Raw genomic sequence first — 71,717 nt, 5'->3', positions numbered from 1 at the left:
TTAATTTACAGATTAATAAAATATGGACTTCCTACTTCAACACTTTCAACAACAACAACACGTCACTTTCCAGATCCAGAAGGACCAAACAACTTCAACCACTAGTCAGTGGGGATGATGGAAATACAGTCAGCCTAATAAGAGTTACTGTAGTTAATGTGTTAGACGTCTATACCAGTATACATTTACACACCTTTACATGTACAGAATATGACCCTATTCATCATTATCTGCCCGCAGAGCTGCTCTTGGTTCTGTTTCATTCTCAACTCTGAGACGAGACCACATTAAAAGTCTCTGATATTGTGAAGTAAACCTGTGAATAATCAGAGAGGTTTGAGCACTCAGAGGGTCAATTAAAGTGTCAGAGGTCAAACTGTTATTCTGAGCAAAGAGGGTTTATTTCAGCATCAAATCACGGCTGAACTCAGGCGTCCATTAGCTCAGTTGTTATAGCTCGCGTCCCGTGTACAGAGACTCTGTCCTCGCTGAACCGGCACCAGGGTTCCAGTTCCTGCCTGGAGCCCTTTGCTGCATGTTGGCCCCCGTCTCTCTGATCCTGATTCCTGCCATCTGAGAAGATGCTGATAAGTAAAAACCAGAAGTGATACCACAGAAATAAAGGAAACATCTGCTAGCAACCATCACTATAATGTCCACGCCTATTCTGTTGAACTGGAACTGTTTTGTTTTTCTGTGTTGAAATAGTTTTTGACAGACGACTAAATCAGATAATCTATTTTTGACAGACATTATTTGCTCCTCCAAAAGATGTTTCCTGTTCTTAAACTCTAGAACAAATAGTGTAAAAATACATCCTACCAAACAGTTTCTCCAGAGGCCAAGACAGATTCATACAAATCATCCTTTTATCAGGTTTTCAGGTTCTCTTACAGGACTGGGTCTCCTCCAGAATTCATGGCTGTTATCAGACAATCAATCCTCCGTCACTGTGTGTATTCTGATACACATGCAGATTTAAAATGTATTCACGTTCCTGTTATTGAATCAATAGATTGTAGAGCTGGTGAACACAATGCTCTCAGGGTTCTGACAAGTCCACAACTTCCTCCTCTCGTCTCCTCATGCAGGACGTTTAAGAATAATTTAGGTGGTTGTTATTACGTGAGAACCGGTTTTACAGCTATGACAAGATATAAAGCAACCTACTAAAATATAAAAAGTTGAACTAGATTGGAATGACAGTAAATTGAATGTTTGCACAGAAGCAAGCAGTGTGACAGCAACATGGTTCACTGTTAGGCCATAACTCAGTGGTTACCATATTAAGCCCTCTGCTCTTCCTCCTCTGCAGGCTGAGGATCGTCATCATGAACTTCAGGATACTCTGTAACGTCTACAGGACTGCTGAAGCCGGCAGAGCCAGAAGACTGACAACGGAGAGCAAGAAGGAGAGGAGAGAGAGGAGGAAGTAGAAAAAGTGTTGAACTGAAATTTAGTACGTTTATGTTCGTAGATGTTTCACGTTCATCAGTGTAATATTTGACCAAAACACAGACTTTAGTAATTAGTTTCCTGTCCCTGAGGGGCCACCGTAGATCCTGGAGCTTCTCCAACATCTTCAAAAAATCTAATTTAATCTAGAACCTCGATGCTAGATGTCACTACGAACTCCAAATATTACACACTGGAGCTTTAAGAGAGTTGATAGTTTCAGACCAGGATGTTTCCTGAAATACATGAAAGACAAAGCGATATGATAAGACTTTCATTAACAAGCAGATAAAATAATCTGTTTTGGATCTGTTCCTGGACAAAACCCCCTTTTTTACATAGATCAACTGCCACGACCACCATGAAGCCGGTCCTGAAGAAGACAGTCTGCCTCATCATCGTGGCTGAATGATGTCCAGGTGTGTCCACAGAGGAGCATGAAGTAACACGCCGTCCTACTCAAACCAGCAACATGTAACCTGTTTACACTGTTTACAGGAAAAGACACCACTCAGAACCAGTTCTGGAATATTGGGAAATATTTCTGGTCGACACAAAGATGAAGAAAGCGCTGAGTTCGTTTGTTTGTTTTCAAAACTGGCAAATGTCTCTGCAGTAACCACACTGAAATATGAAACAAACTAAGCAATGAAATTATAACAATTTTACACACAACTGATTGTAATATCGGTTAAAAGCATGTTTTCAAGAGCACTCAAGGGATCATCAATCACTGGTGTTGCTCTGTTCATTCAAAGAATGAACTCTAAACATCACATGTGACAACATCAGCAACATATAAGGGTGAGTCACTCTGCAGAGTAAAACAGTGTACGTAACCTGTTGAAGGTGTGTGTGTGTGTGTGTGTGTGTGTGTGTGTGTGTGTGAGTGTGTGTGTGTGTGCTCATGCTTCAGACAGTTTCTGGAAGTTTCCCCTCGAGAACATTGAATAAAACCACCTTTCTCTTATCAGTTCTCATTTTCAATGATGTACCATAAATATGTAATACATATGTAATATGAATAACTGTAATTGTTAATTTGTTGGTTCATGATGTCAGCGAGCTGCAGTGTCATTAGTGTAATATTAAAATCTTCTTCATAATTATTCCTCTCCCGTACGTTTTTCAACCTGCATGCTTTCAGCCACAACAACCATTCAAATATCACATCAGTCAGAAATGGTGTTTTTTGTACCGACTGTAATTCTTGAATATTAAGCTTTTGTCAACACATTCTGGTCATGGAGTAGCTCAAGAGTTTGATGGGTTTAAAGTACAATATAAATTTAACTTGGCAGGTGTGATGGAGAAAGTAAAATAGGTAAAGCATTCATTCTGAATAGATTTTTCACTTAAATATTAAAAGCTGGCAGTAAATACATTCATATGTTTGATTGGCAGAAAATATACAAATTACACAAAAAAATGAAAAAACAAATAAATTAATAAATACACAACTGTTGTGTTGGAATAAAGACGGGATGCTCTGAGATCAGCGTTACACTTTCTTTACTGAACAACTTCTAAGTGACCCTGAAGCTCTATAAGCCGCTCCGTGGCAACCTCTCCACATTTATCAACAAAATACACAAAACGAAGGTTACAAGGATACAAAGTTTGTTGCAGCGTCACTGTTATAATATGAATGATCACTTTTTATTTGAGACTGTTTTATTGTTTTGACAATGATAAAACACATACTGGGGTTCAGTAAAAGTCTGTCAGAAGTGAGAGAAGGCAGCACACTAAGTTAGTTATCTCTTTATTTCTTTAAAGAACAACATTATCACCTGACTACAGGTCTCAGTCCTGAAGGCAGTTACATGAATAATAATACGTCATGGTGTGTCATGGGAGGAGTCGGTGGAAGAGAGAGAGAGATCTTACAGTATATAAGTTTCCTCCCAGAATCAGAATTCATCAGACAAGCAGCTCCAGTTGGAAGTCAAGAAGACTCACACACGACTCAGCTGATCTGCACAACTTCACCAGGTGAGGACAAACTGGGCTGATGGGTGACAGAAACAGATCTGTGTTTAGACTGAACTCCAGTCTGTGTTACAGAGTGGAACATTCATGTAACGTCTCTTTACATACACTGCATGTGTCACTAACAAATGGGCTGCAGATGTCTGGGGTGCACCCAGGGATCATGATCCGAGCTTTGCTGGGGTCTCTAAAAGTAACTCTAACCCTTACAAACGTTAGGATAATAGTGGAACAGGTGTGTTTTGTGACAGAGAGAGAAGAGAGTATATACCTATATCAGTGGAGCAGACGGATACAACGTTTTATTACACAAATGAAGAAATATTCTCATGTAAAATGTTTGTTGAATGAACAAGTAAGCCAAAAGAGATAAGAATGTGTTGCAGACAGTGTTTCACAAAGTTTATTCAGATCCTTCCAATCAACAAGTCTTAAAATTGAGCATTTTTTAAGGGAGTCTGGTGACTTTCTCCAAGTTCGTTTCCCCCCTAAGAAGTAGCCTGTTAGTTAATGTTTACTGGATTTGTATAAATTGACATGTTTGCTGTGGATGTGTTCATTAATGTGGTGTAAATGCTGAAATCAGTAGAAACAGTTTGTTTAAAGAGCTGCTGGGAGGCAGCAGGGCCGTACACAGGATTTTAGAAATACAGAGGTCCAAAATTCTAAATTTCCTGTGTAGTAAAGGGTATAAATTTTGGGGCCCCTCCATGCTAGGGGGTCTGGGGGTTCACAGGTTATTATGTTCAACTCATTTATAGAATAGCAAAGTAGTCTATATAGGCCAGACTAAACCATATAGTAATGAAATATAAAGGCCATCATGATAATTTGTCAATGGACCTTTATAATTACATCTCTCTTTCTCTTTCTCTCAGTCACATTTCCAGTTCAAAAGTTCAGCTTTGCCTGATGTAGTTTTTTCATTTTCATCTGTCAGTGAATAAAGTAAACACATGTTCAGCTGATAGGCTGTTTACATGCTTCCACAGTCTGCTAGAATACCAAGGTTAGCCACGAGGCACAGTTTACCCAGATGAAGCAATCCAAGGATGAAAAAGCACCAATGTTTCCATGACAACTCGTTTTTACATCACTCGTTGTCACAGTCAGTAAATGTGCGTTTGTTTGTGTAACTTTATGACCATACCTGTTTAACTGATGCTGTACAGACACTGGTCTTCTTCAAACTGAATTAATAAATACGTCCCTGCCTCTCGGCTGGCAAACACACTGACCTGACGTCAGCTGGACTGACTGATTAAAATATACATTTACGAAAACTTCTGATCAAACCAGGGCTGTCAGCATTTTTTCTTAGATTTAATACTTATATATAATACATACCTGGAGTATCAACAGACATTTGGACCGTCACCAAGTGAGGAACAATCTTAATGTGGTGCATTTAATGCTGAATTTACAAGAAGGGACCAGCGATTTAAAATCTGCCATAGCCGTTTCACAATATTGCTTAAGTTTCTCCTCATTGTGCTACAACTCTTAAAATCCCTGGATTTGTAAGGGAGTCTGGGATATTGCTGTTACAAGTGACTTCACTTGTATATGTGGTTAATGTCTATGACTTTTACACACACACTATGACTTTTGCTCTTGAGTAACTTGAACCCTGGGTGCTCCTGGTTTTACATCAAGATAAGAGATAAGACTTTATTGATCCCTCACTGCGGAAATTCAGGTGTAATAGCAGCTTACAGATACTGAAACAAGATAATAGCAAAGATAGAATACACAACAGAATAATAGAAATATTGAATAACATACTACTATAAATAAAAAATAAAGACTATATACAGTATATATTAGGGCTGTCAAACGATTAATTTTTTTAATCGCGATTAATCGCATTTTGTCCATAGTTAACTCGCGATTAATCGCAAATTAATCGCAATTTTTTTTGCACATTTTTTTCTGTTCTAAATGTACCTTGATGTATTTTTTAATGTTCTTAATACTTTTAACAACATAAGAAAGGGCAAATATGCTTGCATTATGAAATTTTTTTTTCAACACTTCAAATCATGCAGGAAAATAAAAGGCCTTTTTTGTTGTCTGCTTTTGGCGGGGGGGGGGGGCTCTCTGCATCTGCCCTGTGTTTGGCTTGCAACTGATATTTGAGACTCAATGTACTTCGATGGTAACTCATTTCATGTCGATAGTACATTCAGATAACTTTTGTCCTATCGACCGAACCATCTGGCTGTTTTGAAAGTAGTTTGCCGTTCATACCATAAATGACCAAATAATATCTGGGTTTCAATTAACCACAGGGTCCCTTTAAACGCCGGTGCAGATGTATATTTTGGTAAATAACCGCCGGTTCCAAATAAATGTCAGGTCTAATTTTTTATTTTTTAAAAAATTAAGGAAGAAGAGGTGTCCACTGACACTGCACGTTTTTCTTCTTCGCCTTTTTCACGCAGTGTGCTGCTTTCTGTCAGTCAGTATCACACTGATGATCGCCATGGCTCCGGTGCAGCAAAACAATAAAAAGTACCACTTGAAATTCAAACTTTCTGTCATAAAATATGCAGAGGACAACTCGGGAGAAGCAGCCGCTAGATGTTTCTCTGTCGACCAGAAGAGAGTGAGATAAACGGAGCTTGAGCGTCATCAACAGGGCCAGGCTGCCTGCTGGAGGAAGGAAGAAGGCTAGAGAGGAGCCTGAGATAAACATGCGGGGATGAGTTATCAGCAAACGGGCACGCCACGAGAGAGTGTCCCGCAGAATGATCAGGACGATGGAGAAACAAATGTCCGCCACCGTGAGTGACAGCAGAGATGAGGAGTTTGCAGCGAGTGCTGGTTGGCTGAATCGTTTCCTCCGCCGCAACAACTTCACTTGCAGAAGGATGCCAGAGAATTCACAGAGAAGCTGGAGAAGTTTGTGACATTTTCATCCAGGATTATTGTGAGGAAGGAATTAAACGCCTGTCCCAAATTGCCTTTTGGTCTGTTAAGTGATTGAAACAACTAAACCCCCCGGCTATTATTTGGTATTTTACGGTAAGTCCTTTCTCAATTTCCTCACTTTTCAGTCCACCGTGTTTTTCCCGAACCGCCAACCCTGCTGCTTCTTCTTCTGATTCCCTTTCTGCCACCCTCTGGATCAAGACTACAGGTGCCACTGACGGCCGTAAATCTTTCAATGCGCGTTTTGTTTTTTGTTTTTTTATACCGAGCGTTAATCGCGCGTTAAAAAAATTAACGGCGTGAAGAGGATGTTGCGTTAACGTGTTATTAACGCGTTCATTTTGACAACCCTAATATATATACATATTCATCACAGTGGACAGTTGCACTTGGAGTCAAACAGAGTTGTTGATGGGACAGATGATTGTTTTATGGCGGGGCAGAGGGTCCAGCAGCAGAGGATCACATCCCCGTCCCTCAGAGGAGACGGGTCCAACTCACCTGGCTCCTGAAGGGAATGGTAGAAGATGCTCTGATTGGTTTGATCTATGTCCTGCCAAAAACACATCCATGACTAATTCAGAGACTGAACACAACCTCTTTGTGTCCAGACTATCTGCTGTTTGATGAGCAAAATGGACTTGGACACGCCCTAAACGCACCACCACCATGTGCTATAGACCGTTTAAATAGGCCCTTTGACTTGTTGTCACTTTCTGTTGCCTCAAGATAGCAATCTGCCATCAGTCCACCTGATCACACCTCACTTACAGTCCAACATGTCACAAGTACATTTGCTTTTTAAACAACGTGGGCACTGGGTGAGAAAATGACAACTGAGTCAGGCTGAAACTAGCTGTGAGACTACTTTTGTTTTGGAGTCCTATAACAGGGATTATTGTTGGAATATAGAGCTATTTAACTCTGATTTTAATAAAAACCATATCACAGCAGCTCTCAGTGTAAATGAAGTCCTGAAGGTTGTGGTGTCTCTTGAACAGATTGAAGAAAATGTCCTCAGAAGTCATGAACATCGCTGCCCTGGGTCGACCTTTCACCCTAGGAATGCTCTATGATGCTCGCAGAGATGAACTGATCCCAGGTAAGTCTTGACATTGACATATGAACTACTAATATGTTTAAAACAGTACTGTATGTAGTATATCTATAAATAGGTTCAGGAACTGTTCAAGCTGTTCTGGTCCCTGGTTCACAAATCTAGTTCTGCAGATTTTCTCAATCATGTTTGTTTGGAACCCAACAAATGTCACATCATCCTGATTTTAATAGTTTGTTCAGTGAAAATTAGAACTCTGACCCAAAAACCATCATTCTCTCTGACCTCTCTAATCATGTCACAATTGAAATATGATTCTTTGACCACATCATGCAGCCGATCCAAGATCCAAGTCCACAGTGATTCCTGCTTTATGAGACAACTGATGTTTTCCAATTTCTTTAGGTTTGACATTGTGGGATCAAAAAACTCTGAAAGAGAAAACAGTTGAAACATCTCAAGAAACCAGTAACTTTGAAGTCTCTGCATCTGACTCCATTGAATCCAAGTCCTCTCTGTTGGACATTGAAGCTTCTCTGAAGGTCAGTTTCCTGTGCGGGCTGATTGAAGTTGGAGGATCTGCCAAGTATCTGAACGATACGAAGAAATTCAAGAATCAGAGCAGAGTGACGTGTCGGTACAACGCTACCACACACTTCAATCAGTTGTCAGTGACTCAACGTGAAACCATGAACACCCAACAGATAGATGTCATCAAGAAGGGCACAGCAACACATGTAGTCACAGGAATCCTTTATGGGGCAGATGCTTTCTTTGTGTTTGACAGTGAGAAGTTAGAAGACAGCAGCGTTCAGAACATCCAGGGCCACATGGAGGCTGTGATCAACAAGATCCCCAAATTTGATGTTGAGGGTAAAGCTGACATCAAGCTGACTGATGATGAAAAAAAGGTGACCAACAAATTCTCCTGCAAATTCTACGGAGACTTCATTCTTCAAAGCAACCCTGCAACATTTGTAGAGGCAGTGAAGACCTATGTAGAGCTTCCAAAGCTGCTGGGAGAAAATGGAGAGAAGACTGTTCCTCTGAAGGTCTGGATGACGCCTCTGAAGGTCTTTGACACGACTGCAGCTGAGCTGAAGAATGTGATCAGTGTTGGATTAGTGTGGAAGGTGCAGGATGCTCTCGAAGATTTAAGAGAAATACAAATGAGATGCAACGATTCTCTGGACGACACAGTGGTACAGAATCTTCCACAGATCCAAGAAGAGTTAAACAAGTTCCAAAACTGTTGTAATCTTTACATATCTAACCTCCAGACAAACATGGCGAAGGAACTTCCCTCCATCCGTGAAGGTAAAGAAGACGAGAGCTCAGTAAAGAAACTCCTTGATGACAGAAACAAGTCACCATTCAGTCATGAAACACTAGACGAGTGGCTGGATCATAAAGAGAGAGAAATCAACGTCATCAGGTCCTGTGTGGAAATGATGGAGGGAACAACGATCGTCCATAATCAGTCAGAGCTGGACAGAGAGGTTCTTGCTGCAGGTGTTGATGAAGCTCTGTGCTTCGTCTTCACCTCCCTGCAGAGTGCTGACCCCGTCCTGGATGAGATGGACAAACACCTGAATTTAGTTAAAGAAAGTACCAATAAAGTCCCATGGTACTACTCAGATGAAGTTTTAACCAAAATGAGAGAAAAAGCCAAATCTTTCCAAGAATTTGCCAAATCCTTGAAGAGCAACAGCAGATTCTGTTTCCTGGTAGCTGCCATCACAAATGAGAAATACACCGGAGCAACCATCTACCACTACAGGAACGGCATTCTGCGCACTGAGGATTTCTCAAAGCCGAACATCCCTGATGTGGAGACTGTCACAGACAGAAGAGATTTACTCTGGTGTAAGTATTTTATTTTCACTGTAAGACAAATAAGAACAAATGAGTCTCCTTCAGAAACCTGACTGCTCATTCCTTTTATTACTCTCACACTTCATTTTAAGCTTTCTTACAAAAGTCCTGCAGATTTTCTGGGAGCTGACACTGAAACTGATTTATAGAGGGACTTCAGTGAAATGAGCGACAGTACTGTGGATGCACAGCGGTTAAAGAAGTACTCAGATCCTTCAATTAAGTAAAAGTACCAGAACAATAATAGAAAATTCCTTCATACAAGTTAGTCCTGCATTCAAAAGACTACTGTAGTAAAGTTATACAGCTGTTATCAGCAAAATGTCTTCAAAGTATCTGAAGCAGATATTTTGATATCTATCTGTAAGAACACAGCTGGACGGAGGCTGAGATCTGAGAGTTTAATGAGCAGCGACTGCTCCACTCTAACTGTTGGCTACATGACAGTCAAAGATCATCAGTTGAAGTTGGAACTGAAAGTATCTCAAAGTGAAATATTTACTTTCCACCACTGTCCATGAACAGTACGTAGGAGCATGTGAGTGATGTTCAAATATATGAGCCTGTCCTTTCAAATGTGTTCAGAATAATCAATAAATGTGTTTTCAGTATGAACTGTGATCATGATCACGTCTTGTTCTCTCCATCAGACGCCTGTGATCTCACTCTGGACCCAGACACAGCACACAACCATCTCATTCTGTCTGAGGGAAACAAGAAGGCGACAGATGTACTAGAACAACAGTCGTATCCTGACCTCCCACAGAGATTTGGTTATTATAATCAGGTTCTGTGCAGAGAGGAGCTGACTGGGCGCTGCTACTGGGAGGTGGAGTGGGAAAGTTCTAAGGTCAATGTTACTGTAGGAGTTTGCTACAGAGGGATGTCAAGGAAAGGAAAGAGTGACCAGTCTAGGATTGCAGGGAATAAACTGTGCTGGTGTTTAGGATACGTCCAGATCCCAGGTCCAGAAGTTCTCACTGCAGAACATGATAATCAGAACCATGAGTTACCTGTTCCTTCTCCCTTCCCCCGTCTGGGAGTGTATCTGGACTGGTCTGCTGGCACTCTGTCTTACTATAAGGTCTCATCTGACACTCTGAGCCACATCTACACCTTCCACACCAAGTTCACTGAGCCTGTTTACCCAGGCTTTGGGATTTGGGGGAGATCCAGCATGTCTCTGTGTCTGTAAACTTGTCAGCACATGATTCAGTTCAGATTCAGTTCAGTTCACTGAAATCACTGATTCAAATGTTTGGATTGTGAAGCGTCATCATGTCAGTCACATAACAATGTTAAATAATATAACGCTTCTTTATGTTTGAGTATCTTTAGTGCACATGTAATCATGTTTGAGTATCTTTAGTGCACATGTCATCATGTTTGAGTATTTTTAGTGCACATGTAATCCTGTTTGAGTATCTTTAGTGCACATGTAATCATGTTTGAGTATCTTTAGTGCACATGTAATCATGTTTGAGTATCTTTAGTGCACATGTCATCATGTTTGAGTATCTTTAGTGCACATGTCATCATGTTTGAGTATCTTTAGTGCACATGTAATCATGTTTGAGTATCTTTAGTGCACATGTAATCATGTTTGAGTATCTTTAGTGCACATGTAATCATGTTTGAGTATCTTTAGTGCACATGTCATCATGTTTGAGTATTTTTAGTGCACATGTAATCCTGTTTGAGTATCTTTAGTGCACATGTAATCATGTTTGAGTATCTTTAGTGCACATGTAATCATGTTTGAGTCTCTTTAGTGCACATGTCATCATGTTTGAGTCTCTTTAGTGCACATGTCATCATGTTTGAGTATTTTTAGTGCACATGTAATCCTGTTTGAGTATCTTTAGTGCACATGTAATCCTGTTTGAGGGTCTTTAGTGCACATGTAATCATGTTTGAGGGTCTTTAGTGCACATGTAATCATGTTTGAGGGTCTTTAGTGCACATGTAATCATGTTTGAGGGTCTTTAGTGCACATGTAATCATGTTTGAGGGTCTTTAGTGCACATGTAATCATGTTTGAGGGTCTTTAGTGCACATGTAATCATGTTTGAGGGTCTTTAGTGCACATGTAATCATGTTTGAGGGTCTTTAGTGCACATGTCATCATGTTTGAGGGTCTTTAGTGCACATGTCATCATGTTTGAGCATCTTTAGTGCACATGTAATCATGTTTGAGTATCTTTAGTGCACATGTAATCATGTTTGAGTATCTTTAGTGCACATGTAATCATGTTTGAGTATCTTTAGTGCACATGTAATCATGTTTGAGGGTCTTTAGTGCACATGTAATCATGTTTGAGTATCTTTAGTGCACATGTAATCATGTTTGAGTATCTTTAGTGCACATGTCATCATGTTTGAGTATCTTTAGTGCACATGTAATCATGTTTGAGTATCTTTAGTGCACATGTCATCATGTTTGAGTATCTTTAGTGCACATGTAATCATGTTTGAGTATCTTTAGTGCACATGTAATCATGTTTGAGTATCTTTAGTGCACATGTAATCATGTTTGAGTATCTTTAGTGCACATGTAATCATGTTTGAGGGTCTTAGTGCACATGTAATCATGTTTGAGTATCTTTAGTGCACATGTAATCATGTTTGAGTATCTTTAGTGCACATGTCATCATGTTTGAGTATCTTTAGTGCACATGTCATCATGTTTGAGTATCTTTAGTGCACATGTATTCATGTTTGAGTATCTTTAGTGCACATGTAATCCTGTTTGAGTATCTTTAGTGCACATGTAATCCTGTTTGAGGGTCTTTAGTGCACATGTAATCATGTTTGAGGGTCTTTAGTGCACATGTAATCATGTTTGAGGGTCTTTAGTGCACATGTAATCATGTTTGAGGGTCTTTAGTGCACATGTAATCATGTTTGAGGGTCTTTAGTGCACATGTAATCATGTTTGAGGGTCTTTAGTGCACATGTAATCATGTTTGAGGGTCTTTAGTGCACATGTCATCATGTTTGAGGGTCTTTAGTGCACATGTCATCATGTTTGAGGGTCTTTAGTGCACATGTCATCATGTTTGAGTATCTTTAGTGCACATGTCATCATGTTTGAGTATCTTTAGTTCACATATCATCATCTTTGAGTATCTTTAGTGCACATATCATCATGTTTGAGGGTCTTTAGTGCACATGTAATCATGTTTGAGTATCTTTAGTGCACATGTAATCATGTTTGAGTATCTTTAGTGCACATGTAATCATGTTTGAGTATCTTTAGTGCACATGTAATCATGTTTGAGTATCTTTAGTTCACATATCATCATCTTTGAGTATCTTTAGTGCACGTCATCATGTTTGAGTATCTTTAGTGCACATGTCATCATGTTTGAGTATCTTTAGTGCACATGTCATCATGTTTGAGGGTCTTTAGTGTCTTCTGGACGTTCTTCCTTTTTGTTTTTTGACCTTTGATTTGTGCTGATCTTAGAAAAGCAATCTTTTGTCATTTGAACCAATTTCTGTACTTTTTCTTTGAATTGTTGTGATTTAAACCAAAAAAAATATATAAAAGCTGAAATAAAACTGGAGTGTATTATGTACATTCCAACCAAAGCTCTTGACTTGGCTTCTTTTTGAGGTGGTCTGATCTGGTCGCCCACAGGTAAAGAGATCCTGGAGTCTCTGTGAAAGGCTGACACATTCATTTAATACAAAAAGATGTCTTGAATTGAAGGAAATAAATCGCTAAAGCTAATAAGATTCATATTCTATTTGATGGTGTTAAATCTGACTGGTTATTTCACTGGATTTGTTCTGGTGTTGTGATTGTGAAGGTTACACTTCATCAGATATTCTTTCATTGTTTATGCATTTGAGTAAAAGTTAATCAGACCTTTTAACTAATTGTTCAGGTTTTTCAGGGATCTTGAAGTTTCCCCATTTAAAAAAAAAACAGACCTCACAGTTTATAGAGTGAGAGTTCCTCCAGTCTGACCTTTAAAATGAGTCATTCTGAGAATACAGTAAATCCCTCACCACCTATACTGCAGACTCTGTTGTTAACCGGACACACTGACATAAATTAGTCCATGGAACCATGCAACAATTCTGTCAGTTTGGTGGATGAAATATAAGTCCCAGATTCTACTGTAGTCGATTCACTTTTAGCAACAGCTTTAATGGTTTTTAAATTTAAGCACAAAATTATTGGTCAAAAACTACATTGTACATATAAACACATATATTATATCATATCAGAGTGTTTTCAGCATCTCTGTTGTCATGAAATGTTTTTAGGGGGTTTATTTCTTAATTTAGTTATTAATTACTTTTAATTGAACTTGTTTCAGTCACAACACATACAACAAATCAATATTTATTTTGGAGTCTTAATATGAACTTGTTCACAGTTTGTTCATAGAAATTCTAATCTTGATGATTCTTCATTTATGAGTTACTGAAAATATTAATTTGACTTTATTTCCATCGGTAAAAGTTGGACACGAAGGCGGAAGTATGTCGGAGTGAATCATCTCACTTCATACAAACCTTCAGTCTGACGTGAACCAGATGTAGAACCATCCAGAACCACTGCAGCGATTGTGCTGCAATTGTGATATTGTTTCTGTGTGTTGGCCCAAATATAGAAATAATACAAATATCAAATAAATACAGCTTGTTCTCAACAACATCATGGTAAAATGCAACTCTAATGGCTGGTATGTAGGAATGTGTTCCTAGCCTTTCACTTTCATCGTCTTTGTGCTTTGATGGTTTCTATGTCAGCACTCAAAGTTTACAGGTTTCATTAGTTGCATTTTTAAACCTCACATACTGGCTGTAAGAGCCAGTAAATTGTTTTAGGCTGTCACCTCAGCCTCTCTCTGTGTTGTCTGTTGAGCCAGTAAATGACTGTGGACTGCCATCTAGTGGCCAGTCTCGGTGAGGGTAACAAGGTGTAAAAGGGAGGAGACTATGAGCTTTGTAAACTCACCTGTGTGTATGCTCACCTGTGTGCATCTCCATCACCTTCTCCTTTGTCACCGCTGGGTTGGCGCAGCGTCTGTGCTGCCGAGTCTCTCCTTGTTTAGATTATTTGTGGTTCTCCGAGTAATTTGGCTTTTGAGCCATATAAAGTAATCATGTACCCTCTTTATGTTGATTAGGTTGCTGCGGTCTGTTTTAAGTTTGTTTTATTATCAGGAGGCAGATGGTTCTCCAGACGGATGGGATGCCACCAACACTATTTTGATATGGTTGATCGAGTTAACAATGATTGTTAACGTTTTCCAATAAATGATAATATCTTTTATTTTTATTGAATGAGCATTTGGAAATTGTACACGAAATGTTCATGTATTTAATCTAATCTTTTTCTTTTTCTTTCTGTATTTCCTTTCCATAGTTTTCATGGTACTACAGCTGACAGTAAAATTCAAGCACCTGTTTGAATCTCTCCGCCTCATTCGTTGACGCCAGGCATGGACTGGCCATCTGGCATACCGGGCAATGCCCGGTGGGCCGACACACATTTTTAGGCCGGGCTGTCATAATTTAATCAAAAAAGTATATTATAAATCATTTGATTTTCTTGAAGGACATTGGGCTAATCCAATGAAATCTCTGAGGCCTCCTCTTTTTTTTTTTTCTAAGTGCACAATTTAGAGGGAGCGGCCCATTGGTCCATCTTCAATATAGACAGTGGACTCATCCAATCAGGATATAGTACGACAGCGGCCCCACTCCTTCCCACTGTCTCCTGTAACTTGTGGTCAAGTGTTAAGCGCGAGGAGTGACAACATGGAGCAACCAAGGAGAAAGAAATTGGGTGCAGAGAAGTTGCGTGCTAAGCAGTGCCGCTGCTAGCCATTTTGGTGGCCTAAGCATAATTCCTTTATGATGCCCAACCCCGAGGAAAAAAACATTTGTTTTTGCTTAACATATAACTCAATACCAATAACAGAATAGCAGCATCACAATGTAACACCCAAGAACAATAAAACGAAAAAGGAAAAAAAAATCTACTTTGTAAACACAGAACAGGTCACACAGGTCTCTACAGTGTCACCTGCTGATGGACTCTGAATGACAGGACTTGTGCTTTCAGAGGTGGTTCTCTGCAGTGTGTCTGTCCCTAAACTGCTGGCTGAGGGTGGCTGATCAGGGCTTGGTACTGTTGTAGAGTCTACAGACCTGCTGGCCGGCTGGGGTTGATGTGTGCCTGAACTGCTTGTAGATGGTTGCTCATCATCTGTATCTTCCTCTTGGCCACGCGCTCCTCCTTGGTCGTATCTCAGCATTGACCCTTAATTGATTTAGATATACGAAGAAAAAGGATCAGTTTAGAAAGAGACAAAATATTCAAACAAAGAATCTTATACCGAAAAAAATTATGAACATTTAAAACTGAAAGCATGAAGCCAAGGAGCTCTCCCCCTTTATTACTTATTTATCAACTATTTGATGAATCTAATCTAATATAATATAAAAAGCATAATGGAATGAGTTGCAGTATTGCACACAATTGAACAATAAAGTTTGCTTTATGTCATTCATAATGGCATTTTATATGTATATCTTACCAACAGGAATAAGAGCAACATGATACACCTAACACAAGACTACATTCCTCAATCTAAAACATTATTTTACCACTTACTTAAATACAACTTAAATATGGTTACTAGAGCATTTTGTCTAAAAGTTTCTCTGTTTCACTGGCAGATATCGTCCATGCCTTTGCATCCTGACATAAATGCAATCTAAACACCAGTTCATTTTGTCCTGTAGCTTCTGTCACATTCAGCTGTAGCTAAGCTAGCTGCAGCAGTAACACTAAAAGTCTGAGTTCTTCAGACTTCACATTATCAAGAGACATTTTCTGTTCCACTGCACATCTGACACCTCAACTAATGTGTGTGAGAGACTGTAGCCTACATTCTGCTGAATTCACCTGAATGACAATCCTAAAGATGGTGGTGGGTTTGTTATTGTTGAAAATACGCGTTCTCAAATGACACTATGCTAGGTACACTTTGCTAAATGCCTGGCTATAGACTATTAATCACACGCTACACGGTAATAAATGGTCTGAAACCAGAGGACTTGTTAGCCGACCTTGTGCTCTGACTGCTAACTGTTACTGATAAAGTATTGAACACCATCATGTCAAAATAAACCATAACTACTGCTCAATATCTAAGTAAAGTAACAGCTAGCTGGCGTCAGTTTCTTGTAAAGTGCAATTTAGCATTTTACAAGTAACTCAATTTAGCTTGCACCTAAGTTTTAACATATTTGAGTTTGCTAACATTAGCAATAAGGTCAGCTAGTTGGAGGTGTATGCTGGGCTAACCATCACATTAGCAGCACATTTACCATATTTAAGAATGATTAAACATGAACTTACCTGCAAGTGATGCACGGGCATCATCTCACAGCTTCTTCTTTATTTTCTCTGCTCCTGACTCCTGCTGTCTTCTCGGGGCCATTTCCAAAAAAGTTGACAGCCTGCTGTCAAACTTCGTCAGGTGCAATCCAACAGACCACTGAGAAAGGGGAGGGGCATCCACGAGGAGCTGGGAAGATGAGTGTGTGTTTGGGGGGAACCATCTTTGCTTTCTTGAGCAATTAAATATATCTCTTGTTCTGCCTGTTTTGTGATATACATGCCTAAAAAGTACCTGATATTTGTATAGGGAAATAATATCAGCATTATAATATTTATGACTATGATGATTTCTCATAATGATATTTTTGGCCCCTCAGCACTTGGTGCCCTACGCACAGAACGTGATGTGCGTGGTGGGAGCAGCGGCTCTGGTGCTAAGAGAAGAATCTCACTGTAGATGCTGCAAAATGTGCTAAAATCACAGACATGTTCGCTGGAGGGGCTGCTGTAGCCTCCACGTCCTCTGAGACAGCAATGATCCAGCAACAGCAGGTTGAAGGTGAAGAGATGCTGACTGACAGGGAAAGTGTACAACCGGTAAGCAGGTAGTAACGTTAGGATGATACAGGGACTGTGAGGTGATGGAGGTAACGTTAGCTATATTACATGTAGAGTTACTAACGGGTCGACCGGACCTGCGGGCTCGGGCCGAGTTAACGTGGGGGCCAGACAATTCATGCTGGTGTGTCGGGCTGCGTCGGGTTGGGGCTTAAAACCCCACGGGCCGGGTCGGGCATGGGTGCAGATCCTGGGGGACGGGGAGGGGCATGTCCCCCCCAATTTCTAAAAAAACATGAATTGTCCCCCCCAATAAAAATGTCCTAAATTATTCAAAATTGAAGAAATGTATTTTCAGACTTCACAATCTAGATTCACATCTAAAATGAAATGATTGAAAAGGTGGAACAAATAATTTTTGATAAATATATTTCTGACTCCACATTCCATCTCTTCATATTTTGATATTCATCCATATCAAATAATCATGCATAAAGTAGTCCCATACACTGGGAGGAAAGGAAGATGGTGAGAAGAATTGGGTATCTGGTGTCACACAGCGGTGAAGTTGTCTTGTCTTAGGTGTTTTGTCTCGTGTATTTCCTGTTTTATTTTGAAAATTCTAACTACCCTCTCGTTTCAGGTCACTTGCTCTTCCTCATGTGTCCCTGGTCTGACGTCACCCTGATCCCTGATTGTTTCCACCTGTTCCCCATTACCCTTCTGTGTATTTAAGTCTGCGTCTCCCCTTGTCTTGTGCCAAAGTGTTTAGTCTGTCGTTCACTTAAGCCCTTCGTCACAGCCTCGTCTTGCTAAGTATCAGTCTTGTCTTGTTGAAAGTTTTGAAATTCATTGGTTTTTGTTTCTGTCATTTGTTATGCCTCGAGTAGAGTGATTTTTTTGTTGTATCCCTTTTTGGAAGTGTAGCTTAGCTCACAGTTTTTGTTTAGCCTGTTTGCTTTCCTCCAGTTTGGAGCGATTTTGAGTTTTCTGTTTTTCTAGTTTAGTTAGTTGTTTATAGCCGTGTTTTCCTCTTTGAGAGTGTTTTCTGTTGTAATTTTTAAGAATCAAATTAGTCAGGTTTAGTTGTGTAGTTTCCGTTTACTCGTTGAGATCCCACCGTTGGTGTGGTTTTGTTTTCTCCTTGTTCTTTTGTTTTCTGCTTCGCCTTTCAGGTTCAGTCAGGTTCAGGTTTTGTATAGCCTTTTGGTTATCACGCTGTCTGGTTGCATGAAATTTCAGAATAAAAGCCTGTTGAATTTTTGATTCTGCCCTGCATCTGAGTCCTCCTTTTAGTCCAGGCCTGACATCTGGGCAGGGTTGGGAGGGTTACTTTAAAAATGTAGTCCGATACAGTTACTAATTACCTGTTAAAAAATGTAGTTAGTAACATAATCCAAGTACCACAATATTAAAGTAATGTAACTTGATTACTTTAAGTTACTTTTGGATTACCTCAATGCACATGCAATTAAAGACTTCCTCTGAGGAACACATAAAGCAAATTAAATATTTAATTAATTGTAGGGTATGTTAGATTTATTCAGTTTTATTCATTGACTACTAACTATTCAGCTGTATTCAAGTATTACATGACATATTACAATAATAATAATAATAACAGTTATTATTAGTGTTATTGTAACTACTAGGCCTATTTCTTGTAATAGCAGTAGTAAAACACCCCCACATATAGGATGTGTGTCACTTATTTGTCCCCCAAAATTACCCATACAATTTCCTAATATAATCATGCTATTTTAATACCTTGTTGTGATCAAAAGTGTTAGAGACCCATTTCAGTCACTGCAGGTGTTTCAGGCAATTTTGTAACGTACAAGCCTCACAAGGTGGCAGTGGCTACATTTCAAGTGTCTATGGGGCCCTCGAAAGTCAACAAGATTTCCACGATGAAGTCCGTGCAAATGTTTCACAATAAAAGCCTACTAAGCTATTTATGTTAGAGGACTTTTAATTTGAGACGGACACAGGAAGTGTTGAATTTGTATTAACAATGTAATGTCTTAATTTTAACAGGGCAAACGGGAGCGAACCAAAACGAGACTTCAAAACTACCAAAAAACCTAAACACGTACCATCCCGGTCACCGGCAGCACCACCCACAGACCCAGTAGTAGTACCTAGTAGCAGCAGCAGCAGCAGCAGTAGTAGAAACAATGACAGCCTGAGCCTGGTTAACAGGCTAACTAATGTTAACTTTAGCTAACAGAATTTCTGTGTAGCTAGCTAACGTTCGCAGTTTCGCTTACCATTAAATGTTTCTTTAAATTAGATGTGGAGTCCTTGGACGATGGCAGTGTGTGCACAACTGGGAGGCATAGCTTGCACTGTGCAGTGATGTTGTTCCCTCTTACTTCTTTAGAAACAAAGTAATGCCGAAATTTCCACGCAGTGAAAGCATTTTTTTCTCTAGCGCTCGAGTCCATAATGAGCCGTCTGGCTTCACTTAAGAGCAGAGCGTCGTTGTGACTGACTTGTCTGAACTGTAGCAATGTGTGCACGCGTGCATATGGCATTGCCGCATTGGCAAGTGTTAGATTCATTCATTCACATTTATTCATCATTTATTATCATATATTTTAATTGTAATCCAACTAATAATCCCAATTTTTTTCCAAATGTATCTGTAATCTGATTCGGCTTTTTTTTCTGTAACTGTAACGGAATACAGTTACTGACATTACATGCCCGAGACCCTTAAAATTATGATTTACTAATATACAGTTAAGTAAGCAGTGATGCGCGCTGTTGGCTGTTTAGGACAAATAAACAAGAAAGGTAAGCACAATAAATGATTCCCTGTGCAGTAGGGCTGGGTGATTATGCTAAAAATAATCATGATTATTTTGATATTTAAATCACGATTAATAAACACAATTATTCACTGATTTCAAAAAAAGGATTTATTGAGCCACCAAAACTCAACTTTAAAAATAACTTTTAGAAAAACACCCAGATAGATTAGTAACAAGTAAAAAAGTAAATGATAATATTTGTATGTTTGCGTGATGGCAACACGTACCGCTTGTCCAAAATCTTGACCAGTGTCTTGAAGCCTGGGTTGCTAACTGTACTGATAGGGCACATGTCCTCAGCGAGCATGAATGTCACAGCCTCCGTTATCTCTCACTGTCGCCGGGAGCCGGTGGGAGATGGAGCGGCATTGTAAAGAGTGTCGTCAATGGAGGACTGTGTTGCGGTGGCTGTAGCTGAAGTTGACGCTCTTGCACTTTTTTGGGTCTTTTGCTCCTTCAGTACTTTGTCATAGACCACTTTATGGTTAAATAAATGTGTCGTGTTGCCCTGGGGTGCAGACACAACGGTGTGACAGACTTTGCAAACAATCTCCTTCTGCTCCACGTCCGACGATTTGAAGCCAAAATGTCTCCAAATGACCGAAGCTGTCCTACCTTTCTTTTCAACTAAAGGCTCAGGCTGCTTTTCTGCCATGTTCTCGATCTCTCATTCCACATTTGATCCACACACTCACTGCAGCAGCTGCAGGCGACACAGGTGCGTTCACTGTGCTTTTACAGCGCAGTAATTTGCATACACGACGCGCGGCGGCACGTTAATCGTTTTTCTTCGATTACAGTGTTTTCATGATCGTGAGGAGCCAAAATCGAAATCGCGATCAAAATTCGATTAATCGCCCAGCCCTACTGTGCAGTACTTTTTGAATTATATGGCGAGCCTCTACGAAGTTGTGATTTATGGTGGCATGGTATGAGTTGGATACGGACAAACAAAAAAATCCCTTTCGTGTCGCCCCAATCCTGACATCGGATCACCGCTGGGTCAGGTTGTAATTTTCAGGCCCGTTGATAACTCTAATGAGAACGAGAATGATGAGCAATGGTGGTCGATTAGTGTCACTAATAATTGGTGTTGCATACTTCCCAAAATCTGGCAGCCACGGCACCTTATTCTGATAAAATATCAAACGGTCAAGGCTGAGAAGTGTTGGATGACTGTATGTACACTGTATGTTTATATCGCTGCATTTATAGTGCAGACAAAGAGTTATTGTATCTGAATAAAGCTAAATGTGTTTAATTAGTAGAGGAGGTTTAATAATTAGAAAAATTATCCAATTCATTGAATTTAGAAAAAAATACACATTGTAATACATAAAGTCAGTATACACACTTGCTTACATTTAAAGCAACACAGTATATATTAAAATATGTAACTTTAGATGAACAGAACTCTGAGTGTGCATTACTCTGTCTGTGTTACCAGAACATGAAAGTAAGTAGTATCTAGTGAGAATCAGTGCTAACATTAGCAAGCTGGGCTAACTAGCTTCCACTTTCTTGTTGAATGACGTCAACATTTAGCAGCTGATAACAGCAGCCTTCATCTAAAAACACATGTGGAGGCTCAACAAATATTACAATCCTCTGAACTCATGAGACACTGTGAGTAAGAAAAGTGACATGATGTCCTCTGAGCACTTGTGTACTTTATTGTAGTAGTTATATTTTAAAATATGCTTTTATATCATAGATGATGAAGCTTCTAACCTCACAACAGCCGGATGGGTCGTCTAAATGTTAAAGGATGTCAACATGTAGCAGCTGACGGCAGCAGCCTTCATGCTGAAATCAATTCAGCAGATATTTCTTTACTCTGTGTCAACAAAGATAAAAGCTGTATAATGTCCTCTGATGATTTATGTTCCATCATCATTCTATGAACTGAAACATGTGAATGTCTCAAATGATGAAGCCTTTTATAACCTTTGGTACCGTCAACTTTAGGACACACAGTAAATGAAACATCACACGATGGTAGACTCGGGTCATTTTATTGAAAAGCGTCTTCTGCTCATGAAGAGAGTGAACATGTCCAACAGGTGTTTACATTTCACATGAATCTGACATCCATTCAGCTCCATAACAATCTACAGTGAGCTCACAATCAAACTAACTGGTGTCCAACAGTGAAGCTTCTCCTCCCAACAGACAACAGAAAGTCACTGATTGAACCTGAGATCAGATCAAAGGTACAAACTGCAGAGAAACAAAATGATTCTGCTTGTTTTCTGATGATAATGTTGTTAATAACTGATTACTGAAGCAATTAAAGAAACATAACAAATGCTGAATCAAACAATATGCACTTAAGTAACATAAATGTGCCACTACAGACACAATGACATACGCAGGAACTTTACTGACATCAGGTGTCCTGCTCCCTCTGGGCTTTAATGCATTTTATGAATTTGTGAAGTATGCTCAAGCTAAAATGTTTTCTCAGTGTGAACCCATATCCCTATGAGCAGACCAGGGATTCACCACATCATTGTCATCGCTCTTAGCTGACTGGACGCAAGTCCACATAATTGCCACTTTTTCCAACCCAGAAGCATGGATACACAGGCTCAGTGAATTTGGTTTGAAAGCGATAGAGGGCAACCCTTTCGGTCCCTGAGATTTTGTAGAAGGACAGAGTGCTACTATGCCAGTCAAGAAGCACCCCAACTACCTTGCAGCCACCAGAGGGAAAAGGACCTTCCCACACTTTGCCATTGTAATATGCCCTCAGTCTGGGCTCTGAAGTAGGTTCAGCAGTTTGGCCAAAAACCCACGACTTGGAGTTATTTCCAAACTCAGTGCACGATCCCCCTGATTTCCTGTCAATGCTACCATATGCAACACCTACATACACAGATTCTTTAGGAGTATCACTCCATTCTACCTCCCAGTAATGGATCCCTTTCAAAGATTCTTTGGCAAACACTTCAGGATGTACAACGAATCTCTCTGGGCGTGGAGGATATTTCTGCCATGCTCCATTTGTTGCCTTCTTGTTTCCCTGAGACAGCGTGAGCTGGTTGTTGACAGTGTCTGGGTCCATGGTGAGGTCCTCAGCAACTGATTGAGAGATCAAAACAAAATGTGTTATTATTCTGAATTAATTATCAGAATATCAGATTTATCATTCTGATGGTTGGAGGAGAGATATTTACAGTCTATTTCTTAATCCCCCCCAAAAGAAAAAACAAGATAATCTTCTCTGCTCTGCGTATCTCACTGCTCAGGTTCTTCAGTACCAAATTAACTGTCAAATAAATTGTGTCTTCATTGATTTAGAGCTAATTAATCAGATGGAGGTAATTTTTAGCATAAATTCCGCAATGATGACACTTCAGTTTTCTCATTGATCAGCCACTAATATTTCATGGAACTACTAAAATAAAAGAATAATTATCAGTTCTCTAATTAATGGTCACAACAACATTATAGTCACAAAGAACTTGTAATGAATGATGTGGAATAATGTTAAATATGTTGATACTGGAAACTGATTTCCTGGAAACAGAGCTGTGACAGACAGAGATATTTAATAAAACAGTTTTAGAAAATGAAGCGGTCAAAACTTACTTTTGGTGAGTTCCTCTTTCTTCACATCATAGATCTCTCCTGGGGTGAAAGGTTTACCTGCAAAAGGTGATGCCTTCTTCTCTGAGGCCATTTCTTCTACCTGTTAACAAATGTTAAACAGGTGAACACACACTTCAACACTTCATCTGCACTGTTTTCAGCAGGATGACTCAGCTCACATGTTAACTGTGTAAATGCAGCATTTCTCTGTAGACATCAGTCTGACAGTGATTCTTCTACACTGACTGAGTTCAGTCACTGTCTAAACATATTGTGTCACCATCTGTCTCAGTTTGTCCTCACCTGGTCAAGTTGAGTAGATCAGCTGAGTTGTGTGAGAGTCTTCTGGACTTCCAACTGGAGCTTGCAGTGTGATGATCAGTGTGGCTGTGAGGTTACTTATATACTGTCAGATCTGCTGACTCCTCCCATGAGATACGTGCAGAGATGATAACAATCACTTTGTGGTATTCAGTGGAATACTACAGGGAAATATCACTATAAAGATATCAAAGTCTGAGGCCAACTGGGACTGTTTGTTTTTCTTTGTTTGAATAGTTGCTGATTAACAGTTTTTTCAGGTACGTAGACAGACACACAGGTGATCCGTCCAGTCTTCTGAAATTGGATGGGCTTATCAGACACAAGACACAGCCACAGTTACAGATTCTCTTCTATTATTTGTCAGAACATTTGATTTATTGATTGCTGGTGTGTCCCCTCAGAGTTGCCGTAGGGCAGGAGATGTTGTTGTTTGTGATATGTGGGGAGAGGAAATGAAAAGAAGCATGTTCAGAGCACTAACATGACGTCTCCATGTCCCATTTATTATTTGCTTATAAGAGGTGAACTCAAGATACTTGGGTAAATCTGTGGCAGCAGTGTTTCTTTTCCTGTGCTGTTGTTTCTCTCAGTCATGCAGTTTTCATACACAGTTTTCTAACCTTAGCTTGGCTACATTTACATTTACCAGCCAGCTGATGTAGTGGAGCGAAGTGCTCGGACTGGGGCGTTTGGCGGTAGATAGGTGCAGTTCCACTGACGGCCTTGAAGGCCAGCACCATCTTCTTGAATTGAGTGTGGGCTGCAACAGGAAGCCAGTGGAGGTCTAGTGGATGGTTTAGTTGCAGAGGCTGGGAGTCCAGCCAGGAATGAGTTGCAGTAGTCCAGGTGGGAGATGACCAGCGCTTGGACCAGTTTTTGCGTTGCGTCCTTTGTGAGGAAAGACCAGATCCTGTGGATGTTGGAGAGGGAAAATCTGCAGGATCGAACCACAGCAGTGATGTTGGGGTGCAGGATAGTCTGTCGTCGAGGATTATGCTCAGGTTCCTCACAGTCGATGAGGTGATACTATGACGTCCTCGACAGTGACTGACAGGTCTGTGCGAGGCAGTCCAGTGGCTAGTTGGCTAACATGGTTTTATGCATATGAGGCTAAGTTATGGACATGTGGTGTGGAGACGAGGACACTTTTAAACCTGGCACAGGGATGTTTGCCATGACATCAGAATCAGAATCAGAATTCACACTTGAGGTGTATCAGTCTGTTGCTGAAGGAGCTGCCCAGTGCTGTGATAGCGACCTGCAGGTGGGACGCCTTCACCAGCAGAGATGACAGCTTGTCCATCATCCTGCTCTCTCCCACCACCTGCTCTGGGTCAAGGGTTAGGGTTAGGGTCATCCCAGGATGGAGCTGGCCATACTGATAAGTTTATCCAGTCTCTTCCTGCTGCTGAGATGCTGCTGCTCCAGCAGACTACTCCATAGCAAATAGCTGATGCCACCACAGAGTCATAGAAAGAAGTCAGGAGGTCCCCCTGCAGTCCAAAGAACCTGAGCTTCCTCAGCAGATACAGTCTGCTCTGACCTTTCTTGTATGTAGCTGCAGTGTGATCAGTAATATACCTCCAGATATTAACAATGACCATCTCATAGTGTGACAAACCCCAACTTGCCGAATCGCTCTAATGGCTGAAGTGAAAGAAAAATTTAACAAAAGATGTTTTGATGTAATCTAACACTGCTGGGAAGTGTTCACATGGAAATAAAGAAACAGCTGCCAGCATAGATCACTACAACGTCCAAACCAGTTATGTGGAACTGGAGCTGTTTGTTTGTCTGTGTTGGAATAGTTGTTGATAGACGACTAAATCAGATAACCTATGGTTTTCCCCCCCTGTGTATCTCAACTGAAAGAACATTACTCATTCAAGGACGTTTTTTAAAAAGGTAAACAAAAGATGTTTCCTGATGTTAAACTGTAGAACAAATAGTATAAAAATACACCGTACCAAACAGTTTCTCCAGAGGCCAAGACAGATTCATACAAATCATCCTTTTAGAAGGTTTTCAGGTTCTCTTACAGGACTGGGTCTCCTCCAGAATTCATGGCTGTTTTCAGACAATCAATCCTCCGTCACTGTGTGTATTCTGATACACATGCAGATTTACAATGTATTCAAAAAGAAAAGAAACAAGAGAACCACGTGTTCTCATGAGAAATCAGCAGAACCGCAGGATGTTTGGTGGGTTCCTGCAACATTTCTCAACAAAACTCACATGTGACGACTCCGGCTCGGCCCGACACTGCCGGGCCTCACAGATATCCTCCTGATCTCACTAATCTGAGCTGCCGGGGATTCAGATGTTCATAAACTCTTCAAAACATTTTCACAATAGGTCACTTTCCAGAGCCAGAAGGACCAAACAACTTCAACCACTAGTCAGTGGGGATAATGGAAATATATTCAGCCTAATAAGAGTTACTGTAGTTAATGTGTTAGACGTCTATACCAGTATACATTTACACACCTTTACATGTACAGAATATGACCCTATTCATCATTATCTGCCCGCAGAGCTGCTCTTGGTTCTGTTTCATTCTCAACTCTGAGACGAGACCACATTAAAAGTCTCTGATATTGTGAAGTAAACCTGTGAATAATCAGAGAGGTTTGAGCACTCAGAGGGTCAATTAAAGTGTTAGAGGTCAAACTGTTATTCTGAGCAAAGGGAGTTTATTTCAGCATCAAATCACGGCTGAACTCAGGCGTCCATTAGCTCAGTTGTTATAGCTCGCGTCCCGTGTACAGAGACTCTGTACTCGCTGAACCGGCACCAGGGTTCCAGTTCCTGCCTGGAGCCCTTTGCTGCATGTCTGATCCTGATTCCTGCCATCTGTCAAGATGCTGATCAGTAAAAAGCAGACACGTTTCCACAGAAATAAAGAAACACCTGCTGGGACATGTCACTATAACATCCACGCCAATTCTGTGGAATTGGAGCTGTTTGTTTTTCTGTGTTGGAATAGTTGTTGATAGATGACCAAATCAGATAACCTAGGATTTATTCCCCCTTTGTATCTCAACTGAAAGAACATTACTCATTCAAGGAAGTTTTTTAAAAAGGTAAACAAAAGATGTGTTTTCTGTTTATTACAGAGATCGTGTAGACTAATGTCAGTTCATTTATTCATATTCATTTATTTATTCTGTTAGTTGTTTTAGCAGGTTCATTGAGCAAGAATCAGAACAACTGCAACTCAAATATTCATTCAACAGAAACTCTGTGATGATGGAAACTGCTTTATTGATCAGTAGGTGTGCCTTCATTTCTGTGGATAAACTTCATTCAACCAGTAATCTTTGTTTCTTTAAGGTCTCACATATTAGAGACTGCCAGATTCAGTCTTCTACTGACTCTTACTATGACATTCCTCCAGATATAATCATTGTTACGACCAGGGCCTAGGGGAAACCCTGGTGCAACAAGATTGAGAGTGAGACCGGTTTTCATATTCTCTTACAGGACTCCAGAATTCATGGCTGTTATCTGACAATCAATCCTCCGTCACTGTGAGTATTCTGATACACATGCAGATTTAAAATGTATTCACGTTATGTTATTGAATCAATAGATTGTAGAGCTGGTGAACACAATGCTCTCAGGGTTCTGACAACTAGTCCACAACTTCCTCCTCTCGTCTCCTCATGCAGGACGTTTAAGAATAATTTGTCATTACGTGAAAACCAGTTTCACAGCCATGACATGATATAAAGCAAATTACTAAAATATTAAAAGTTTAACTAGATAAAAATTACAGTAAACTGTGTTTGCACAAAAGCAAGCAGTGTGACAGCAACATGGTTCACTGTTAGGCCATAACTCAGTGGTTACCATATTAAGCCCTCTGCTCTTCCTCCTCTGCAGGCTGAGGATCGTCATCATGAACTTCAGGATACTCTGTAACGTCTACAGGACTGCTGAAGCCAGCAGAGCGAGGAGGAAGTAGGAAAACACAGACTTTAAACAGTAGTGCAGGTTCCTCATATTCCCTGAGTGAAGTGGGATCGTAATATTGAATACAATCTATAGTAATACATATAAATAATGCTTTGTATTACTATAAAAGTCATATCTAGTGAGAATCAGGCGCAGCGTTGTGGGTGGGTCTATCAGGCCCAGCTCTGGAAGTCTGGACCAGTCACCAAGTTAAATATAAATATTTAATATAAATGTTAAATATAAAATGTTAAATCTAAATCTAAATGTTAAATGTTAAATCTAAAGATAAATTGTAAATCTAAATGTTAAATCTAAATGTTGAATGTTAAATATTAAATCTAAATGTTAAATCTAAATGTCAGGATGAAACTAAATATTTAGCTAATATGCAAATTCACACTGCCTGTCACCAGAAGTACCAAAATAAAAGCTACCGAGTGTTGTGGTGGCTGTACTGTGGCGGATGCTGTAGCTGTCGCTGGTCCTTTTCACACAGAGACGCCGCATTATCGCCACAGCGGTGGTTCGCCAATTTTCCGCCGTAGAGCCAAGCAGCACCGGCATAAAGACGAACCGCTGTGTAATTCACACAGAAAGCCAGCATGGCGGCTCCTAAAGAGGCATGGCGGTACACGTCATCATGACTCCGGTGTTTCCCAGGTGTCCTCCTGTCAATCTAAACATGGACCCACTGACTGTTTATAATCATATGGATGCTGTTATAATGCGTTGGGATTGAGATCCTGACCCACCAAATCTCAAGCTGCTTGGCTCTGTGGGAACAAACAATTAAGGAGAATTGGCAAACTGCCGCTGCAGCAATTACGCGGCGACTCTGTGAAAAAAGCTACCGTCGCTGTCATTGCAGACACATCACTGAAACTCTGTAATGCCGCCAAAACGGCCCTACCAATGTTTCCAGCTAAGTCGCTGGACATGCTGGCAGGCAACATGGGAGCATTTGAGGAGACGTGAGTAAAAGTGCAGGGCAATCACTCCATCTGACTACCCGAAGAAAACCGCGGATAGCGCTTGTTCGCGTCACTGAGCTTTTATTGTGGTACTTTTGGTGACATGCAGTAAAAATGTGCATATTAGTTAATATTTTGTTTCACCTGTAACATTTAGATTTAACATTCAGATTTAGCATTTTGATTTTATAATTAAACAATTAGATTATTTTTTTTTATTTAGATTTAATATTTAACATTTAGATTTAAAAAAAACTTATTTAGATTTAACATTGACATTATACTTTTACAAGATAAGTAAATATTACAAGGTAAATATGGTCAAAAGTAACATTTTAAAATTGACATACGTTTTCACATCTTTACAATTGGCGCACCATATGATTCAGCGTGCCAAAACAAGCTGCTGAATATCTACTGTACCTTTTGTGGTACTTTCGTTGACAGGTTATTTAGTTTCACCTGTGACGTTAAGATTTAACATTTATGTGGCGTGGTGGAAACCCCCAGGAAATTGTAAGCCAACTTTTAATAAACAAGGGCACACAGGTTTGATGATACCACGGGGCTAGAGCACACACACACCACACAGTAAATTAAAGCACCTGTGAGACTGCACTCACACTCGTGAAGGGAACCACCACCATGGACTAAACTGGCGCCTCGGGCCCACAGCACCTAACCAAAACACAAAAGTTAAAATATGCATAAGGGTGCTACACAGAGCTGAGGCCTGTACTGCGAAGGGGGCTCAACATAGCCAGGCTTTGCGCTCATGATGCAGCTCAACAAAGCCCAGAGTCCCCAATCAGAGTTAAACGGTACTGCGACGGTGGTTATCAACTTAATTTGTCAAGTCCGGTTCTCTGCTTTGTGCTCTGCGCGCGTTCACATTAAAGGGGGCGTTTGACGTCATATTATTCTACTTCCGTGCGAAAATGGATCGATCCCAGGCCACATATTTTACTCAAGATGAGCAGATTCTTATTATGCAAGGCTATGAAGAAGTCAAAGAAACCATCACGGCAAAAAGTAACACTGTCGCCGCCAACAGAGCGAGGGAGGGCTGCTGGCAGAAAACTGCTGACCGTGTAAATGCGTAAGTTAGCAATGATTAATATTATGATCAATATTATATTAAGCCTTTAGTGTTTTAATTTCTGAAAGCTCAACATTATGCAACTTTACATATTAACCCTCATCCATTTAAAAAATAAATAAACTGAAGCAACAACTATCTTTTTTAATTTTTGAACGATGTCTATATTGTTTTCACATTTAACTGATCTCAGTTATAGAATGCACGTGTGTGTTTTGTTGAAAGCGAGGCTGAGTGTGCGTAGGCTATAAATGTTCAGTGTTTTTTGTATCACTGTGTCGGGATGAACAAGCAAATGTAGCTACTGTCCCTGTACAATGACAATAAAGACCTTTTTGACAGTGAAAATAGCTCAAGCCTGTAAGATTTGTGTTTGGGCGTACACTGCCCTACAACGGGTGAAACATTGATCAGTTCATCAGTTTATTCATGGCCACATCAAAGAAATAATTAACTTTACTCATTATCTGTGACAGATAAATACTAGGTTGGCCTAATTAATATTTCATATTGCATTTTATTAAGATGTGGAAGCAGCAGTTGGACATGGCAGCAAGTTAGAGCCAAACACAAAAACATCATTCAAAGTGGTATGTAGCCAAGCTGCCCCATCATTTTGTCAGTGTGTGGATAATATACTGTTTCCCATTTTATTGTAATATCATCACTATCTTAAGCCAACAGGAAGAAGAATGAAAAGAGGAAGACTGGAGGGGGGCCAGCTCCACCAGAATTCACAGTACCTGAGGAGCTGGCCCTCTCCAACAATGAGGGTCGTCCGATAATGGAGGGAATCGAAGGGGGGCTCAGGTCGGACCCGAGTGCTGGCGGCTCACAGGACAACCTTTTTGTCCATGGTATGTCAAGAGTAAAGTACTTAACATTTGCTTTTGGCATCAGGCAGGAAAAATCACTGTGTAATTTCAGTTGTAGGAGACACCACGGTGCTGCTGCCACCAGGGCAGTTTCCCTGCACCACCCCAGAGGTAACTATCACAGCAATGTGTCACGTACTTTGCATTTGCTGTGATCAGTCCATATCATGCAGACCTCTGAAATCATTCTTCAGGTTGAAATTGATGACCAGCAGACGGTATCTGTGCTGTCCGAGAGGCCCGAAGTAGGAGTGCATTTTTACATACTCATCTTAAGTAGGCCTACACATAATGAAGTGACTTAACTTGGTGGATATCTTTCACAGGAAGATGATCTACACTCTCTGCCCACAGCCTCTACCTCTGCGTCTGGCCTAGGGAGGGAAAGAACTGTAAGGGCTGTATGAAAAGTTAAACAATATATGACTAAGATAAAGGTGTTGTAAAAAGTAAAACTGCTTGATGAAACATGCCAGTGTCCTTTCAACCAAAACAATTCATACAGACCACAGACACACTCCGTGCAGTGTATAAAAGTAATTTGGAGCTGGACAATATCAAAAAGGACCTGGAAATAAAAAAAAACTGAAACTGGAAATTGAACTCTTGGAGTTTTAAAAAAAAGGTATTCTAGTAAATGGTACCTTTTTAAAATGGTTTGATAGCATGAAATTAATGCCTTGTTCTGTCTTTTTCTTCCCAGCAAATGCAGACATTGCAATAAAAAAAAAAAATGAAGACGCATTCAGTGAATGACTCTTTATTGTTCACATCACTGGCGGGTAAAATATTGGGCAGTAATTGCCTGCCGGATGGCAGCACCAGTTGGGTTGTCTGTCACCGGATCAATTATATCAGCTGCTGCTAATGGCACATGAGGGGTTTGTTCTTTCCTCATCATTGCGATGTTGTGCAGCACCACACATGCAGTGATGATTCCACAAGCGCGCTCAGGACGTACCCTCAGGCCACGCAGGCAGTTGAACCTGCACTTAATGACCCCAAATGTCATTTCTATCCTGACCCTGCACTTACCCAGAGCCGCATTAAAGTGACTCTGCGGTGGTGTGTCAGGGTCAGGATAGGGGGTCATCAAGTGCTGGGTACAGGGGTACCCTCTGTCCCCAACAAGCAGTCCATCAAAGAGGCCTAATGAAGAGAGAAATAAATACTTTGTCATTCTCAACAATTAAAGGAGTGAAAAAGAAGAAAATAGGATTATTTACCATATAGCCTACCTTGTTGTAACTGGTGACCCAGTGCAGACTCACGAAAAATTCTCGAGTCATGTACGGAGCCAGGCCATCTTGCCTCCACACTTGTGACCATCAATTGATGGTCACAAGTCATCTGTTAACAGGATTTCTGGTTAAATTTAAAGAGAGCACTGCACAAAGGTGGAAGGCATAAAAAGATTCCTTTAAAAAGACCTAATGCAACTGGATATTTCACTCATGTGAAAAGTCTGTCTAGACAATATTGTGTGCCACTGATAAAAGCCTATACATTCACTGTGCATGTACCACCGATCACCTGCAGAAATTATTTTTGAGATTTCACCTGCACATGCTGTGGATGGATTTGCGGTTGACATAGTCGGCCTCATGTTCCCCCGGGGGCCCCGTGATGGGTACATGAGTGCAGTCCACAGCACCAATGATCCTGGGAAATAGTTACATATATTATAGGCTATATTAGATTTCATTATGCAAGCAAGTAATACTGATGATGTAGAGGGGTATGAAAGTACATTACCAGATATTTTATAGAATCCCTCCTTAACAAGCATTGTGCTCAAATGACTTGGGAACACTACAAACATATTCAGCTTCTCAGTAAGAGCAAGAACCACTTTGCGGATGGCGCAACACGCAATGTTCCTGCTCAGATTTTCTGCATCACCAACTGAATGCAAGTAGGTTCCCGTGGCAAAAAAACGAAGCGCAACACAAACAGTTTGCCCGACAGTGAGTGCACAGCTTCTTCGAGTGGCATTCCTGACACTCGGCTCAATAAGTGAGCAAATGTACCGTATTCCCTCGGCTGAAAATCTATATCGCTCATAGAGAATTTCATCAGGAAATGCCAGCGGATCAGCGCGATCTCGAAGAAGCCGCTCACGTCGTAGTGCTGCCCGAATTATTCTTGCTCCCAGGTCCACCGGGTTCTCAATGAATGGTGACGCCATCTCCGAATGAGTTACACAGTGAAACAGCTGCGCTTTTATAGACGATTTTAAGCTGAAACGCTGAACATAAGCGGGTCGGGACCAGGTTATGAGCTCAGCATAAGTAACCATGGTGATCTAGCCGGGTTAAAAGAGAGCCACCTTTGTAGTACAGGGAAGCCTGGCTTTAGACTCAACATACCTCGCTAACACACTAAACTGGCTTCGCAGTACACCCCTCTGGTGTGGCAAAACACAATGAAAACAAAATACAGAAATACAAAATAGAAACGAATGATTTGCTAACACATGAAATCAGTGAAAAACAGTGGAATGTCCTTTAAACGGCTCAGAAGTGCAGCCTTATCAGAGAGGTGACCTTGCACTGAGGAGCCGGGCTGCCCACGCCAAAAGCGGCTCAATTGACAATAAGCTCTGGACAGGACACGTTCATGGGGGAGGCACAACGGCTGAATATTAACAGACTGCAAGTGGTCACAGAGAGCCAAAGACATCCAACATTTAAGTAGAGCCAAAACAGCAGCGTGGATCGAGGGAAAGGCATTCACCATGGCAATGGTGATTCTGGGGGGTGGCCTGGGGTGGCCAGGGCCACCCCTGTGGCCACCCCAGATCTGATAGGTGGTTGGTCAAGGTCGTCAACACAAGAAACAAGAGAAATGCTGTCAATCAATGATGACAGCTGATTTAGGGCCAGTTTTACATTTGTAACTAACACAGTAATGGTTGTACTGAGGTTGTGAGAGCTGATTTCTGGTCAGCGGACGTTTGGCCATGCAGGCCTGATAGGTGATGAGAGATGAGCACGGCACGCTGCATCTGCTGCTGCTGCTGCTGGTGGTCCAGTCTGGTCTTTAATGAAACAGGAGGACGGTCAAAGTGACGTCAACTGCTGTATAAAAACGCAGAAATCTGTCTATTGAGAGGTAATTTAATGTTCAGTTAGGTCGTAGGTCCCTCTGAATGTGTAGGAAAACTTTATCTAGCACTAAGTATCTAAAAGACGAACCACACTGCACCAGCTACCTTAGCAGCCTGCAAACCAAGTGAAGCATTTAACATCAGCGTTTTGTTTTTTTATTGTTATTTGGATACCGCCATGAAATATGAAATATTGTTTTCTGGACTGAAGACTGATGGTGTTTTTTGCAGATGTGTGTGTTCAGTAGAGCTAATGTTATATTTTTGACCAACCAGTGTGTGAGATATAGTGTGACAGTCTAGATTTTAGTAGCTATAACAAAAGAACAAGCTGTGATTTCTTTATTTGCTCTGATTTAAAGGATCTTTAAAGACTTTGTATCAATTAGCTCATCTTCACAGTTCACATATTTTTAGATGTTGCAAAAGCAGAGCAAATTGCATTCAAATGCCGCACATGCTTGAGATGCAATATGTGTTAATTGTGTTATTAAAACTGATCGAAGATGTCGGTAGTTATGTAAAAATAAACCTTTGTAGATACTATTAATAGACATAATTGGGCACATTGTTGACACCTCCTTTCTTTTTGACATTTTAATGGAGTCAAAGCTGTTATTTAAGGGGTTCCTGAGCCCCACGTACACTTGTACACACTGATTCTAATCTGATTTGACAATGATCCTGCTTTAAGTTTGTAGTTATAGCTATTACTGATTGAATTACATTTCCTCCAGGGTTATTAAGAGAATAGCTATAAAGAGAAGCAGAGATATTCAGAGCGGAAGCCAGCCACAGAGCCAGAGTCAGAGCCAGCCACAGCTTCTACCAGCAGCAGTGAACAGGCCCGGTCCAGTCAGCAGCCTCGGTACAGCCAGTGTTGGGAAAGTTCACTTTCTACATGAACTAGTTCCAAGTTCAGTTCACAAATGTTAAAATGAACTAGTTCAGTTTATAGTTCATAATTCAAAATTTTGAACCAAGTTCACAGTTCCAAAAATGAACTAGTTCATATAGTTCTTTTTTTTTCAATATGTTGCTGCGAGCTATTATTTTTCTAAATTATTGCCACAGCCCATATAGAACCACAGACAACAATTGTTCTATCAGTTTTAACACTGAAACTGCAGCTCTCCCACAATATACTGCAAAGAAGGTTGTCCAGCTGCGGCTGGGAGATGAAGACAACGGAGCCGCTACTGTACACCGTTAATGTGATCTGGGTGGTAGGGGATCCGTTTTGGCTCGCTGTTGCCGTGTCTTTAGATTTTTCATTCACTCGCACAGACCTTCTCGGCCGGGTGCTTTAGTACAATGTGCCGTTTCAGGTTCACTGTTGACGTTGTTGATGTACGGAGTTGCTTCTTGAAACCCGGCGGGCAAAGTTTACACAAAAAGGTCAGATTTTTCCCACCTGGATCATGACTGACCTTTTCATAAAATAGTTTTAAGTAATCATAGATGGCGTATTAATGGTGGAGGCACAGTCTGAGGTAGTGCTGCTGCCTTCATTTGTTTTTGCCTCGATGCTTCACATGTTGATGACGCATGCGGCGGTGCGACTCTGTGGTGGCTGGTGTTGCCAGTGTTATGTCCGTCCAGGACGAATTAATCTGTGTGGGTTTGGTAATGCCTCACTGCATGTTTGGTATGCAGCTGTTTCTGTCTGAACTAGTTAAGTTTCGTTTTGATCGAAAGTAAAGCGAGTTGCACAAAACTCTCGTCCAGCGTCCTTTTAATACACAACAGCCAGATTGGGTGTTTTTCGCTACCTGTTCACGGTGTGTTTTAGCCGGTTTTCGCCTGGAAGGCTCGGTGGAAATCTGGCACTGTCTTGAACGAAGTCAAACTGTGAGAACGCGCTGTTCACAAATGCCAGAATGAACACATTCACAATAACGTTCATCAGGCAGAAATACAGTACGGTCAGTTCACGTTCGCCCAAAATATGAACGAGTTCATGAACGATCGACGCGTTCAGGCACAACACTGAGTACAGCAGCAGTGACGAAGAGCAGTCAGCTCCCCCTGCACAGGATGGTAGGTCATGCTTGGATAGTTTGTGTGTGTGTGTGTGTGTGTGTGTGTGTGTGAATATCCAGCCTTACAATCTATCCAGACAATCTATACTTTAAATCTCAACCTCGGTCGGCTGCGTACGTGGCATTAAACTTAGCTATGCCATGGCCACCCCACACTAGCTTTGCGTCCCATCTTGGCCACCCATGGGCGGAAATCCCAGGGGGGACGAGGGGGACATGTCCCCCTCCAGTAAGGCTGTCCCCCCCTAGAATAATTTGAGACACAATTGATAATTTTTGAACAATGCAGTAGCATTTATTGAAAGCACAATGTAAGCGGTGCTCATTATAATCGCGCAATAATGTGCTATTTACATCTTTAAAGATTTAGTCCATTTTATCCAGTTATCCAGAGTTAATTGTCTTAACTCTCTATCTGTAAAACTGTTTTACAGATAGAGTTAGAATACATACAGTTTTGTGGCATAGTTGTCAGATGTTTGTAAATAAATAAATACAATAAATATATATTTTTGAGAAATTGTTTTATGTTGGATTATTCTTGAAGGTATTTCCTTTAGTTTTGGGATTGTTTGGAGCTTTTACCTCTTGTAAAGATATTGAATGGACTGTGGTGGAAGTTGGAACAGTGAACAAAGGTATTATGTCAGATGTGTTCACATAAAGTGTATTATTGCCACCTTCCACCTAATACCATTGTTTTGTATTGCTGGGTGAATAAACAAGAACTTGTATACAGCTAGGGTAAGGACTAGGGGTGTCAACGTCTACACGTGTAAACGGGTACACGGATAACAAATCATAACCGTTTAGAAAAATCAATAACCGTTTACACGTCTTTTTTTTTTCCTCCTCCTCCTCCTCGTTCATTTCTCATCAATATATATACTATTCAGGGTTTCCTCTACATGTAATTTACTGTGGCGCACCGCCACGGCAAAATAAATGCCGCCACACCTTAAAAATTCAGGCATAAATAAATCTAGTGGAAATATTTTGCCGTCGTCTTCCACCACAGTCTTTGACGTTAACTAGCATGTTGGATATTTAGCTTGATAATTGGCTAGAGGATTAAAATGGTCACTTAGAGCAGAGTCCTGCACGGGTCACCGCATCCGACCTGTTTCCCGACAGTAGCACAGATTACATTCCGTACCAGAGCCGACCCGCTATAAATTAATACCGACGGCCGAAGGAAAATTGGACGGACGCAATTTTTTAAAAGTGAAAGTAAGATAATGTTGCCTGAAAGCTTCAGATAATAACATTAACTAACTATACAATTAAATGTTCCCACTAGCGCAGTTATCCGCATACATAATAGATGAATGGGGTACAATGTTACGTTGATATAAAAAAAACAAAAAAAACCCCGCAGCCACAGCCAGTGTCGCGTCACGTCACTTCAAGTTGACTGGGGAACACGATGGCGGCGGTCAACAAGCGGACCACTGTGTGTTTTTTGAACAAACTGCCAGTGGAAATCAAGTTGAGTGTAGGCTATGTCAGGCAAAGTTGGCTTACAACAACAGCACGGGATCCATGCTAAACCACCTGCGATGGAAACACCCGAACAAGTTGGAGGGAGAGACTGCTGCTGGCATCGGTGCTACCGCAACTGCGATAGAAAGAGATCATAAATCTCCGACGTGTAACCAGGTACACGTCGGTTAGAAGCCCCGTTTACACGTGTAGAACAAATTGTAAACGTTGACACCCCTAGTAAGGACTAATACAGTATAATGCAATTATTGTAATTATCATTACTTTTGATAACATTTTTTAAAACATTTGATTTGAACATGCTGACAGTGCAAGAGAGCAACACTGACTGAGAGAGAGAGAGAGAGAGAGAGAGAGAGAGAGAGAGAGAGAGAGAGAGAGAGACAGAGACAGAGAGAGAGAGAGAGAGAGGCATAATCTGATATCTTTCATCTGGAAAAAGGCAGTTATCTGATTATGAGAAATCTGATAAACAAACTTAGATGTTGGCCTGATAATTAGTTTATTCATTGCATGTGTACATGTTAATTTGATTTCAATCATTTTGTTTTAAGTCTAGACATGTGCAGGTGGACTCAGCCAGTGCTAAGAAAGGTCTTCTGCCTGCCTGTTGGAGAGATAGAGAGACTAAAGCATCAAATTGCAGTAAAAGATGCTGTATAAAAGACAGGCTACAACTTTTATTCCTTGTCCCCCCCCTGTGGCCACCCCAGTAAAAATCTCCTGGATACGCCACTGCACCACGGCCTCTACAAGAAAGGCACACAAACTATAAGTTAATGCCAAATGAATGTAATTAAAGCCAACATGTTTATTAAAATAACTCATACATACCACTCTGCAAAGCTACCGTGACACCCACGAGAGATGGAGGAATAACGGCTCGCGCCGCGGGTCAATCACCCAGTTACACCAGAACACACAAAATAAATAATCAGCTGGGAATTGAGTGACATAGCCGCTGGACGGCAGGCAATTGTGGACCTACTGAAAGGGACAGGCAAGCGCATCCAGGAAGGGCTTCTGGCGGAGCGATGCGTCCCTCCACAGCCCAGCAGCCGGTTGCGCTACAAAGAGCGGAGATCGCGTCACCAAAACGGCCGTTTTACGCGCACATGAACAATGGAAGATTAGCAGAGAGCATTACCTGAATCAAGAGGATTGTACACCCGCAACAGCCACGCCGAACTACCGCGATGGACAAGCCACAGCTACCGGAGAGAAGCGGAGGAAAAGGACGAGACAGGTGTGTCCACACCTCTATGTAAGGGCGCATTGTGCCGCCCCTCAATCAGGATGCTCAATAAGTTGACACAGTGCCAAATATTGTGACAGGGAGGGAGACGACCTCTCACATTTATATTTATATCCAACATTAAGCATTTATATCTAGATTTCAGCACCAGGATTCCAGTTCCTGCCTGGGGCCCTTTGCTGCATGTCTGAGCCTGATTCCTGTCATCTGACAAGATGCTGATCAGTAAAAAGCAGAAGTGATACCACAGATATTAAGAAACTCCTGCTGGGACATGTCACTATAACGTTCATGCCAATTATGTGGAACTGGGACTGTTTTGTTTTTCTGTGTTTTGAATAGCTGTTGATTGACAATTAATCAGATATGATTTGTCATCGTGTATATTATTTAACTGAAAGAACTTTTCTCACTCAAGAAAGATTAAAAATATCAAACAAAAGATGTTTTTCTGTTTATTACAGCGATCATAAAGACTAATGTCAGTTCATTTATTCATATTCATTTATTTATTCTGTTAGTTGTTTCAGCAGGTTCTTTCAGCAAGTATCAGAACAACTGCAACTCAAGTATTCATTCAACAGAAACTCTGTGGCCATGGAAACTTCTTTATTGATCAGTAGGTGTACCTTCATTTCTGTGGATAAACTTCATTCAACCAGTAATCTTTGTTTCTTTAAGGTCTCACATATTAGGTGGTTGTCATTACGTGAAAAACAATTTTACAGCTATGACACGATATAAAGCAAATTATTAAAATATAAAAAGTTTGATTAGATAAAAGTGACATTAAATTGAATGTTTGCACAAAAACAAGCAGTGTGACAGCAACATGATTCACTGTTAGGCCATAACTCAGTGGTTACCATATTAAGCCCTCTGCTCTTCCTCCTCTGCAGGCTGAGGATCGTCATCATGAACTTCAGGATACTCTGTAACGTCTACAGGACTGCTGAAGCCGGCAGAGCCAGAAGACTGACAACGGAGAGCAAGAAGGAGAGGAGAGAGAGGAGGAAGTAGAAAAAGTGTTGAACTGAAATTTAGTAACTTTATGTACATAAATGTTTTCACGTTCATCAGTGGAATATTTGACCAACACACAGACTTTAGTAATTAGTTTCCTGTCCCTGAGGGGCCACCGTAGATCCTGGAGCTTCTCAAACATCTTCAGAAAATCTAATTCAATCTAGAACGTCGATGCTAGATGTCACTACGTACTCCAAATATTACACACTGGAGCTTTAAGAAAGTTGATGGTTTCAGACCAGGATGTTTCCTGAAATAGACAAAAGACAAAATGATATAATAAGACTTTCATTAACAAGCAGATGAAATAATCTGTTTTGGATCTGTTCCTGGACAAAACCCCCTTTCTAACATAGATCAACTGCCTCGACCACCATGAAGCCGGTCCTGAAGAAGACAGTCTGCCTCATCATCGTGGCTGAATGATGTCCAGGTGTGTCCACAGAGGAGCATCAAGTAACACACCGTCCTACTCAAACCATCAACATGTAACCCCGTTTACAGGACACCACTAAATATTATGTAATAAAAGCTGGCAGCAAGTACTTTCATACGTTTGATTGGCAAAAATATACAAATTACCCAGAAAATTAAAAAACAAATAAATTAATAAAGACACAACTGTTGTGTTGGAATAAAGACGGGATGCTCTGAGATCAGCGTTACACTTTCTTTACTGAACAACTACTAAGTGACCCTGAAGCTCTATAAGCCGCTCCGTGGCAACCTCTCCGCATTTATCAACAAAACGCACATAACGAGGGTTACAAGGATACAAAGTTTGTTGCAGCATCACTGTTATTATATGAATGAACATTTCTTATTTGTGACTGTTTTATTGTTTTGACAATGATAAAACACATACTGAGGTTCAGTAAAAGTCTGTCAGAAGTGAGAGAAGGCAGCACACTAAGTTACTGATCTCTTTATTTCTTTAAAGAACAACATTATCACCTGACTACAGGTCTCAGTCCTGAAGGCAGTTACATGAATAATAATACGTCATGGTGTGTCATGGGAGGAGTCAGTGGAAGAGAGAGAGATCTGACAGTATATAAGTTTCCTCCCAGAATCAGAATTCATCAGACAAGCAGCTCCAGTTGGAAGTCAAGAAGACTCACACACGACTCAGCTGATCTGCACAACTTCACCAGGTGAGGACAAACTGGGCTGATGGGTGACAGAAACAGATCTGTGTTTAGACTGAACTCCAGTCTGAGTTACAGAGTGGAACATTCATGTAACTTCTCTTTACATACACTGCATGTGTATTGCGGCAGTTGCTATGGCGCCGTACTAGACAGCTGGAGAGACTCCACCAGCAGAAGGCTGCAGGCCCTGACGGTATCAGCCCCAGGATCCTGAAGACATGTGCCAGCCAGCTGTCTCCTGTCCTACAACACCTCTACAACCTGAGCCTTGGTCAGGAGAGAATACCGGTGCTTTGGAAGACTTCCTGCCTGGTTCCTGTTCCAAAGAAGTCGACACCATCAGACCTCAATGACTATCGACCAGTGGCCCTCACATCTTACGTCATGAAGGTGCTGGAGAGACTGGTTTTGGCCAACCTGAGGCCGCAGGTGAGAGCCCTGCTAGACCCTCTGCAATTTGCTTACCAGCCCCACTTGGGAGTTGATGACGCTGTCATCTACCTGCTGCAACGAGCCCATTCGCACCTGGATGGTGGAGGAGGCACTGTGAGAATCACATTCTTTGATTTCTCTAGTGCTTTTAACACCATTCAGCCACTGCTACTGGGGGAGAAGCTGCGGGTGATGGGTGTAGACGACACAATGATCTCCTGGATTACTGACTACCTGACAGGCAGGCCACAGTTTGTCCGTATGGTCAGTGTTCTGTCTGATGCGGTGGTTAGTGATACAGGAGCTCCACAGGGGACTGTACTGTCTCCTTTCCTGTTCACCTTATAAACCACTGACACCGGGTTGTGTCACCTGCAAAAGTATTCTGACGACTCGGCTGTTGTTGGGTGTATAAGTGAGGGACAGGAGGAGGAGTACAGAGCACTGGTAGACAACTTTGTGGAGTGGACTGGACAGAATCATCTGTGGCTGAACATCAGCAAGACCAGAGAGATGGTGATAGATTTCAGGAAGAAGAGGAAGACGGCTTTCCAACCTCTGTGCATTCTGGGAAAGGATGTGGAGGCAGTGGAGGATTATAAGTACCTTGGTGTTACCATCAACCACAGACTGGACTGGAGATCTAACACTGAAGCTGTTTACAAGAAGGGGATGAGCACACTTTACTTCCTGAGGAAGCTGAGATCCTTCAACGTGTGCAGCAAGATGTTGGAGATCTTTTATCAGTCTGTTGTGGCCAGTGTACTTTTCTTTGCTGTGGTTTGTTGGGGAAGCAGCATTGGAGCCAGCGACACCAACAGACTCTACAAACTGATCAGGAAGGCTGGCTCTGTGATTGGCTGCAAACAGGACACTCTGGAGGCTGTGGTGGAGAGGAGGACACTGAAAAAACTGTTATCCATCATGGATAATCCTCTCCACCCTCTCCAACTCACACTGGTCAGACAGCAGAGCACCTTCTCCGGAAGACTGCTTCAGCTTCGCTGTCGTAGCAATAGATACAGGAAGTCTTTCCTGCCACAATCCATCACTTTATACAACAACTCTCTCACCTCTGCCTGACAGAGAACTCTGGTCTCTCTACTGTTTTGTTGTATATATTATTATTGTTTATAGCACACTGTGCTCTGTATATATACACTAAGTATATATTGGATTCTATTTATGATATGTATGAAATGTTTATTTGCGGACCCACTACTGCTGTAACAAAATAATTTCCCATTCTGGGATCATTAAAGTAATTCTATCTATCTATCTATCTATCTATGTGTCACTAACAAATGGGCTGCAGATGTCTGGGGTGCACCCAGGGATCCAGATCAGAGCTTTGCTGGGGTCTCTAAAAGTAACTCTAACCCTTACAAACGTGAGGATAATAGTGGAACAGGTGTGTTTTGTGACAGAGAGAGAAGAGAGTATATACCTATATCAGTGGAGCAAAAGGATACAACATTTTATTACACAAATAAAGAAATATATTAATGTAAAATGTGTGCTGAATGAACATGTAAGCCAAAATAGATAAGAATGTGTTGCAGACAGTGTTTCACAAAGTTTAAAAGTTCAAATTGAGCATTTTTTAAGGGAGTCTGGTGACTTTCTCCACGTTCTTTTCCCCCCAAAGAAGTGGCCTGCTAGTTAATGTTTAGTGAATTTGTAATATTTTGCAGTATTTTGCAGAAACAGTGTGTTCAAAGAGCAGCTGGGAGGCAGCAGGGCCATACGCAGGATTTTAGAAATACAGAGGTCCAAAATTTCAAATTTGCTATGTAGTAGAGGGTACTAGAAATTTTGGGGCCCCCTCCATGCTAGGGGGTCAGGGGCCCCTCGGGGGAAAAAATGACCCCTTAAATGATGACTTCTGGTGAATTTTGTAAAATCTAATCTATAAATTGAGATAAATATATTTCAAACACTGTAGCATATTACAACACAGCCTATTTAGTCCGGTGGCATAGTGAAAATACTGTTACAGAGGTGATAAAAGCACCACATTTTGCATGGTGTTTCCTTAGGGTCTATAGTCTAATTTTGGCCTAGGAGCCCTCAGAAAAAAAACTTCATATTAGCAGTATATCATTATCAATGAGATATGCTTAAAACACAGTAATTTTCAAGTTCCTGCACAAGATAAAGTGTTCAAATGAATCCCAAAGTTAACATTTTATAGTTTTATTTATGTGTATGAACTTTTACATAACTAAAGCTTCAATACATGACAAGTATTGAAAAAGTATAATCTATATTGGCCCTGTAATTGATAATTATAAGTCGTTAAAGGTGCATTTGCAAAGAGGTGAGCAGTCTTGCCAGCCCATAGAGCCCCATTGTGAACCCGGAAATGTTGAGTACACCAAAGTTTTATGTTAGAAATGTACAGTGTGGGTCCCCAGCATTAAGAAACTGCTGGTTGCTAACTTGCGTATGTTGGGCAATTTGCATAATTAGCATTATTAGCATTAATTAGCAGTGATCGCCTATATGGGCAATATTTCAGCAACTGCTTGGCCAATTTGGTCAATATTGGAGTTGTTTGGGGGGTTATTAAGGATGCTGAATGCATTTATGACATTTTCAAAATTCAAAATGACAGTTTAAACCAAAGTGGCCATCTTTCAACTCCTGGTGGGCCGATTTTTATTAATTTTGAGTCAATTTTGAGGTTATTTATATGCTTAATACATTTGACCTGCATTTCAGAATCAATAGAGCACAATGTCACTGGTGTGAATGTTGAGACGTAATATTTCTTCAAATTGCTTCAGTTCTGCTTGCGTTTTTTGGCTGCCCAATTTTATGTGATTGTCACTGTGGTAACTGCATCGGGCAGAATACTGGCTGGGTGGAAAGATGGACAAAACAGAGCTTTTTATATTTGGATCATATCATCTCAATGCAAGTAAGTTGATCAAAAAGAAGCAGATAACAGTGATTACAATGTGTATGTAGTGCATATTGAATTAATGTTTTTTATATATATAGCCTAATATCTCAATAGCCTACTTCTAAACCGTCTCTAAAATATGTTAGGAGTTCGTTTGAGTAAAATCCAAAGACTTAATCCAGAGTAATTAATACATCAACAGTTAAAGTCCGTGAAAGGGACAACAGTGAAAGCAAATTCAGCCATTTTCTTCTAAGCACATTAAAAAGGTCATAAATGTATTTCATTAAAACATGTAAAAGCCATTCAACCATTTAGAATTTAATTTTGGAGCTAGGCTCACAAACTGTGTTTCACGATTTCTGTGTTCAGGATTTAATGGGCGGGTCAGAAATCATGGCCGCGTTACGTAACGTGGCCATGATTTGCATAAGCCCGGCCCTGCTGCGGAAGCCATATAAATACATTCAGTGCATTAGTTTCTGAGGTTTTTCCGCTCGCTCTCGAGTCTTGGATAGCATCTCTTAGAATAGTTTGCAGCTAGCTAACCAGTCAACCAGTCAGCTAAACAGTCATGCCTCCTCCACATCGCTCGTGCATCTTTCCTGGATGCCACAGTATGCAGGGCGCCGTTAGCTTATCTAAGGTTCCTAAGGACGACAACGTCAGGAAACGGTGGATCGATTCTGTCAAAAGGAGCTACTCTGGAGTTAAAAATCACCACCAACACCCGTCTCTGCAGTGTCCACTTTACCCCCGATGGTTACAGCAACTGTCACCAGGTAAAGTCTGGATATCTGAAGAGTCTGTTGACGCTGGTCAGTGGGGCCGAACCGATCCTCTCTGTCCCCGGCTTGCATCCTCCCGTCCGGCCGACAGCGTACGCTCTCATCTCCGCCACCGGCATTATGTGCCTGCAGGCCTGCGACTGTCCCGCCGACAACAGGTGCTCTCATCCCCGCCACTGGCCAGACTACCCGGGGCCAACCCTTGATCAAGCATTTGTGTGTGTGTGTGTGTGTTTTTCTTAATAACTCAAAGTCATTGGATGAGATGTATGACGATGCTGAAGCTTTGGAAAAGACAATGAAGCCCAACAGAAACAAAGAAAAGGACGATGGGAGTTGGACGCAGAGGACCGAGCTAAAAAAGTGCTATGGGAAAACTCTCACCCACTCACCACAGAGACTACTACCCTCTACCATATCATGTGAATGTGCAAGATGCACTGAAGATCAGGCAAGACATGAGCACATTGTTCTCTTCATCGCTTATTGGGGGATTTCATGCACCCATCTCAAATAAGTTGGTGACAATGAAACTCAAGTCAAAAGGAGTGAAAGTCAATGGGTAGATCATATGTGACCTTGAGGTGTTGTTTGCTTTCGGCTGCTGGTGGTGGGGAGCAAGAGAAGAATGGAGCTCTCTACCCTCTTTAACTGCAAGCTCGGCCCTGGATCCATCATCAATGAGTCCTGGATGCCTCAGAAAGGGTAACAAGTCTGTGATTGTTCAGCGTCTTGAAATCCTTGTTCCCAATCCCCACCCACCAGACGTTGTACTCGTCGATGCATCACAGCTAATCTATCGCGTGGTGTGGCCATTGTAAGGCACTGTGGCTGACTTCGCAGCCAGAATGGGGCGCTGGCTTGATCACTACATCACCCAAACATTTCTTATCTTAGACCGGTACGAGCAAGTCTCTGCCAAAGACCACGAGAGGCAGAGAAGAGCTGGGGAGAGCACAATAGAGTACAACTCTCACTGAAAACCCCCCTACCTAGCTGCGATAAAGTGATGAAGGACAAGACAAACGAGTGGAGACTAGGCGAGCTCCTTTGCACACATACATAGGAGATCACATCGAGATGGTCAGCAGAGCAGACAGTATTGTCACTCATGATGAAGCAGCCAGGCGTGGTGCTAAAACTGTCCACATTCTCAGCGACGACACTGATGTGTTTGTGCTCATGGTCTGTTGGTGCTGGAGGGTGGGTATCACATGTCACCTGCAGATGGAGAGGTGGCTATGCATGCTCCCTCGGCAAGAAGAGCAAGACGACAAAAATGTAGTCGAAGAAGAAGATGAAGACAGAGCAGATGATGAGGTTAATGATAAATATATGGTTATATAGTGCAGAGTAGCAGAAGTACAAGGTGCTATTGCTTGATGAAAGTTTTCTAGTTTTCTGCTGTGATAATTTTGGGTATACGTCTGTTTTAAAATCTGTTCCAGGACTCTTGTGTTCTACCTGTAACTTGTATTATACTCCTTTATATTATCTATTATTATTTAGCCATTGTCATATTTTTGATATTGTACTTGCCTTTGTTACCTCCAATGTTATCTCAGAGTGTAATGTTATGTGAATAAAAATTTACATATTCTGCATCATTTGGATAATTGTCTTCATAAATATCCTGCAATTTATTTTTACAGATTCAGTGTCCTCTAAAACATCTAAAATTGACCCAAAATTAATCAAAACCGGGAGTTGAAATATGGTTTAAACTGCCATTTTGAATTTTGAAAATGTCAGATATTCCTGTCGGCATCAAATGTTGATACTTCATGGAGAGCACCTTGATCTATGCCACCCTCACAGAAGAAGCACTTGTGAATATCCAGTCGTTGCATTTCATCATTTCATCGGCTTTCCCCCTCCAGATTCAACAGCAGTACGTCTAGCTATGTACTGTCACACACAAATAGGATTTAATGTGATGTGATGCAGAACTAATGGTCAAACTATGAACTCAGTAGATGGCTATATGAATGACCTAAAGTTGAATTGAAAAATAAAAGAGAAAACCAAGATCTCTTAACATTTAAGCAATTTTTGCTGCCTTTTTTTTTATATAATTCCGCCTATATTATACAGGGCTTTTGAGGTTTTTTGGGGTCTAAGATGTCTTGGTACTCTATTTTACACTTATAATTTGGAAGGTCTACTGGCCTGAGCACAAATTAACAAAAGGAAGCTTATTCAGTGGTCTTAAAAGGCCATTACCGTGAAAGTTTTACTCTAGAGGAAAAAAACAAAAAAACGTTTTTCTTGGATATTGTTTTGTAAGTGATTTGACACTAAATATCAAAATTTCAGCTGGGCTCCTAGGCTGAAATCATTCAGGAGATCCTTAAGAAGCTTCATGTAAAATTTGGTGCTTTTATCACCTCGGTAACAGTATTATGTAATTTGTGTAATTACCCCACTGGACTAATTCGGCCTAAAGACAACTTACACAGGTTATTATGTTCAATTCATTTATAGAATAGCAAAGTAGTCTATATAGGCCAGACTGAACCATATAGTGGTGAAATATAAAGGCCATCATGATAATTTGGCAATGGACCAAAAGTTCAGCTTTGCCAGACATAGTTTTTCCATTTTCACCATGACAACGCGTTTTTACACCACTCAGTGTAACAGTCAGTAAATGTGCATTTGTTTGTGTAACTTTATGACCATACCTGTTTAACTTATGCTGTACAGACACTGGTCTTCTTCAAACTGAATTAATAAATACGTCTCTGCCTCTATGGCAAACACGCTGACCTGATGTCAGCTGGACTGACTGATTAAAATACATTTACGAAAACATTTTCAAACCAGCGCTGTCAGCATTTTTTCTTAGATTTAATATTTATTTCACATCATACATGCATACAAAACACATTCGGCCCACCACCCTTTACTGGTGAGTGGATTTTAAGACGCTTTGTCTGAGTCTGACGTTACACCAGCCATGGTTCTGGAGTAATTACAGACATTTGAACTGTCACCAAGTGAGGAACAATCTTAATGTAGTGCATTCAGTGGAGAACAGTGCCTATCAGAACTGGGCCTTCAGCTATCAATCACAACTCGCTAGTTAAGCTAGGTCTCGCATGACTGAGCATTGAGCAAGTGGGCCTTCTGACCATCCAATCAAAGGACGTGAAAATGCTGGCGTCACTGGACACCTGCTAGATGGCCTCGATGTTGCCAACTCGAAATCTGATTGGTTAAAGCAACAGTTTCATTGCCACTTACTTTAAGCTACAGACGCCAGCACTATCAATTCTGAAGGCGTCAAGGCAGATTTATTTGACCCTGGCAACACATGATGGCTGAAATATGATTGGATAAAAGCTCTAACATAAACAGACACTAGTGGAAGCAGCGCAACCAAGAGAAAGGCTATGAAATGAAAAGAATAGACTATTGGAAATAATTTAAAACATATTCAAGGAAGAATATGTATCAAAACATAAGTCAGTGATTCTGATAGTGTTTAGGCCAGCAAAGAAGGCCTTGCTGGCCCACTGCCTGCAACAACGTGTCAAGTAGATCAAGTAGTTGCACTTGGAGTCAAACAGAGTTGTTGATGGGACAGATGATTGTTGTATGGCGGGGCAGAGGGTCCAGCAGCCGAGGATCACATCCCCGTCCCTCAGAAAAGACGAGTGTTTACATGCTGCAGGTCCGACTCATGTGAGAAGACGCTCTGATTGGTTTAGTTTATGTTTCGCCCAAAACACATCCATGACTAATTCAGAGACTGAACACAACCTCTTTGTGTCCAGACTATCTGCTGTTTGATGAGCAAAATGGACTTGGACACGCCCTAAACGCACCACCACCATGTGCTATAGACCATTTAAATAGGCCCTTTGACTTGTTGTCACTTTCTGCTGCCTCAAGATAGCAATCTGCCATCAGTGCACCTGATCACACCTCACTTAAAGTCCAACACGTCACAAGTACACTTGCTTTTTTAAAACAACATGGGCATTGGGTGTGAAAATGACAACTGAGTCAGGCTGAAACTAGCTGTGAGACTTGCTTTGCACCAAGTGTAAGGTGGAGCCCTATAACAGTGATTATTGTTGGAATATAGAGCTATTTAACTCTGATTTTAATAAAAACCCTATCACAGCAGCTCTAAGTGTAACTGAAGTCCTGAAGGTTGTGGTGTCTCTTGAACAGATTGAAGAAAATGTCCTCAGAAGTCATGAACATCGCTGCCCTGGGTCGACCTTTCACCCTAGGAATGCTCTATGATGCTCGCAGAGATGAACTGATCCCAGGTAAGTCTTGACATTGACATATAAACTAATATTATATCCAAAACAGTTCTGTATACAGTATATCTATAAATAGGTTCAGGAAATGTCCAAGCTGTTCTGGTCTGGTCTTCTCATTCATGTTTGTTTGGACCCCAACAAATGTCATATCATCCTGATTTTAAAAGTTTGTTCAGTGAAAATTAGAACTCTGACCCAAAAACCATTATTTAGTCCAGCAGATTAAGTCCAAATTCCAGGACAATCGTTCACTTTGTGATACAAGCACCAAATTTGGCATGAATAATGCCTAGACCCTACTTTTTGAGAAAAGCCTGTTAGCCACCTGAAAATCCAACATGGTGGCCATTTTTCAAGATGGCGGGCACAAAAAATGTACCAAAACCCCTCTTTTATTGTAGAATGGTAATGGCTGGGCATATTTAAAAGATCTAGACATCGAATTGTATGTATTTTGAGTAGACAAATCCAATGATGCAAATAAAAAAACTGTTTCAGGGCTAGTTTTCAAGATGGTGGCCATTTTTCGACCCAAATTCACAGTTTTCTGTAAAAGTTTATCACACATGAAGTTTCAATTATGCAAAATCTTTTGATCCACATCAAAATGTTTTCATCAATCTCAAAATGTTGAAAAATTTCTGACTGATCAGTCGGCTCCTGTCTCCCTGAGGCGGTCAAAAAAGTTTCTCTAACACACCTGAACAACCACCGACCTGACCATACATTCTGCGTTTACATTAATTAATAATAAGTCTCCATACAGACAGCGCTTATCCATCTTATTCCTAGCTAGCTCCCGCTAGTGGAAAATATAGCTCTGACTAGTCAAATTTGGGACACTTGGTTAAATGTTGAATAGCTCGATAATGCAGCCCATGTAGTGAGCTGAAAAGGAAGTGCAATACATTTGTCACATACCAGAAATGATGTTTGTTAGCTTGGATCAACTCAAAGATCAGGCTGTAATATATCTGACGGTAGTTCGCTAGCTGCTAGCCATTACATTGCACGTAATTGATTAGTTAGCATGGTTACTAGTGGAGTTATTCCATTACAATCAATGGCGTTATTTCTACTGATATGCATCCCAGAACACCACAATACACCTCAGACAAAAAATCAGAAATGGCCAGTGTAACTGCCAATTAAGTTTATTGTGCTGACGGCGTGATGTCAAAGCACAACCAGGGCACACTGGTGGCATTATTGCTGTGAGACTCAGCACAAGGTTCAGTGTCAGCTAATTAGAGTACTAACTGTAGTTATAGCAAGTATAGCTTAGTGTCCCAAATGCTATCTAATTAGCCCGTTGTATACACCAACTAGTAGTTTAGTTAGTTGTAATATAGTTAGCCGCACCTGAATTGACAGGATGTGCCAGCGCGGGAAAGCTGAGCCAAGGGTAATGGGGCTTTAATTACCTGGATGGTTTACAGATCACACTAGATGAATGATCGGGCTAGGTGTAGGGCACTTTGATGTTTGAACCTTGTTGTGTCCCATATATGAATGTGCTTTTGTATTTCATATGGTTAGGTGGTAAAAGGATAGCGCCTCGGCCTCAACTATTACACATAATGACTGCTTCTAAGCCACTGAGTTCTGCATCTCAAACTGACTGGAGAAAGTGTTGTCTTTGTCAGACAGATTTAAAGGAAGAGTTGAAATCTCCTCCAACTCATTATCCATGTAGTCCTGAGAGCAATGGTTATTCCAATGATTGCCACAAACATACCACTCTTTCAAGCAATCATCCAGTTGCCAGTCAGGTTAGACATGTCCTGTTGGGTGATGGAGGGGGCATAGAGGAAACACTGAGAAGGAACAGTGCAAATTATCACCAAAGCTGTCCTTCTGTCAAACCGCACTATTCTACTGAAATAAAAAAAATCTATACAAAAAAAAAAAAAAAAACAAAATGAAAAAAGAAAAACGAAAAACATGCACTTACCAAAAACAGTGAGAAAACAATTAACTAAACTAACGAACATTTGTACAAAAAGGCGTTATTTTTGCCATCTATCTTCACAATTTAACACATTTTTGGACTTTTTATCGAAGAGTTGAAAAGCTCAGATCCTTTCACCTATATTTAAATATCAAGATCAAAATGTGATTATCCAATCTCATTCCAGGTCAAATACCAAGTCTATTGGCTTTCAATAGGGGCCATATTGGAAACTGGTGGCCATATTGGATTTTTTGCGTGCTAACGGGCTTTTTGGAAAAAGTGGTTCCCAAAGAATATTTGTGCCAAGTTTGATGCCTGTATCACAAAGTGAACGATTATCTCACTAATCTGCCGGACTGATTCTCTCTGACCTCTCTAATCATGTCACAATTGAAATATGATTCTTTGACCACATCATGCAGCCGATCCAAGATCCAAGTCCACAGTGATTCCTGCTTTATGAGACACCTGATGTTTTCTTATTTCTTTAGGTTTGACATTGTGGGATAAAAACAGTCTAAAAGAGAAGACAGTTAAAACGTCTCAACAAACCAGTCACTTTGAAGTCTCTGCATCTGACTCCATTGAATCCAAGTCCTCTCTGATGGATATTGAAGCTTCTCTGAAGGCCAGTTTCATGAGTGGACTGATTGAGGTTGGAGGATCTGCCAAGTATCTGAAAGATACGAAGAAGTTTAAGAATCAGAGCAGAGTGACGTGTCGCTACAACGCTACCACACACTTCGATCAGTTGTCAGTGATTCAAAGTGAAACCATGAGCACCCAACAGATAGAGGTCATCAAGAAGGGCACAGCAACACATGTAGTCACAGGAATCCTTTATGGGGCAAATGCTTTCTTTGTGTTTGACAGTGAGAAGGTAGAAGCCAACAGTGTTCAGGACATCCAGGGCCACATGGAGGCTGTGATCAAGAAGATCCCCTCATTTAATATTGAGGGTAAAGTTGACATCAAGCTGACTGAGAAAGAAAAAGAACTGACCAACACATTCTCCTGCAAATTCTACGGGGACTTCATTCTTGACAGAAACCCTACATCATTTGAAGATGCAGTGAAGACCTATGTAGAACTTCCAAAGCTGCTGGGAGAAAATGGAGAGAAGGCTGTTCCTCTGAAGATCTGGATGCTGCCTCTGAAGGATTTAGAGTCCAATGCAGCTGAGCTGAAGAGAGAGATCAGCGCTGGATTAGTGTGGAAGTTGCATGATGCTCTCGAAGATTTAAGAGAAATACAAATGAGATGCAACGATTCTCTGCACGACACAGTGGCAAAGAATTTTCCACAGATCCAAGAAGAGTTAAACAAGTTCCAAAACTGTTGTAATCGTTACGTATCTGACCTCCAGACGACCATGGCGAAGAAACTTCCCTCCATCCGTGAAGGTAAAGAAGACGAGAGCTCAGTAAAGAAACTCCTTGATGACATAAACAAGTCACCATTCAGTCATGAAAAACTAGACGAGTGGCTGGATCATAAAGAGAGAGAAATCAACGTCATCAGGTCCTGTGTGGAAATGATGGAGGGAACAAAGATTGTCCATAATCAGTCAGAGCTGGACAGAGAGGTTCTTGCTGCAGGTGTTGATGAAGCTCTGTGCTTCGTCTTCACCTCCCTGCAGAGTGCTGACCCCGGCCTGGATGAGATGGAGAAATACCTGGATTTAGTTAAAGAAAGTACCAATGAAGACCCATGGTACTACTCAGATGAAGTTTTAACCAAAATGAGAGAAAAAGCCAAATATTTCCAAGTTATTGCCAAATCCTTGAGGAGCGACAGCAGATTCCGTTTCCTGGTAGCGGCCTTCACAAATGAGAAATACACCGGAGCAACCATCTACCACTACAGGAACGGCATTCTGCGCACTGAGGATTTCTCAAAGCCGGACATCCCTGATGTGGAGACTGTCACAGACAGAAGAGATTTACTCTGGTGTAAGTATTTTATTTTCACTGTAAGACAAATAACAAATGAGTCTCCTTCAGAAACCTGACTGCTCATTCCTTTTATTACTCTCACACTTCATTTTAAGCTTTCTTACAAAAGTCCTGCAGATTTTCTGGGAGCTGACACTGAAACTGATTTATAGAGAGACTTAAGTGAAATGAGCGACAGTACTATGGATGCACAGTGGTTAAGTAGTACTCAGGTCCTTTAAGTAAAAGTACCACAACAGAAAATTACTTCATACAAGTTAGTCCTGCATTCAAAAAACAACTGTAGTAAAGTTATACAGCTGTTATCAGCAAAATATCTTCAAAGTATCTGAAGCAGATATTTTCATATCTGTAAGAACACAGCTGGACGGAGGCTGAGATCTGAGAGTTTAATGAGCAGCGACTAGAGTTGTCACAATACCAAAATGAGTAACCACGGTACTATACCAGACAAAGTATCACGGTTCCGGGTATTATTGCGATACTGCAGCCTTTTTTTATTATGAACTGCAGTGTATTTGTACAAGTTAAATACTTATAATGTTGTTTGGTGCATGATAAACATAATACTGGTGAAGCAGGAATTAGACTGAAACAAATATTTTTATGAACATTAAAAAGTTAAAATTTAAAACCAAAAAAGGTATGGTCTTGGCCATGGGTTGGATGTGTCAGGCGGGGGGGATAAAGGGAAGACTATGGAAAGGGGAAGGTGGACCCAAATGCAGTTACACGAGAGGCAAGGATATGGGGAAACAAAAAGCGAGCTTTATTTTAAAGCTGAAGACAAAACAGACAAAAACGGGGGCAAGAGGCAAAGTAGCAACTAAAAACAGCAATACAAAGTTGCAACTAAAAGGCAGGACAAAGTACAAAGAAAAAAATCAAAGTTCAACTCAAACATCAGAAAACCAGAAATCAAAATCCAAGGAACACATACCGTGGGGAACAAGGAACAGACAGGAGCAGGCACATGGACGGGAGCATGGACGAGACAGAGGCTGACAAGAACAATGACCAGACAAGGAGTGAAGGGAACACAGAGACTAAATACACAGACACTGATGACAAGACGAGGAACAGGTCAGGTGGACCAACAGGTGAGGTAACGAAGGGGAGGAGCACATGGGAACAAAGCAATAGACAGAGGGAGCCAGAGGGAACATAGGAAAATACACAGGAGAACTTAAAGGACACATGAAGGCATGGAAAAACAAAAGACACAAGATACAAGGACATGGAAAACAAATACAAGAAACCACAAGACAAAACCAGACACAAGAACACAACGAACAAGAATCTACAGTCATGACAGTACCCCCCCCCCCCCAAGGGACAGCTCCAAGATGTCCCTCAAAACATAAGTCCAAGTGAGGCTGGGAGGGTGGAGGGGGTCTGGAGGAGGGCCAGAGTCAAAGTGAAGTCGGGAGGGTGGAGGGGGTTCAGGAGGAGGGCCAAGGTCCAAACAAACAGGAGGGTTGAGGCGAGGACTGGAACCCACTAGAGGCCGGGGACGTGGACGTAGGCATTCTGTAGGCTGGCGACAAAGACGTCCTGGAGGCCGGCGATGAAGATGAAGACGAAGGCGTTCTGGAGGCCGGCGACGAAGATGAAAGGCGTTCTGGAGGCCGGCGACGAAGATGAAAGGCGCTCTGGAGGCCGGCGACGAAGAAGGCGTAGGTGCTCTGGAGACCGGCGGCAAAGGCGCGGGCTGGGACCCACTGGAGGCCGGCGGCGAAGACGAAGACGCTCTTGGGGCCGGACCACTGGCTGGGAATACCTCTTGTGTCTTGGCCGGACCACCGACAGAGGTTTGCCGGGAGCTGGTGGCCTGGGAGCTGATGAACGGTCGCTGGCAGCAGACGACCTCAGCTGGGCCTCCAACCGAGGAGCTGGCACTGGACTTGGCACGGGACTTGGTACTGGCCTCGGCTGGTCCTCCGACCGAGGAGCAGGGTCAGGCCTCGGCCGGGCCTCCGACCCAGGTGCTGGGACAGGACTTGGCGTGGGCCTCGGCCGGTCCTCCGACCGAGGTGCAGGAACAGGACTTGGCGTGGGCCTCGGCCGGTCCTCCGACCCAGGTGCAGGAACGGGCCTCGGCCGGGCCTCCGACCGAGGAGCAGGAACAGGCGCCATCAGGTCCGCCGACTGAAGGCCACTGGCAGGAACAGGCGCCATCAGGGCCGCCGACTGAGGGCCACTGGCAGGTGTCGACCGGGCCGCCGACTGAGGGCCACTGGCAGGTGTGGGTGTCAGCCACACCTTTAGCGGTGCAAACCCGGCAAACGCTGGCTGGGCAGTTGACAATGGAGTTGGGGCTCCATTGCCAGACTTCAAGGAGCCAGGACGCTGCCGGGAACATCGCTTTCGTGGTGGAGGCATTTTGTAGGCCAGGCGGGTTCCACAAAAAGGGGAGATTTCAGCTGAGGCTGGAGCTGGGGCATGGGCTGAGGCAGGTAGCTTGGCTGTGGCTGTGACTGGGATGGATTTCAGCTGGTAGCTTGGCTGTGGCTTGAAAAAAAAGGTTGCTAGCAGCAATTTGACAGGCCCTGCTAGCTGGATTTGTCATGAAGTCCTGGTACCAGCGAATAATTTCCAGCCCATTAACTGCTGGGTCCATTTTAGGTCTGGTCATTCTGTCAGGCGGGGGGATAAAGGGAAGACTATGGAAAGGGGAAGGTGGACCCAAATGCAGTTACACGAGAGGCAAGGATATGGGGAAACAAAAAGCGAGCTTTATTTTAAAGCTGAAGACAAAACAGACAAAACGGAGGCAAGAGGCAAAGTAGCAACTAAAAACAGCAATACAAAGTTGCAACTAAAAGGCAGGACAAAGTACAAAGAAAAAATCAAAGTTCAACTCAAACGTCAGAAAACCAGAAATCAAAATCCAAAGAACACATACCGTGGGGAACAAGGAACAGACAGGAGCAGGCACATGGACGGGAGCATGGACGAGACAGAGGCTGACAAGAACAATGACCAGACAAGGAGTGAAGGGAACACAGAGACTAAATACACAGACACTGATGACAAGACGAGGAACAGGTGAGGTGGACCAACAGGTGAGGTAACGAAGGGGAGGAGCACATGGGAACATGAAGGGAACAAAGCAATAGACAGAGGGAGCCAGAGGGAACATAGGAAAATACACAGGAGAACTTAAAGGACACATGAAGGCATGGAAAAACAAAAGACACAAGACAAGATACAAGGACATGGAAAACAAATACAAGAAACCACAAGACAAAACCAGACACAAGAACACAACGAACAAGAATCTACAGTCATGACGGGATGGCTCTCTCTGAAATAAGGAGTGGGAAGTACATAACATGAATTAGCCTAATGGTCCTAATGGTTTTAGTTCATAACTGGGTCAACAAGAGTACATGAACAAAAGCATATAAGCAATAAAAAAACAATTAAATGAAGTTAGAATTTATATGGTTGAAATCATATAATCCTTCAGTTTCCTTTGCACATTATTTACGTTTAACTAATATACATAATCAACTTAGGATAACAAATCCACTGTCTTTAAAAAAAATCTATTTGACAATAATGCTTCTTCTCCAACATATTAAACCAGACGACAAAATACAATAAACAGGAACTGATTCCCTGTGAAAACTATATTTTTATGCATTTTCTAGGTGCTTTATACTTTGACATCCTTTAACTCTTCATTCCTCAGCCTGTACACGGAGCATATAGCCTAATATTAGCCAATGACAAAATAAACAGGGTATACTAACCTGGTATTCGACATATAAATCTGGGTGACGACACTGTAGGTGTTTTATGAGGTTGGATGTGTTCTCTCCTTTGGCTCCTACAGCTTGGTGGCAGCGCCTGCACAGTGGACGGCCATCGTCTATTGCTTTACCGTCTGTGCCTTGTTTAAAGCTAAAATAGTTCCAAATGTGACTTTTAGAGTTTGTTTTTTGAGCATATTAGTGGTGCCACTGATGACAACGCAGCTGCAGACTCGCCGCTCGGGCCTGATGCTTCTGCCATGGTGAGTGTGTTGTCTCTTGTTTGTGATTGTAAGCCGTGCGCATGTCGGGGCGAGACAGAACTTTAGCTTGTTGTTTATTTTGAAGCGAATTTCTATCGAAGCGGAGCTGTCTTCATGGAGTTCGCTCTTGCTGGCAGAAACACACGAACAGCCAATCAGCTAACAGATGGGCGGACCCAGCGTGCGGAAACAGCCTATCATATCCCCGGACATCACCAGTAACAAGCAAACAGCCAATCATTCAGCAGCTGTGTAGTTCGGTTGCAGTAGTTGCAACTGTGTGTTCAGAATAATCAATAAATGTGTTTTCAGTATGAACTGTGATCATGATCACGTCTCGTTCTTTCCATCAGACGCCTGTGATCTCACTCTGGACCCAGACACAGCACACAACCATCTCATTCTGTCTGAGAGAAACAAGAAGGCGACAGATGTACTAGAACAACAGTCGTATCGTGACCTCCCACAGAGATTTGGTTATTATAATCAGGTTCTGTGCAGAGAGGAGCTGACTGGGCGCTGCTACTGGGAGGTGAAGTGGGAAAGTTTTAAGGTCAATGTTGTTATAGGTGTTAGCTACAGAGAGATGCCAAGGAAAGGAGACAGTGACCAGTCCAGGCTCGGAGGGAATAAACTGTCCTGGTCTTTAAGATACGTCCAGATCCCAGGTTCAGAAGCTCTCTCTGCAGAACATGATAATCAGAACCATGACTTACCTTTTCCTCCTGCCTTCCCCCGTCTGGGAGTGTATCTGGACTGGTCTGCTGGCACTCTGTCTTACTATAAGGTCTCATCTGACATTCTGAGTCACATCTACACCTTCCACACCAAGTTCACTGAGCCTGTTTACCCAGGCTTCGGGATTTGGGATGGATCCAGCATGTCTCTGTGTCTGTAAACTTGCCAGCACATGATTCAGTTCAGATTCAGTTCAGTTCACTGAAATCACTGATGCGAATGTTTTGATTGTGAAGCGTCATCATGTCAGTCACATAACAATGTTAAATAATATAACACTTCTTTATGTTGGAGTTTCTTAAGTGCACATGTAATCATGTTTGAGTCTCTTTAGTGCACATGTAATCATGTTTGAGGGTCTTTAGTGCACATGTCATCATGTTTGAGTATCTTTAGTGCACATGTAATCATGTTTGAGGGTCTTTAGTGCACATGTAATCATGTTTGAGTATCTTTAGTGCACATGTAATCATGTTTGAGTCTCTTTAGTGCACATGTCATCATGTTTGAGTATCTTTAGTGCACATGTAATCATGTTTGAATCTCTTTAGTGCACATGTCATCATGTTTTAGGTTCTTTAGTTCACATGTAATCATGTTTGAATATATTTAGTGCACATGTAATCATGTTTGAGTATCTTTAGTGCACATGTTATCATGTTTGAGGTTCTTTAGTGCACATGTAATCATGTTTGAATATATTTAGTGCACATGTTATCATGTTTGAGGTTCTTTAGTGCACATGTCATCATGTTTGAGGTTCTTTAGTTCACATGTCATCATGTTTGAATATATTTAGTGCACATGTAATCATTTTTGAGTATCTTTAGTGCACATGTCATCATGTTTGAGGTTCTTTAGTGCACATGTCATCATGTTTGAGGTTCTTTAGTTCACATGTAATCATGTTTGAATATATTTAGTGCACATGTAATCATGTTTAAATATCTTTAGTGTCTTTTGGACATTGTTCCTTTTTGTTTTTTGACCTTTGATTTGTGCTGACCTTGGAAAAGGAAGCGTTTGTCATTTGAATTCATTTATGTACTTTTTTTTTTCAACTGTTTGTGATTTGAACCAAAAAATATATAAAAGCTGAAATAAAACTGGAGTGTATTATGTACATTCCAACCAAAGCTCTTGACTTGGCTTCTTTTTGAGGTGGTCTGATCTGGTCGTCCACAGGTAAAGAGATCCTGGAGTCTCTGTGAAAGGCTGACACATTCATTTAATACAAAAAGATGTCTTGAATTGAAGGAAATAAATTGCTAAAGCTAATAAGATTCATATTCTGTTTGATGGTGTTAAATCTGACTGGTTATTTCATTGTATTTGTTCTGGTGTTGTGACTGTGAAGGTTTCACTTTATTAGAGATTCTTTCATTGTTTATGCATTTGAGTAAAAGTTAATCCAAACTTTTAATTTATCGTTCAGGTCTTTCAGGGATCTTTTTAAAGGAGCCATGCAAGATTTTTGTGTCAGTTTGGTGGATGAAATATAAGTCCCAGATTCTACTGTAGTCGATTCACTTTTAGCAACAGCTTAAATGTCAAATTTAAAATTTAAGCACAAAATTATTGGTCAAAAACTACATTGTACATATATACACATTTACATATCATATCAGAGTGTTTTCAGCATCTCTGTTGACATGAAATGTTTTTAGGGGGTTTATTTCTTAATTTAGTTATTAATTAGTTTGAATTGAACTTGTTTCAGTCACAACACATACAACAAATCAATGTTTTTTTGGCATCTTAATATGAACTTGTTTACAGTTTGTTAATATAAGTTCTGATCTTGATGATTCTTCATTCATGAGTTACTGATAATATAAATTTTACCTCATTCCCATTGGTAAAAGTTGGACACAAAGGCAGAAGTATGTCGGAGTGAATCATCTCACTTCATACAAACATTCAGTCTGACGTGAACCGGATGTAGAACCATCAGAACCACTGGAGCGATCAACAACGTGCACACACAACGTGTGTTTAACAGAGTCACAGAGAACAGGTTCCACTTTTCTTTTTTACTCTTTATACATGTATTATTATGTTATGATATTGTTTTCAGAAACAATAAAAATATCAAATAAATACAGCCTGTTCTCAACAACATCACGGTGAAATGCAACTCTAATGGCTGGTATGTAGGAACGTGTTCTGAGCCCTTCACTTTCATCATCTTTGTGCTTTTATGGTTTCTATGTCAGCACTCAAAGTTTACAGGTTTCATTAGTTGCATTTTTGAACATCATATACTGGCTGTAAGAGCCAGTAAATTGTTTTAGGCTGTCACCTCGGCCTCTCTCTGTGTTGTCTGTTGAGCCAGTAAATGACTGTGGACTGCCATCTAGTGGCCAGTCTCTGTGAGGGTAACAAGGTGTGAAAGGGAGGAGACTATGAGCCCTGTAAACTCACCTGTGTGTATGCTCACCTGTGTGTATGCTCACCTGTGTGCATCTCCATCACCTTGTCTTTTGTCTCCGCTGGGTTGGCGCAGCGTCTGTGCTGCAGAGTCTCTCCTTGTTTAGATTATTTGTGGTTCTCCGAGTAATTTGACTTGTAAATCACACTCTATATGTTGATTAGGTTGCTGCGGTCTGTTTTAAGTTTGTTTTATTGTCATTAGGAGGCAGATGGTTCTCCAGACGGCACCTTTAACATAACTAACAATGAGCTCCCTTGGTAAAGTGGAACAAGGTATGTGGAACTCCAATTTTGGGCGATTACTTTTGTCCTTGGGGTGTCTAGATTTATTTTATCTTGAGGGATGCCGCCAACACTATTTTGATATGGTTGATTGAGTTAACAATGATTGTTAACGTTTTCCAATAAATGATAATATCTTTTATTTTTCTATTGAATAAGCGTTTGGAAAGTGTACATGAAATGTTCATGTATTTTGTATTAACATGATACACCTAACACAAGACTACATTTCTGAATCTTAAACATTATTTACCATTTAATTGAATACAACTTAAATATGGTTACTAGAGCATTTTGTCTAAAAAGTTTCTCTATTTCACTGGCAGATATCGTCCATGCCTTTGCATCCTGACATAAATGCAATCTAAACACCAGTTCATTTTGTCCTGTAGCTTCTGTCACATTCAGCTAGCTGCAGCAGTAACACTAAAAGTCTGAGTTCTTCAGACTTCACATTATCAAGAGACATTTTCTGTTCCACTGCACATCTGACACCTCAACTAATGTGTGTGAGAGACTGTAGCCTACATTCTGCTGAATTCACCTGAATGACAATCCTAAAGATGGTGGTGGGTTTGTTATTGTTGAAAATACGCGTTCTCAAATGACACTATGCTAGGTACACTTTGCTAAATGCCTGGCTAAAGACTATTAATCACACGCTACACGGTAATAAATGGTCTGAAACCAGAGGAATTGTTAGCCGACCTTGTGCTCTGACTGCTAACTGTTACTGATAAAGTATTGAACACCGTCATGTCAAAATAAACCATAACTACTGCTCAATATGTAAGTAAAGTAACAGCTAGCTGGCGTCAGTTTCTTGTAAAGTGCAATTTAGCATTTTACAAGTAACTCAATTTAGCTTGCACCTAAGTTATAACATATTTGAGTTTGCTAACATTAGCAATAAGGTCAGCTAGTTGGAGGTGTATGCTGGGCTAACCATCACATTAGCAGCACATTTACCATATTAAAGAGTGATTAAACATGAACTTACCTGCAAGTGATGCACGGGCATCATCTCACAGCTTCTTCTTTGTTTTCTCTGCTCCTGACTCCTGCTGTCTTCTCGGGGCCATTTCCAAAAAAGTTGACAGCCTGCTGTCAAACTTCGTCAGGTGCAATCCAACAGACCACTGAGAAAGGGGAGGGGCTTCCACAGGGAGCTGGGAAGATGAGTGTGTGTTTGGGGGGCACCATCTTTGCTTTCTTGAGCAATTAAATATATCTCTTGTTCTGCCTGTTTTGTGATATACATGCCTAAAAAGTACCTATTATTTCTATATGGAAATAATATCAGCATTATAATATTTATGACTATGATGATTTTTCATAATGATATTTTTGGCACTTGTTGCCCTGCACAGAGCGTGATGTGCGTGGTGGGAGCAGCGGTGCTGATGCTAAGAGAAGAATCTCACTGTAGATGCTGCAAAAAGTGCTAAAATCACAGACATGTTCGCTGGAGGGGCTGCTGTAGCCTCCACGTCCTCTGAGACAGCAATGATCCAGCAACAGCAGGTTGAAGGTGAAGAGATGCTGCTGACTGACAGGGAAAGTGTACAACCGGTAAGCAGGTAGTAACGTTAGGATAATACAGGGACTGTGAGGTGATGGAGGTAACGTTAGCTATATTACATGTAGAGTTATCAACGGGTCGACCGGACCTGCGGGCTCGGGCCGAGTTAACGTGGGGGGCAGACAATTCATGCTGGTGTGTCGGGCTGCGTCGGGTTCGAGCTTAAAACCCCATGGGCTGGGTCGGGCATGGGTGCAGATCCTGGGGGGACGGGGAGGGACATGTCCCCCCCAATTTCTAAAAAAAACGTGAATTGTCCCCCCCAATAAAAATGTCCTAAATTATTCAAAATTGAAGAAATGTATTTTCAGACTTCACAATCTAGATTCACATCTAAAATGAAATGATTGAAAAGGTGGAACAAATCATTTTTGATAAATATATTTCTGACTCCACATTCCATCTCTTCATATTTTGATATTCATACATATCAAATAATCATGCATAAAGTAGTCCCATACACTGGGAGAAAAGGAAGATGGTGAGAAGAATTGGGTATCTGGTGTCACACAGCGGTGAAGTTGTCTTGTCTTAGGTGTTTTGTCTCGTGTATTTCCTGTTTTATTTTGAAAATTCTAACTACCCTCTCGTTTCAGGTCACTTGCTCTTCCTCATGTGTCCCTGGTCTGACGTCACCCTGATCCCTGATTGTTTCCACCTGTTCCCCATTACCCTTCTGTGTATTTAAGTCTGCGTCTCCCCTTGTCTTGTGCCAAAGTGTTTAGTCTGTCGTTCACCTAAGCCCTTCGTCACAGCCTCGTCTTGCTAAGTATCAGTCTTGTCTTGTTGAAAGTTTTGAAATTCATTGGTTTTTGTTTCTGTCATTTGTTATGCCTCGAGTAGAGTGATTTTTTTGTTGTATCCCTTTTTGGAAGTGTAGCTTAGCTCACAGTTTTTGTTTAGCCTGTTTGCTTTCCTCCAGTTTGGAGCGATTTTGAGTTTTCTGTTTTTCTAGTTTAGTTAGTTGTTTATAGCCGTGTTTTCCTCTTTGAGAGTGTTTTCTGTTGTAATTTTTAAGAATCAGATTAGTCAGGTTTAGTTGTGTAGTTTCCGTTTACTCGTTGAGATCCCACCGTTGGTGTGGTTTTGTTTTCTCCTTGTTCTTTTGTTTTCTGCTTCGCCTTTCAGGTTCAGTCAGGTTCAGGTTTTGTATAGCCTTTTGGTTATCACGCTGTCTGGTTGCATGAAATTTCAGAATAAAAGCCTGTTGAATTTTTGATTCTGCCCTGCATCTGAGTCCTCCTTTTAGTCCAGGCCTGACATCTGGGCAGGGTTGGGAGGGTTACTTTAAAAATGTAGTCCGATACAGTTACTAATTACCTGTTAAAAAATGTAGTTAGTAACATAATCCAAGTACCACAATATTAAAGTAATGTAACTTGATTACTTTAAGTTACTTTTGGATTACCTCAATGCACATGCAATTAAAGACTTCCTCTGAGGAACACATAAAGCAAATTAAATATTTAATTAATTGTAGGGTATGTTAGATTTATTCAGTTTTATTCATTGACCACTAACTATTCAGCTGTATTCAAGTATTACATGACATATTACAATAATAATAATAATAATAATAGTTATTATTAGTGTTATTGTAACTACTAGGCCTATTTCTAGTAATAGCAGTAGTAAAACACCCCCACATATAGGATGTGTGTCACTTATTTGTCCCCCAAAATTACCCATACAATTTCCTAATATAATCATGCTATTTTAATACCTTGTTGTGATCAAAAGTGTTAGTGACCCATTTCAGTCACTGCAGGTGTTTCAGGCAATTTTGTAACGTACAAGCCTCACAAGGTGGCAGTGGCTACATTTCAAGTGTCTATAGGGCCCTCGAAAGTCAACAAGATTTCCACGATGAAGTCCGTGCAAATGTTTCACAATAAATGCCTACTAAGCTATTTATGTTAGAGGACTTTTAATTTGAGACGGACACAGGAAGTGTTGAATTTGTATTAACAATGTAATGTCTTAATTTTAACAGGGCAAACGGGAGCGAACCAAAACGAGACTTCAAAACTACCAAAAAACCTAAACACGTACCATCCCGGTCACCGGCAGCACCACCCACAGACCCAGTAGTAGTACCTAGTAGCAGCAGCAGCAGCAGCAGCAGCAGTAGTAGAAACAATGACAGCCCGAGCCTGGTTAACAGGCTAACTAATGTTAACTTTAGCTAACAGAATTTCTGTGTAGCTAGCTAACGTTCGCAGTTTCGCTTACCATTAAATGTTTCTTTAAATTAGATGTGGAGTCCTTGGACGATGGCAGTGTGTGCACAACTGGGAGGCATAGCTTGCATTGTGCAGTGATGTTGTTCGCTCTTACTTCTTTAGAAACAAAGTAATGCCGAAATTTCCACGCAGTGAAAGCATTTTTTTCTCTAGCGCTCGAGTCCATAATGAGCCGTCTGGCTTCACTTAAGAGCAGAGCGTCGTTGTGACTGACTTGTCTGAACTGTAGCAATGTGTGCACGCGTGCATATGGCATTGCCGCATTGGCAAGTGTTAGATTCATTCATTCACATTTATTCATCATTTATTATCATATATTTTAATTGTAATCCAACTAATAATCCCAAATTTTTTCCAAATGTATCTGTAATCTGATAACGTCTTTTTTTTCTGTAACTGTAACGGAATACAGTTACTGACATTACATGCCCGAGACCCTTAAAATTATGATTTACTAATATACAGTTAAGTAAGCAGTGATGCGCGCTGTTGGCTGTTTAGGACAAATAAACAAGAAAGGTAAGCACAATAAATGATTCCCTGTGCAGTAGGGCTGGGTGATTATGCTAAAAATAATCATGATTATTTTGATATTTAAATCACGATTAATAAACACAATTATTCACTGATTTCAAAAAAAGGATTTATTGAGCCACCAAAACTCAACTTTAAAAATAACTTTTAGAAAAACACCCAGATAGATTAGTAACAAGTAAAAAAGTAAATGATAATATTTGTATGTTTGCGTGATGGCAACACGTACCGCTTGTCCAAAATCTTGACCAGTGTCTTGAAGCCTGGGTTGCTAACTGTACTGATAGGGCACATGTCCTCAGCGAGCATGAATGTCACAGCCTCCGTTATCTCTCACTGTCGCCGGGAGCCGGTGGGAGATGGAGCGGCATTGTAAAGAGTGTCGTCAATGGAGGACTGTGTTGCGGTGGCTGTAGCTGAAGTTGACGCTCTTGCACTTTTTTGGGTCTTTTGCTCCTTCAGTACTTTGTCATAGACCACTTTATGGTTAAATAAATGTGTCGTGTTGCCCTGGGGTGCAGACACAACGGTGTGACAGACTTTGCAAACAATCTCCTTCTGCTCCACGTCCGACGATTTGAAGCCAAAATGTCTCCAAATGACCGAAGCTGTCCTACCTTTCTTTTCAACTAAAGGCTCAGGCTGCTTTTCTGCCATGTTCTCGATCTCTCATTCCACATTTGATCCACACACTCACTGCTGCAGCTGCAGGCGACACAGGTGCGTTCAGTGTGCTTTTACAGCGCAGTAATTTGCATACACGACGCGCGGCGGCACGTTAATCGTTTTTCTTCGATTACAGTGTTTTCATGATCGTGAGGAGCCAAAATCGAAATCGCGATCAAAATTCGATTAATCGCCCAGCCCTACTGTGCAGTACTTTTTGAATTATATGGCGAGCCTCTACGAAGTTGTGATTTATGGTGGCATGGTATGAGTTGGATACGGACAAACAAAAAAATCCCTTTCGTGTCGCCCCAATCCTGACATCAGATCACCGCTGGGTCAGGTTGTAATTTTCAGGCCCGTTGAGAACTCTAATTACATGAGAATGATGAGCAATGGTGGTCGATTAGTATCAGTAATAATTGGTGTTGCATACTTCCCAAAATCTGGCAGCCACGGCACCTTATTCTGATAAAATATCAAACGGTCAAGGCTGAGAAGTGTTGGATGACTGTATGTACACTGTATGTTTATATCGCTGCATTTATACTGCAGACAAAGAGTTATTGTATCTGAATAAAGCTAAATGTGTTTAATTAGTAGAGGAGGTTTAATAATTAGAAAAATTATCCAATTCATTGAATTTAGAAAAAAATACACATTGTAATACATAAAGTCAGTATACACACTTGCTTACATTTAAAGCAACACAATATAGTAAAATATCTAACTTCAGATGAACAGAACTCTGAGTGTGCATTACTCTGTCTGTGATACCAGAACATGAAAGTAAGTAGTATCTAGTGAGAATCAGTGCTAACATTAGCAAGCTGGGCTAACTAGCTTCCACTTTCTTGTTGAATGACGTCAACATTTAGCAGCTGATAACAGCAGCCTTCATCTAAAAACACATGTGGAGGCTCAACAAATATTACAATCCTCTGAGCTCATGAGACACTGCGAGTAAGAAAAGTGACATGATGTCCTCTTAACACTTGTGTACTTTATTGTAGTAGTTATATTTTAAAATGTGCTTTTATATTATAGATGATGAAGCTTCTAACCTCACAACAGCCGGATGGGTCGACTAAATGTTAAAGGATGTCAACATGTAGCAGCTGACGGCAGCAGCCTTCATGCTGAAATCAATTCAGCAGATATTTCTTTACTCTGTGTCAACAAAGATAAAAGCTGTATAATGTCCTCTGATGATTTATGTTCCATCATCATTCTATGAACTGAAACATGTGAATGTCTCAAATGATGAAGCCTTTTATAACCTTTGGTACCGTCAACTTTAGGACACACAGTAAATGAAACATCACACGATGGTAGACTCGGGTCATTTTATTGAAAAGCGTCTTCTGCTCATGAAGAGAGTGAACATGTCCAACAGGTGTTTACATTTCACATGAATCTGACATCCATTCAGCTCCATAACAATCTACAGTGAGCTCACAATCAAACTAACTGGTGTCCAACAGTGAAGCTTCTCCTCCCAACAGACAACAGAAAGTCACTGATTGAACCTGAGATCAGATCAAAGGTACAAACTGCAGAGAAACAAAATGATTCTGCTTGTTTTCTAATGATAATGTTGTTAATAACTGATTACTGAAAACATTTAAGAAACATAACAAATGCTGAATCAAACAATATGCACTCAGCAACATAAACATAATCAATTCATCTTTTTTAACATGTGCTGCAGGTTTCTATTCAAACATAATAAAGTTGACATCATGTATTGATTTAAGCTCTTGTCTATACGTATCAGGAATTATAATAGAAAGCAGCGAGCAGTTAAAGTTTAAACTGGCAGTGCAGAGAATCAACATGTGCCACTACAGACACAATGACATACGCAGGAACTTTACTGACATCAGGTGTCCTGCTCCCTCTGGGCTTTAATGCATTTTATCAATTTGTGAAGCGTGCTTATGTTAAAATGTGGTGTTGGGTTGTTCTCTCAATGTGAACCCATATCCCTGTGAGCAGACCAGGGATTCACCACTTCATTGTCATCGCTCTTAGCTGCCTGTATACATGGCCGCAAAATTGCCACTTTTTCCAACCCAGAAGCATGGAAACACAGGCTCAGTGAATTTGGTTTCAAAGCGGAAGAGGGGACCGTTTTGGCTTCCTAAGACACAGAAGAAGTACAGAGTGCCAAGATCCCAGTCAAGAAACACCCCAACTCTCTTGCAGCCACCAGAAGTTGAAGGCATTTCCCACACTTTGCCATCATGATAAGCCTTCAGTGTGCGCTCTGAAGTAGGGTCACCACTTTGGCCTAAAACCCACGACTTGGAGTTATTTCCAAACTCAGATGCTGGCCCAGTTCTCTCAATGCTACCATATGCAACACCTATATAAACAGATTCATCAGGAGTATCACTCCAGTCTACCTCCCAGTATTGCATCCCTTTCAGGGCTTCTTTGGCCAACACTTGAGGATATGTTTCAAACCTCTCAGGGTTTGGAGGATATGTCTGCTCTGGTCCATTTGTTGCCTTCTTGTTTCTCTCAGACAGTGTGAGCTGCTTGTTGACAGTGTCTGAGTCCATGTAGATGTCAACAGCATCTGATTGGGAGATCAAAACAAAATGTGTTATAATTCTGCTTATCTCACTGCTCAGGTTCCTCAGTACAGAATTAACTGTCAAATAAATTGTGTCCTCGCTGATTTACAGCCAATTAATCAGATGGAGGGATATGATGACTATTTAGTTTTCTCATTGATCAGTCACCAACAGTCCATGCAACTAAAATAAAATAAAAATAATCATCAGTTCTCCAGTAAATGGTCTCAACTGCATCATAGTTACAGAGAACTTGTAATGAATGATGTGGAATGATGTTAAATATGTGACACTGTTGTTATTTTTGGAAACAGAGCTGTGACAGGCAGATGAATGTAATAACACAGTTTTAGAAAATGTAGTCTAAACTTACATTTGAGGAGTTCCTCTTTCTTCACATCATAGATCTCTCCAGGAGTGAAAGGTATACCTGCGAAAGGAGATGCTTTTTTCTCTGAGGCCATTTCTTCAACCTGTTGAGAAATGTTAAACGAGTGAACACACACTTCAACACGTCATCTACACTGTTTTCAGCAGGACGACTCAGCTCACATGTTAACTGTGTAAATGCAGCATTTCTCTGTAGACATCAGTCTGACAGTGATTCTTCTACACTGACTGAGTTCAGTCACCGTCTAAACATATTGTGTCACCTTCTGTCTCAGTTTGTCCTCACCTGGTCAAGTTGAGTGGATCAGCTGAGTTGTGTGAGAGTCTTCTGGACTTCCAAATGGAGCTTGCAGTGTGATGATCAGTGTGGCTGTGAGGTTCCTTATATACTGTCAGATCTGCTGACTCCTCCCATGAGATAACAATCACTTTGTGGTATGAAAGGTACGATGTCAAGAAAATAGCAGAAGTGGTTCCACAGAATTAAGACACACCTACAGGGAAATATCACGATAAGGACATTACAAAATCTGAGAACAATTCTGTGGAACTGGGACTGTTTGTTCTTCTTTGTTTGAAAAGTTGCTGGTTAACATTTTTTCAGGTACGTAGGTAGACTCACAGGTGATCAGACCAGTCTTCTGAAATTGGATGGGCTTATCAGAGACCTGAAACAGCCACAGTTACAGATTCTCTTCTATTATTTGTCAGAACTTTTGATTTATTGATTGCTGGTGTGTCCCCTCAGAGTTGCCGTAGGGTAGTAGTTGTTGTTGTTTGTGATATGTGGGGAGAGGAAATGAAAAGAAGCATGTTCAGAGCACTAACATGACGTCTCCATGTGCCGTCTCTCTCAGTCATGCTGTTTTCATACACAGTTTTCTAACCTTAGCTTCCTTGGCTACATTTACATTTACCAGCCAGCTGATGTAGTGGAACGAAGTGTTCGGACTGGGGTGTTTGGTCTGACCAGTGTTTAGAGGTGGATGGGTGCAGTTCCATTGACAGCCTTGGAGGCCAGCACCATCTTCTTGAATCAAATGCTAGCTGCAACAGGAAGCCAGTGGAGGTCACGGAGGAGGGGGTTCACATGGGAGAACTTGGGTAGATTGAAAACGAGGTGCGCTCTGGATACGCTGCAGTGGTTTAGTCTCAGAGGCTGGGACTCCAGCCAGGAGTGAGTTGCAGTCCAGGCGGGAGATGACCAGCGCTTAGACCAGGAGTTGCGTTGAGTCCTTTATGAGGAAAGACCGGATCCTGCAGATGTTGTAAAGGGCAAATCTGCAGGATAGGACCACAGCAGTGATGTAGGGGGTGCAGGATAGTCTGTCGTCAAGGATTACGCCCAGGTTACTCACAGTCAATGAAGGTGATACTATGACGTCCTCGACAGTGACTGACAGGTCTGTGCGAGGCAGTCTAGTGGCGAGTTGGCTAACATGGTTTTATGCACATGAGGCTCAGTTATGGACATGTGGTGTGGAGACGAGGACACTTTTACACTTGAGGTGTATCAGTCCATCACTGAAGGAGCTGCCCAGTGCTGTGAAGGTGACCTGCAGGTGGGACTCCTTCACCAGCAGCCATGACAGTTTATCATCCTGCTCTCTCCCACCACCTGCACTGGGTCCAGAGGTTCCCAGTATGGAGCTGGCCTTCATGATAAGTTGTGTTTGGTGGGTTGCTGCAACGTTTCTCAACAAAACTCACATGTGACGACTCCGGCTCGGCCCGACACTGCCGGGCCTCACAGATATCCTCCTGATCTCACTAATCTGAGCTGCCGGGGATTCAGATGTTCAGAAACTCTTCAAAACATTTTCACCCTTTAATTTACAGATTCATAAAATATGGACTTCAACAACAACAATGGGTCACTTTCCAGAGGCAGAAGATCCAAACAACTTCAACCACTAGTCAGTGGGGATGATGGAAATATATTCAGCCTGATAACAGTTACTGTAGTTAATGTGTTAGACGTCTATACCAGTATACATTTACACACCTTTACATGTACAGAATATGACCCTATTCATCATTATCTGCCCGCAGAGCTGCTCTTGGTTCTGTTTCATTCTCAACTCTGAGACGAGACCACATTAAAAGTCTCTGATATTGTGAAGTAAACCTGTGAATAATCAGAGAGGTTTGAGCACTGAGAGGGTCAATTAAAGTGTCAGAGGTCAAACTGTTATTCTGAGCAAACAGGGTTTATTTCAGCATCAAATCACGGTTTAACTCAGGCGTCCGTTAGCTCAGTTGTTATAGCTCGCGTCCCGTGTACAGAGACTCTGTCCTCTCTAAACCCGCCCCGAGATTCCAGTTCGTGCCTGGAGCCCTTTGCTGCATGTCTGATCCTGATTCCTGTCATCTGTGAAGCTGCTGATCAGTACGTACCAGACGTGTTCACACAGATATTAAGAAACACCTTCTGTCATCCATCACTATAACTTCCACGCCAATTCTGTGGAACTGGTGCTGTTTCTTTTTCTGTGTTGTAATAGCTGTTGATTGATGACTAAATTAAATCATCTATGATTTGTCATCGTGTATTTCAACTTAAAGAACTTTACTCATTCAAGGAAGTTTTCAGTTTATTACAGCGATCATGTAAACTAATGTCAGTTCATTTATTCATATTCTTTTATTTCTTCTGTTAGTTCTTTCAGCAGCTTCATTCAGCAAGTATCAGAACAACTGCAACTCAAGTATTCATTCAACAGAAACTCTGTGGTCATGGAAACTTCTTTATTGATCAGTAGGTGTGCCTTCATTTCTGTGGATAAACTTCATTCAACCAGTAATCTTTGTTTCTTTAAGGTCAGACATATTAGATATGTAGATATAGATTTATATATAATACTGCCAGATATTAACATTGTCTGTCTCATAGTGTGACAGGCCCCAACTCTAATAGAGGACGTGAACAAAAATCAAACAAAAGATTTTTTAATATGATCT

At 41.2% G+C, this 71,717-nt stretch overlaps 4 protein-coding genes, 1 long non-coding RNA gene and 1 pseudogene across 6 annotated transcripts; 2 read left to right on the top strand and 4 right to left on the bottom strand.

Annotated features, from left to right (window-relative positions):
- Window positions 1-1,269: 1,269 nt before the first annotated feature.
- Window positions 1,270-1,995, bottom strand: LOC115571708 (uncharacterized). The gene is made up of 3 exons (XR_003981971.1): window positions 1,794-1,995; window positions 1,521-1,691; window positions 1,270-1,391 (listed from the first exon to the last, which is right to left on the bottom strand). It is a non-coding gene; the product is annotated as an uncharacterized LOC115571708 (long non-coding RNA).
- A 1,354-nt stretch (window positions 1,996-3,349) lies between these two features.
- LOC115570826 (neoverrucotoxin subunit alpha-like) lies at window positions 3,350-10,666 on the top strand. Its single transcript, XM_030399585.1, has 4 exons — window positions 3,350-3,450; window positions 7,383-7,483; window positions 7,844-9,304; window positions 9,964-10,666. The coding sequence occupies exons 2-4, from the start codon at window positions 7,393-7,395 to the stop codon at window positions 10,506-10,508; spliced, it is 2,097 nt and encodes a 698-aa protein (XP_030255445.1). The 5' UTR covers window positions 3,350-3,450; window positions 7,383-7,392; the 3' UTR covers window positions 10,509-10,666.
- An 11,392-nt stretch (window positions 10,667-22,058) lies between these two features.
- LOC115571364 (stonustoxin subunit alpha-like) lies at window positions 22,059-23,974 on the bottom strand. The gene is made up of 3 exons (XM_030400739.1): window positions 23,957-23,974; window positions 23,654-23,753; window positions 22,059-23,143 (listed from the first exon to the last, which is right to left on the bottom strand). The coding sequence occupies exons 2-3, from the start codon at window positions 23,742-23,744 to the stop codon at window positions 22,584-22,586; spliced, it is 651 nt and encodes a 216-aa protein (XP_030256599.1). The 5' UTR covers window positions 23,745-23,753; window positions 23,957-23,974; the 3' UTR covers window positions 22,059-22,583.
- A 7,652-nt stretch (window positions 23,975-31,626) lies between these two features.
- Window positions 31,627-33,070, bottom strand: LOC115571403 (putative nuclease HARBI1; annotated as a pseudogene).
- Window positions 33,071-40,873: 7,803 nt separating this feature from the next.
- On the top strand, window positions 40,874-58,353 carry LOC115570588 (neoverrucotoxin subunit beta-like). The gene is made up of 4 exons (XM_030399163.1): window positions 40,874-40,971; window positions 49,279-49,379; window positions 51,822-53,282; window positions 57,660-58,353. Exons 2-4 carry the CDS (start codon window positions 49,289-49,291, stop codon window positions 58,202-58,204), a joined length of 2,097 nt encoding a protein of 698 aa, XP_030255023.1. The 5' UTR covers window positions 40,874-40,971; window positions 49,279-49,288; the 3' UTR covers window positions 58,205-58,353.
- An 8,763-nt stretch (window positions 58,354-67,116) lies between these two features.
- On the bottom strand, window positions 67,117-69,107 carry LOC115570589 (stonustoxin subunit alpha-like). Of its 2 annotated transcripts, none has more exons than XM_030399164.1 (3): window positions 69,043-69,107; window positions 68,740-68,839; window positions 67,117-68,368 (listed from the first exon to the last, which is right to left on the bottom strand). In XM_030399164.1, exons 2-3 carry the CDS (start codon window positions 68,828-68,830, stop codon window positions 67,815-67,817), a joined length of 645 nt encoding a protein of 214 aa, XP_030255024.1. In that variant the 5' UTR covers window positions 68,831-68,839; window positions 69,043-69,107; the 3' UTR covers window positions 67,117-67,814. The 2 variants fall into 2 exon arrangements, with proteins under 2 accessions (XP_030255024.1, XP_030255025.1); XM_030399165.1 differs by lacking the exon at window positions 69,043-69,107 and adding an exon at window positions 69,020-69,023.
- Window positions 69,108-71,717: the final 2,610 nt, after the last annotated feature.

The sequence above is a fragment of the Sparus aurata genome, chromosome 20 (genome assembly GCF_900880675.1).
Source record: "Sparus aurata chromosome 20, fSpaAur1.1, whole genome shotgun sequence".
NCBI lineage: Eukaryota > Metazoa > Chordata > Actinopteri > Spariformes > Sparidae > Sparus > Sparus aurata.
Note: the sequence above shows the minus strand (reverse complement) of the source record. Positions and strands in the feature narration are given on the sequence as shown.

Bases quoted from the DNA above. Each gene is read 5' to 3' on its own strand.
- LOC115570826 (XM_030399585.1), top strand. From the start codon at position 7,393: ATGTCCTCAGAAGTCATGAACATCGCTGCCCTGGGTCGACCTTTCACC. The intron at 7,484-7,843 runs GTAAGTCTTGAC...CAATTTCTTTAG, and splicing joins CAGAGATGAACTGATCCCAG to GTTTGACATTGTGGGATCAA. The intron at 9,305-9,963 runs GTAAGTATTTTA...TCTCTCCATCAG, and splicing joins CAGAAGAGATTTACTCTGGT to ACGCCTGTGATCTCACTCTG.
- LOC115571364 (XM_030400739.1), bottom strand. From the start codon at position 23,744: ATGGCCTCAGAGAAGAAGGCATCACCTTTTGCAGGTAAACCTTTCACC. The intron at 23,144-23,653 runs GTAAGTTTTGAC...TCTCTCAATCAG, and splicing joins GAAAGAGGAACTCACCAAAA to TTGCTGAGGACCTCACCATG.
- LOC115570588 (XM_030399163.1), top strand. From the start codon at position 49,289: ATGTCCTCAGAAGTCATGAACATCGCTGCCCTGGGTCGACCTTTCACC. The intron at 49,380-51,821 runs GTAAGTCTTGAC...TTATTTCTTTAG, and splicing joins CAGAGATGAACTGATCCCAG to GTTTGACATTGTGGGATAAA. The intron at 53,283-57,659 runs GTAAGTATTTTA...TCTTTCCATCAG, and splicing joins CAGAAGAGATTTACTCTGGT to ACGCCTGTGATCTCACTCTG.
- LOC115570589 (XM_030399164.1), bottom strand. From the start codon at position 68,830: ATGGCCTCAGAGAAAAAAGCATCTCCTTTCGCAGGTATACCTTTCACT. The intron at 68,369-68,739 runs GTAAGTTTAGAC...TCTCCCAATCAG, and splicing joins GAAAGAGGAACTCCTCAAAT to ATGCTGTTGACATCTACATG.